Raw genomic sequence first — 72,089 nt, forward strand, 5'->3', positions numbered from 1 at the left:
CCCTCCAGTTAGAGGCGACAACTTCTCGAGAAAATGGGGGGGGGGGAATGTGATGTCCTGACATCACGTGCACAATGTTTTGAAATTTCCTGATGTTGCATGCACAACATTGCGAGGAGCCAGGGTGTGGAGCCAAATGCCCTCTGAACATTGAAGGAGCCTAGCCCTCTAAAAGAAGAAAATATTTTGGGGGGCAAGGTTGCTTTGGTCCCCAGGAGGTGGCACCTATTCCTCCAGATGTTGTTGGATTAGTTTCCATAATCCCTGCCCTAAAAGCATTACTGTACTGTCCAAACATGCACAACGTTAATCTGTTTCCCATGGTGGACCTCGCCCGTTTCCTACTACAGGTCTCCTTTCGAATTTTGCCAACACTTCTTTTAACCTTGCTGTACTATATGACAAGGGACATGGGTGGTGCTGTGGGTTAAATGACAGAGCCCAGGACTTGCTGATCAGAAGGTCGGCGGTTCGAATCCCCGTGACAGGGTGAGCTCCCGTTGCTCGGTCCCTGCTCCTGCCAACCTAACAGTTCAAAAGCATGTCAAAGTGCAAGTAGATAAATAGGTACTGCTCCGGCGGGAAGGTAAACAGCGTTTCCGTGCTCTGCTCTGGTTCGCCAGAAGCAGCTTAGTCGTGCTGGCCACATGACCCGGAAGCTGTACGCCGGCTCCCTCGGCCAATAAAGCAAAATGAGCGCCGCAACCCCAGAGTCGGTCACGACTGGACTTAATGGTCAGGGGGCCTTTACTATATGACAATGCAAAAGATGGTGTTAAGAGCAAATTAGCTGGACGCTTGGGGATGAAATCTTAAAGAGGGATAAATAGCATGTGTGTTTAGACAGCTTTATTTGTTTCTTGAAATAGTTCAACCACTAAATTTATGTCAAAATGCTTATTTGCAAGAGGTCCAGGATAAAGGGGGAGGGAGAGGAATCCATCACCACCTGAAAACGAACAATGTTTCATTCATATTCAGATATAAAAACTCTAAAGTTGCTAGGCTATCCGCTCCATTTAGACAAGCTAAGAAGGAAATAAAAGAGACCTACTTTTTATATCTTTGTTTTTTAACCTGCAGAATTAGAGGTGACTAGATGGTATTCAATATATAGAACGGCTTGTCTGGCAGCTGAATGGAGGCTCTTGTTACCTTTAATCTTGAACTTCGACTTGACCTAAGCCAGTATCAAGTGATACCAGTTTACCATCTGTCCTTGGTCAGCCCGATGGAAGACTTCAAAGGGTAGATTTAATAGCATATAGCTTGGCCTTGATGTAGAGGCTGTATCTGTTCTTACTTACCGAACAATAAAACCCTGTATTTAGTTTCCCATCAACAGATGGAAGGCCAGCCCCTCACTCCATTTCGTTGCCCCATCTGGATGCCTTAGAAGTAACAGAAAATGGAAGTCGAGGCCACCGAAACGCCCTGGTCAAATCCAGAGAGTGAGAAGGGGAACACCAAGGAGACTGAGGGCTGTGCTGGGTCATGGCAAATTAAATACATTCCAGGCAGCCCTAAGCAATTGTCAAAACTAAATCAATATTGGCTCCAGGATAATGGCAGCGAAATCAGATGATGTATTGATGAGAATGCCCTGAAAAGCATTTTGCCACAATCCAGGTGCACCACCATTTTAAATTGGTCGAAACTCTCCCATAAGGCACAATATTTATTTCTCTCAAAAGAAGGACACAACTCTCAGGAGACACAATACCTCAAGAACTGTCTCACCCTATATAAACTGACTCTGACTCTGCGTCCATCATCTGAGGCCATTCTTCATGTGCCTCCTCTATATGAGGTCCAGAAGGTGGCAACACAAGAACGGGCCTTCTCTGTAGTGGCTCTCCAATTGTGGAATGCTCTCCTTCATTATATATCTTTAGACACCAGGCAAAAATGTTTCCCTTCAACCACGCCTTGGGCTGATGAATATTCTACAGCCTTTCAATATTCTGATGAATATTCCACAGCCTTTTAAACATGTTTGTGGGAAAGAGGGTTATTGTTTCGTTGCTTCTGATTTGACTATGTATTTGTGATTTTCATCTTGTGAACTACCCTGATATCGTTTTGATGAAGTGCAGTATCTAAAACCTAATAAATATACAGTGGTACCTCAGGTTAAGAACTTAATTCGTTCTGGAGATCCATTCTTAACCTGAAACTGTTCTTAACCTGAGGTACCACTTTAGCTAATGGGGCCTCCCACTGCCACCGCCCAATTTCTGTTCTCATCCTGAAGCAAAGTTCTTAACCCGAGGTACTATTTCTGGGTTAGCGGAGTCTGTAACCTGAAGTGTATGTAACCTGAAGCGCCTGTAACCTGAGGTGCCATTGTACATATTTATAGATCAGTGTTTGGCTAAATTTTAAAATCAGCCTCTCCCCCTCTTCTGAACTTGCTGTTTTTGAGACCATTGCTGTTTTTCTAGAAAAAAAAGGTGCCGGAACTCACCATGAATGACTCCCTTGTTCTCCTATAATGGCAATGGCACCCAGTTGAGAGGTGCCAGAACTGAGTTCCAGCAAGTTCCGGCGGGGGGGGGGGGGAATCCCTGCCCACACCTATTGCATGATTAGCTGGAGGGAGTTCTCTGGCACAAGAGGTGATGATGGTGCTAAGAAAGGGCTTGAAATCTACTTGTAGTCTCAGTGGCTTTGCGGAACATTAATGGTCAGAGGCAACATGCCACTGAGTGCCATTCGCTGGGGAGAGATAGAGAGAGAGGGCTTTGGCATTCAAGCCCTCCTTGTGAGTTTATTAGAGGCATCTGATTGGCCACTAGTTTAGGATGCTAAACTACATGGATCTCAGACTGATCCAGTGGGGCTCTTCTTGCGTCCACATCCCATGCCAACCTTCTGGCTCCACCTCTCATTAGCCACAGGCAGCATGCCTAGTGGTCAGCAACCATTGTGGGAGTTGCAGTCCAACACCATCTGCAGAATGACAGGCTCCCCATCTCTGTACTAGCTGGGATGCCCTGGTTATCTCCCGCTTGGACTACTACAATGTGCTCTATGTGCTCTTTGAAGGCGACTTGGAAACTAATCTGCTGACTGGGAGCTGCTGCCGGGACCACATAACACCGGTCCTGAAAGACCTACAGTGGCTCCCAGTACGTTTCTAAGCAGAATTCAAAGTGTTGGTGCTGACCTTTAAAGCCCTGAACAGCCTCGGCCGAGAATACCTGAAGGAGCATCTCTATCCCCATCATTCAGTCCGGACACTGAAGTCCATCTCTGAGGGCCTTCTGGTGGTTCCCTCACTGCAAGAAGTGAAGCTACAGGGAACCAGGCAGAAGGCCTTCTCAGTAGTGGCGCCCACTCTGTGGAATGCTCTCCCATCCGATGTCAAAGAGATGAGTAACATCCGATGTCAAAGAGATGAAGGCAGCCCTGTATAGAGAAGCTTTTAAAAATGTTTTATTATGTTTTTCATATATGTTGGAAGCTGCCCAGAGTGGCTGGGGCAACCCGGTCTGAAACCTAATAAATTAATTATTACTACTACTACTAGCTGGAGTTCCTGCAGGCACTGAGTATGAAATAGCCACCTGGAGCCCTGTCTTTCTCGAGCCGTGTAGGCAGGGCAGTTTTGCACAACGTACAACAATGCTTTGCTTCCGCAACCAACGGAGGAATGTTTTCCATGTGAAACAATATTTAAGATTAAGAAAAAAATCACAATAATAAAACACAGGCCAATGACAACAAGGTCAACTTTATTATCCTCTGCAGCAGAAAGCAATGGAAAGGTAAAGATGGAACACTTTACCATGCATAGCAATTATTCGGCTTGATTACCTCCTGCCCACCAGCACGGAATGTACACTTCCAGAGGTTACGTTTAACGTTGATAGATCTAGAAATGCTGGATATTGCCGTTCCCTTCCCTCAAAATGCTGCTACATCTGTGGGAAGCTATTTGCCAGCAATCTAATTTCCCCCCCCCCCCGCAATTTGAAGAAATGTAGCACAATATTTATTTTTGTTTCCTCTCAAAAGAAAGGAGAGAGAGAGAAAAAGTAGAGTACAGCTATTTTATTAGCATTGAAAACAAAGCACCTTCCATTTGAAACCTAACTTAGATAAACAGCTGAAAAACGTCGTGCTTTTATATGCTATTATGCTCAATAATATTATTGGTTATGCCTTTTTTATATTTTTTTGTAATATATTGAGGAACTTGCCGATGTTTGTTCTCTCTCTTTGCCCAGACAAATGAATTCCTCGCAGCCATAATAAGGTGCCAAATGAAGAACCGGTTGGGTGTAGTGTAGTGGTTACAGACTGCTGGACTAGGCACAAGGTAAAAGGTAAAGGACCCCTGGACGGTTAAGTCCAGTCAAAGGCGACTATACAGTTGCGGTGCTCATCTAGTTTTTCAGGCCGAGGGAGCTGGCGTTTGTCCTGGTCATGTGGCCAACATGACTAAACCGCTTCTGGCACAACAGGACACTGTGACAGAAGCCAGAGAGAACAGAAACGCCGTTTACCTTCCCTCTGCAGTGGTACCTATTTATCTACTTGCATTGGTGTGCTTTCAATCTGCTCGGTTGGCAGAAGCTGGGGCAGAACAATGGTAGTTCACCCTGTCACGGAGATTTGAACCACCGACCTTCCGATTGGCAAGCCGATTGGCTCAGTGGTTTGGACCATAGCAAATCCCCAGTCACTGCCTCTCAGCCTAACCTACCTCACAAGATGGTTGCAAGGATAACACTGGGGAGTGTAAGCCACCTGGAGCTCCTCGGAGGAAAAGTAGGATATAATAACAATTTAAAAACAACAGCAAATTAAATGATTGAAGGGGAAGGAAACAACACACCTCCCTCCCTACCCAGGCTTGCTCTGCCTGACTGACATCTGATGCCCTTTTGAATGTGTTGTGGGAGGGGGGTTATTGGTTTGTTGTTCCTGACTTTATTATGTATGTTGTATTTTTTTATCTTGTGTTTTTATGTTACGAACTGCTCTAAGATCTACAGTGGTACCTCAGGTTAAATACTTAATTCGTTCCGGAGGTCTGTACTTAACCTGAAACTTTTCTTAACCTGAAGCACCACTTTAGCTAATGGGGCCTCCTACTGCTGCCGCGCCGCCAGAGCCCGATTTCTGTTCTCATCCTGAAGCAAAGTTCTTAACCTGAAGCACTATTTCTTGTGTTAGCGGAGTCTGTAGCCTGAAGCGTATGTAACCTGAGGTACCACTGTACGGATGAAGGGCGGCATACAAATTGAATAAATAATAAAGAGGAGCAGACGGTTCTTTCCAGGGCTGCCTCTACCAATATTGAATACCGATGGCTGAGGAGCAAAGAAGGAGAGTGAACCATTAAGCAGACGGAGGCAGGTGCTGGGTGTTGGACACAGCAGTGAGATGGTACAAGACAGAGCAGCGTTGGCCAAGTGGCCTCCACTGTGCTCCCCAATCTAATCTGCTGCCTTCAAGTACCACCATATTGGATGCTGGGTCCTCACTAGTGTCGAAGAAGATTCAGCTGCCAGCTTGGTTGGCTTCTCTATACAGAACAGTGGCCAATGTCTTGAGATGACCTAGATTCCTATTTCGGACATTCAACAAGGTTTCAAAAGCTCAGGAGCCCCTATCCAGGCAGCCTTGTTTACCATCAAGGTGTGAGTCACTTTGGGGGGGCGCCCAACTTCTGCAGGCTCTACGCGCATCTCATATGCAAGACCCACACCCCAGCTGACGCTTTAATTCAAATGAGAGGACCCTGGAGTCTTCAAATGCATCTATTGGCAACCCAGGGAATTTCTCTTTCTCCACCCCCCGCCCCCACTCCCTCTCTCTCAGTGCATCACACTTCAAGCCAATTGCAGAGTTTAAAGCTTGATTGCAGAGTTTAAAGCTATCTGGAACAGGCATTCCCAAGTGATTCCGGGCACTTTGCAATCGGTGACACGAGGAGTATCAAAGCAAGGCACGAGCATCAGGCCAGAAGACTGACTGCTTCAAATGACACTCCAGCCTCCCAACAGTAGCGAGTAGGCAATGCTATGGAAATGTAGCTAATTGCAGCTTTTGTCATTTGCCAGTCCCCTTTTAGCCCGCAATAGTTTCATTTCAGTAATTGACTTCCACGCGCTACTTACAAATGCTCGTTTTTGCAGGTGGAATCTCAGAGTGATAGGAGCACGTGACGCAGCCTGGTCACGCATAGGGTTAGGAAGAGATTTCCAGCATTTCAATATTCAGGCAGTATTAACCCAAAGCGATCCGTCCATGCAAGGGAAAGAGTTTGCATTCAAACTGGCCAGAATAAGATTCTAGTAGTTTCTGGCTTCTAGTAGTTTCTGGCTTCCTTTCATTGAGCAATTTGGTGAAAATGTTGCCTGTATATTTTGGGGTGTAAGGATCATGACCATAAACATATTTACTGGGGCATAAATTCTATTGATTAAGATTGCACTGATTTCCAATCCATTTCTCCCATGTCATTAGCAGTGGATGAAGCAGGGGAGAAAAGACTGTGAAGCAGGAGTGCGTGAACTGTGGCCCTCCAGATGTTGTTGGACTCCTGCTCCCATCGATCGCAGCCAGCAGGGCCAGCAGTCACACATAATGGCAGTTGCAGCACAACATCTGCAGGGCCTCAGGTTCCCCTACCCTGATGCAAAGAAACGGCCTCCAGAACAAAACCCAAATGCCCTGGTCTGCCAAAGCGGCAGCCATATGCAGAAGGGCTTCTGGGCACAGCTGAAAAAGACGCTGCATTATGATGCACATCCATGCACCGCTGAACTGGCTGGATGCACCCATTGTCTAGAGTTGCCTCAGTTGGGACAGAGGTCTTTAATTAAGGAAGCTGCATCCGCTGACTGCAAGCTGGTATAAGCTTCCTCTTTGGCTTCCTGGCAGGGTGTTTTGCAAACTAATCTCTGCAAGATTTACCGTCCCACCAGAAGGTGCTTCGGATGTTTGTGCTAACCATTTTGATCAACTAGATGAAACAGAGGAAAAACCATCATTCCTTTGATTAAAAAATAAATAATAAAATCAAAACAAGACTCCAAGAGGAGAATTAGCTAGTAGAGCCTTGACACCTCCACCTCAGCTGCTGCCCCCCTCTCTCCCTCTCCCTCCATCCCTCCCCCCATCTCTGAATATCTTTGGTTTCCAAAACTAACAGTGCAATCCTTTGCATGCTTATGGGGACACGGGTGGTGCTGTGGTCTAAACCACTAGGCCTCTTAGGCTTGCTGATCAGAAGGTCGGCTGTTCGAATCCCCGCAATGGGGTGAGCTCCCGTTGCTCTGTCCCAGCTCCTGCTAACCTAGCAGTTCGAAAGCATGCCAATGCAAGTAGATAAATAGGTACCACTGCAGCAGAAAGGTAAACGGTGTTTTTGTGCGCTCTGGCACTTGTCATGTTCCTCCATGCACCAGAAGTGGTTTAGTCATGCTGGCCACATGACCTGGAAAGCTGTCTGTGGACAAACGCCGGCTCCCTCGGCCTAAAAGCGAGATGAATCACCTTTGACTGGACTTAACCATCCAGGGGTCCTTTACCTTTACCTTTTTACCTTATATGACAAGGTTTTCTCCATTCACTTCTCCATGCAATCCTTTGCATGCTTATATTTGCAAGCAAGCTCCACTGTGTTTATTGGGACTTACTCCCAGTTACATATGCATGGGATTACAGACTAAGCTTGTGGACTCTCTGGCCACATCTGCAGCATATATTTAAAGCACTATTATACCTCTTTTGCAATCATGGCCTTCCTGCAAAGAATTCTGGGAACTGTAGTTTGTTACGGATGCAGAGAGTTGGTAGAGAACGCTATTCCCCTCACAGAGCTACAATTCCCAGGGTGGTTTAATGATCAAGCCCTCCTACCAGGGAACTGTAGCTCTGTGATCTACTAAAAACTCTCAGGACCCTCAGCCAACCATCGTTCCCAGGATTCTTTGGGGGAAACCATGACTGCTTAAAATGGTATAATAGTGCTTTAGACGCGTGGTGAGAATTTGGCCTCTATGCGTTTCCCACTCAGAGCAACGTGGAAGGCATCCCTTCCAAAATTTCTACGGAAGTCTGGCATTGCGAGAGCTGCAAACATAAGCGCTGGCTGCCATATATTGGCTTTTTGCTTTAATAGCCTTTTAACCAACTTTCTTAATGGACTGAATACAATTTAGATATGGAACTTGGCTAAAACGTAGCTTCAATTGGCTATTAAAATTTAAGAGCCAACTAAGACAGCTAATTACAAAAAAGAGAGAGAGAGAGAGAAAGAAAAAGAGCTCCGGTGATAATGCTAAGCAGAATTAGTAATAGCAAATGACAGTCTGTCTAGTCTTATTCCCAAAGGGAAGCGGAATTCTTAACTGAGAAGTCAAGCAGACAATGTGAAACCCCCTCCCCACTACCACCACCACCACCAAAAAAACCCCAACCCTTAATTATATTACTGGTGTTATGGCATCCCAACTCTGGCAGCTTTTTGGGGCAAACCATGTTAGAGTATCGGCAGGGGTGGGCTGCCAAAGCTATTCAATTCTAGGCTGTCAGATTCTTAAGAGATTATATATATACGCACTCATTTAAGAATTATTACTGGGGGAATGGGAGCAAAGAGAGAAAGAAAATGAAACCATCAAACCAGCAGAGTATTGTGTGTGTGTGTGTGTGTGTGTGTGTGTGTTTTAAGAGAGAGGGAAAGGACAGAACCCAACTCCTTATGCCTATAATTAAATCAAAGTTTCCCCTCCAGATATTTTAGATTAGAGAGGGAGGGGACCAAAGTACACAAGGATCTGCCTGCTGAATGTTTTGGCACCACGAAGTGTTGTACGATTCATTATCAATACCCTCATTACACCATCAGCTGAAGTGCATACTAGTTCTCCTGTGAAGATTTATCATGTATGGTGGCTACTTTGAAAGGGGTGGGGGAGAGAAGATGGGGGAGGGGGAAGCCCACGTAGGTAGTGGAGTCTTTAACATTCCCGACTCAAGTGTCTCCCTGCTGTGCCTGTAAATGTCAGTCCGGTTTTTTCACGGCTGTGCGCACAGATTAGAAACAGCAGGAGAGCTCGGGAGTATGACTACAATACTGGTAAGGACTCTTGTCTTCATGGCAGTGCTCAAGTGATTCTTGGAATGCAGGACCCTGCTGTTTTCTAATATTTACACACAACTGGAGTCATCAAGAGCAGTAAATGCAGTCTATAAGGAAGCTTGCTTCCTTTGTGTAAGGGACTTTACATTCAAATCAGGACGCCCCAAGTGCTGCCACCCTCCTTCTGCTCCCTCCCACCCTACAGACAACAGGATAGGGCAATACTTTTTAACCATGTCGTCATAGCAATGCGCTTCCTATCTTCTCCCTGGTTCTTTAAAACACCAGGCAGCAGTTCCTAAGGAACGCCTCTCCTTAACGCCGTGGGGTTTTCGTTGGGCGAACGAACTTCTTGCTTTCAAAAAAACCCCCAAAATTGCCTTATCTCCCTCCATCTCTCCACTCTTGGATCTGAGGACATCCATTTTTGGAAACTTCCCTTGGTCAGTTCTGCCATCCTCAAGTCACTCCAAGCCCTGCTCCCGAATGCCAGCCCTCACTTACTCTCTTGCTGCTCCTCCGGCCTGCCTGGAACTGCTTCCCAGAGACACTTTCATGCAAACAAGCTCCATTAATTCCTTTAGCTCCATTCTTGGACCTCGGCCTTTCCAGGGACGCTTAGGAAGAATGAATACCAAAATGGACCAAACTAAAGTGCCTGGGATTGAAATGACTGCATATCCTTCCTGTTCGTTCTGGCCTTGGTCTGCTCCCCACCCCACAAACTTCTTCTGTGGCTTAAACTGAAAACTCCTTCGGCACAGATTTGTCACACCTGCCGTTAGTATAGCCCCAGCCATGTAAGTATGTACATCAGGGGCAGGGAACCTTTCGGAGACTGTGCACTGCATTCCCACCTGAGTAATCTTCCAGGGGCCACATGCCAGTGATGTGCAGGGCCAGAGGCAAAAATGGCAGAAGCAAGAGCTGCAATTTTTTTCTTTGCCCAGTAGGCTAGTTTAGACACACACACAGGAAACCATGAGGCACCAACGGAGATCAAGGGCACACTCCAGCCAGGAGAAAGCACCCAATGAGAATAAAAGCTGGGGAAGGGTTAGAATCAGAGGGCCAGAATCAGAGTTCCCTTGCAAGAGGGATCGACTCCTAAACCACCTTGAGAACTGTAGCTCTGTGAGGGGAATAGGGGTCTGCTAACCACTCTCAGCCCCCATAACTGCAGCGTCTTGTAGTGGCAGACATAACCACTAAACATGGTATGATACTGCTTTAAATGTATGGTGCAGATGGGGCCTTAGTGGGACGTTGTTGTTGTTGTTGTTGTTGTTGTTGTTGTTGTTGTTGTTGTTGTTATACCACCCTTCATCAGAGGAACATGGGGCACTTTACAGTATAAAAGCACAAAACCTAACAACAAGCCAAACAATAACTCCTCCAAAAATAAATTTATCAGTTCTTCCAATTATTTTTTTTAGTTTGTTTTGGTTTTTTACCGTGCGTGGGAGGTGCTAGTTGGTGCTTCTGTTTCTTTTACGGGTTGCAGTTTTGACCTCTGTATTTTTGTTCTTGTTTTCTGTGAACAGCAGCACATAAGTTACCCTAAATAAACGCATATTGCCAGTCTTTTCTCGAGCTGGCAATTGCAATTGCACCCCAGTCGGAAGCACATTTATCTTGCATGCACAGCACCTGGATCCCAACGCAGCTCGCACCCGAACACACTTCCACTTCAACCTCAGGTTTCATTTAAACAGAGACCAGAATTGGGACTTTATTTTTATTCAATTTTGACATAAACAGTTAAATGAGCAGGTGCAAAAACAGCCATTCAAGATTTTTGAAAACTTCTGTACTAGTATTAAAACTGTACATAAAAAACTTAAAATACCCCTTTTCCAGTTTCAGCTACATAATGCAGTGCCGCATTGTGACTGCCTATAGGCTAAACACATACAGAAAAAGGGAAAAGCCCATGATTACTGGAAAAGAACAGTAACTAGTAAAAAGCAGCAAGCACTCATCATTTTGAGTTTCCTATTTCTGGGTCCTCTTCCTGGGGGTCAAGGTTTTCTTGGCTTTGGGAGCGGTCTTCAGTGCCTTGGGTTTCGTGGCTCCTGCCTCTACAGTTGTTAAAAACAAAAACAATTTAGAGGTTAGAAATAACGACTACGGTAAAGTGGTCAGGATATAATCAGAATGTTTTATATTAACAAAGGAAAATCCACGTGAATTTGCTACTGATTTAGACCAGACATAAAAAAAAGAAAGGAAAGGAAATGCAACCTGCTCACATCAGCTTTAGGACACTCTTGAACCCCACAAAATTAATTTATAGCAGTAAAAATCGTAGACGTGGTTTATAGTATTTCGAGCTATACAAACTAGCTAGTCTGAAAAGGCAGCCTATGGGCAGTACCTAGTCCTCTATGCGATTTCATCTGGCCCCTGTTAAGATTCCTGGATAGTGATCCCTGTGTGTCTACACTGCCAAAGGAGAGGACTATGTGAAGGCAGCTCTTAGGCACACAACGGGTCCTTTCCTCTATGCCTGAGTCCAGTGGTTAGCAGCGATGCTTGGGGAGCGTTCACTTCCTACAGTCCTGACACCAAGAGCATTTCCCCAAGCATCCACAGGAGCTGCCAAGGCCCGGGGATTAGGGAGGGGAAGGATAAAAAGGTGGGAAAGAAATAAATTCCAGCTTCAAGTGAGGATGGAGGTGCCTCAGGTTAGCCCCCTATCTTTGCATGAACCCCACCTCTAAAATAAATACTTTCCATGTATGCTCCTGTACTGTAATATTGGTAATAACACTGTAATTGCATGTAGAATGGTCTCACAGCAGATCCACAGCCGGGGACCTGCAGCTGTATACATAGGTGTTCACACACCGAGTTCTTTATTTGCTGTTGTTGCAGCACCCCTTCCTTCCCAGCCGCTCGTCTTATGTCTTCAGAGATCAATAAAAATACCCCACGACTGTTTAGAAATCTGAGTTGCAGGTAGGGCAGGGAGAAAAGAGGTGTTTGGCTGACGACAATGAATCCTCAATATATATTTGCAAGCATGTAAGTCCCTCTCTGTGAGAAATTGATGCTCCAGTGCGGGAAATACATTTGGGGTAAAGCAAGGGTTGTTTTGGACAGTGGTGCCTTAGCAGGTAAAGAAGGAGCATAGGTGATTCTTGCATTGGTTGTTCTCGCTGATATTTCATTCTCTAAATCACTTTGAAAACACAGAGATCTCTCACCTTGCCTGCTGTCAGATCTGATCTGTGTATTCCAAGACTTTTCAGGGCACAAATATGACTGCAAATGAGATCCATGTGCCAGTTAAGTAGAGTGCAGTCAGTTCTCCCTTCTGCTACTCCTATCATCCTCATATCCAAACTTGCTCGAAAATGAGCAAATCAGCTTCACATCCAACAGTGAAAGTTAAACAAAGGGAAATGAGTTGGGGTGATTTTATATTTCTAAGGAGGACACAGAAGGCAAGGTCCAGAAACAACTAATGTTTCTCAGTACAAAAAAAAAAAAAAGATAAAGAAGCATATAAGCACTCATGCAGGTTTAACTAGGGAGTACAGTGGTGCCTCGCAAGACGAAAAGAATCCGTTCTGTGATTCTCTTCGTCTAGCGTTTTTTTTCGTCTTGCGAAGCAAGCCCATTGAAGGATTAGCGGATTAGCGCTATTAGAGGCTTTTAGAGGCTTATCTGCTGATCGGATCAGCTGATAAGTGGCTTAGCGGCTTAGAAAAGGGGGGGAGGGGAAAAAACCAGCAGGAACTCGCAAGACATTTTCGTCTTGTGAAGCAAGCCCATAGGAGATTCGTTTTGCGAAGCACCTCCAAAACGGAAAACTCTTTCGTCTAGCGAGTTTTCCGTCTTGCGAGGCATTCGTCTTGCGGGGCACCACTGTAGTAGGCAAACATCTCTAGTATATAGTAAGAGCTGGAACGGTCTCCCTCGGAAGGTTGTGGACTCTCCTTCCTTGGAGGTTTTTAAGCAAAGGTTGGATGCCATCTGTCACGGATGCTTTAGCTGAGATTCCTGCATTGCAGGGGGTTGGGCTAAATGACCCTTGGAATCTCTTCCAACTCTACAATTCTACAATCTCAGCTATTTATTATGTTTTTATATGTGCTGTAAGCCACCCAGAGTGGCTGGGGAAACTGAGCTAGATGGGTGGGGTATAAATAATAAAACTACAGTGGTACCTCGGGTTACATACGCTTCAGGTTACACACTCTGCTAACCCAGAAATAGTGCTTCAGGATAAGAACAGAAATCGGGCTCCGGCGGTGCAACAGCAGTGGGAGGCCCCATTAGCTAAAGTGGTGCTTCAGGTTAAGAACAGTTTCAGGTTAAGAACGGACCTCCGGAACGAATTAAGTACTTAACCCGAGGCCTCTGGTTGCGAATGCTTCTGGTTGCACATGTGTCAGGTTATGAGCTCCGCTAACCTGGAAGTAGCTGCTCCTGGTTGCAACCTTTGCCCCAGGGTGCAAGTGGAAATTGTGCGCCAGAGGCGTGCATGCAATAGGATGCCCCATTGCTAAAAGCGCGCCTCAGGTTAAGAACAGTTTCTGGTTACAAACGGACATCCGGAACAGATTTAGTTCGTAACCGGAGGTACCACTGTAGTAGTATTATTATTAATTATTGACACATAAAACATGCACTATGAAAAGTCAAAATCTTGTACTTCCCACTAACAATTGCCTCCACCTCAATTGAAGGCCAAGCTCACATATATTAACAGCAAACTCCTTATCCTGACCTGATGTCGGATCCTCATGTTGCCAAAAGGACACCATCCACACAAAATTACGAGACATCGGCAGCCTTGGAGTAACTCCAAGGTGTTCAGAAGTACAAAAAATAATAATAATCTGGGAGATCTCAAATGCAGGAGCCCAGTGATGACTGACTTTGCTTGGTAGACAAGGAATGCCAATTGGCTCTTGGGAGGGAGGGAATGGAAATTGAGGGGAAAGCGAAATGGGACACAGCATCCTGGAATAAGAATGGTAGGACCTGAGAAGGAGCACCACACACTTTTATGTTGAAATTCCCAATGCAACCTCAGACATCTGAAAAGGATACATGGGAGAAATCCCAGCCATATTTCAAGAAATTTAAAACAGGAGATGAGGTACCAAGACCAATTCTCAACACCACATGATTGGTTTGTTACTGGGAACAGAAAATAAAGAAATTGCAGCTGTGCAAAGTTGTATTGCTGGAGAAACACCGTGGAAAATATACATCATATGGCTGGGAAATCCTACACTGAGAGATCAGCCAACAGCTTAAGAGGAAAAAACAGACTAGATAGTGTGTGGGGTCTCTGACTGAAGAAGGATAATAATGGATTAGAGGCCCTGGACACTGAGGGCCCAATTCAAGCTTGAAAAGTGGAATGGCGCTGAAACAATGTGCATTCAGGGGCATAAAAATGGAACACTTGCAAGTTAAGACTTCAGTGCTGGGCAAACTGGATACAAGCCACTGCATGTATGGATGAGCAGTATATGCTAACAAACAGGCTGCATCCGTTATGTAGAGAAGCAAGTTTCACAAAGTTTCAAGTGCTGTACATTGTGTGGACAAGGGTAATCTAGTGGAAGACATACTTGGAAATTCCCTCCCCATCTAAACTCTCCTCTCCCCTGCCCCATTACCACCACTCCAAAGTAGTAAAAGGAGCACGACAGTCACTTTGAGAGACATCTTTACATTTACCAGCTCAAGAGGGCCATATCACTACACTAACCATGCAAAAGCATTTTTCTTTCACAAAGGTTTTCTTTGCGTTAAACCCCTTTTCTCTGCAACCTATACCTTGTACTGTCTCTACCTTCTACACTGCTAAAGAACCTCTCTAAACCCCTCTCTCTTAATTCTCTCTCTACCCCAGAGCATACATATTCTTCTTTCTGCATGTCACCTCTCTGTTTCTCCTTTTTCCTCATTAATTCTCTTCCTTCTCGCTTACGTCTTGCAGGGTCCAGAGGCACAAGCTCATGAATCTTTAGCTCTGCTAGCAATTCACACACTTGCGGAGCTTCAAGGCCAAGACATTGTTATTAATGGATTTATTTATACACCGCTTAATTGCAAAGGTGGAAAATGCTGAAGCAACACACTCTTCACACTGATTTCCCATAAAGCAGGACAAGTGGGGTGGCTGTTTAAAGCACAGCAGGAGCAGGGTGGAGAGGAACGCCAAATCCTTCCCTCGCCTATGTTTCACACCCTAAACAACTTCACTTCACACACTTGATGGTGCCCTCCCAGCAGATGTCAAGGAAATAACTACCTGACTTTTAAAAGGCATCTGAAGGCAGCCCTGTTTAGGGAAGTTTTTAATGTCTGATGTTTCATTGTGTTTTTAATATTCTGTTGGGAGCCGCCCAGAGAGGCTGGGGAAACCCTGCCAGATGGGCAGGCTATAAATAATATGATTTATTATTATTATTATTATTATTATTATTATTATTATTATTATTCCACCAACAGGGATCCACTGCTGAAAAGGCCCGTTCTCATGTTGCCACCCTCTGGACCTCTCATGGAGGAGGCACACGAAAAAGGACCTCAGACGATCATCACAGAGTCTGGGTCAGTTTATGTGGGGATTAAGGAATTCCATTCCTCTGAAGTACCTCCGCCACCCCAAAAATAACCAAACATAAAGTTTTTGAAAGCTCTTTTTTAAAAATCCACTTCTCTGACCCCCATACCCCCCCAAATTAAGCTAAACAATCGACAACTTAATTATAAGTTTCATGTTTAACAGAATGTGACAGATTCATTTTAAAGCTGGGTTTTCCTCTTAACACGTTTCCACGTGTTAATAAAAGCTCAAAATAAAAAAATTAAAAGTTCCAAACAATTTTTTTAAAAAACCAAACACACACAAAAACCAAGTAATGGATTTCATCCGTCCCAGAGCAGGCGATACCAGGCTCGATAAGAGTAACAGACTGGGTGGAATTCGAGTCCATTGAGTTATGCATACACCATGCATCTTCACTTGGAAATAGTATCACCTGCACCGATGCCTGTCTCTTAGGGATAGGCTCAGTGGTGGAAGGTGTGTGGGCTCCAACATCTAATCTCTGGCATTTCCTGCTAAAAAGATCTTGGTTGACAGGGCTGGTAAGTCTTGCTTTCAAAAGTTCTGCTGCTGCACATAGCCTGAGTCGTAAGCTACCAATTATGCCAAAGCAGAACCAAGGTTCTTTTTCAGTCTATCTGGATAACTCCCTTTTCTTAAAGTAGCTCCACTCACTGTTGAATGCGGCGGCGGCGGCGGCTGCTCCTAGCCTCTGGCTGTAACCTGCTGTGATGAATTGGTCCTGGGGAGCGAGCACTTCCTGACAGTGAATTGGACAAGATAGGGGAGGATGAAAACGAGAACAGAGAGGAAAATAAAAGGTGGGGAAAGGGGCTGGGGACTACAACCAACCACAACCATCCGTTTTATATGTTGGGCCAAAAGCATATTTCGCGTTTGCTGCAGATAGACAACTGACAACCTTACATTCCCCAGGTTGCCCAGTATAAAAGAGTGACATTTATTGCAAACCTTAATGCTTTTTTATCTTCATCAAAATGAAAGATCTATGACAAACACCAATGGGGTACTTACTAGAGGTAGCACGTCGTCTTCTTTTGATGTTTTTCGCGTCTTCTACAGCTGTTTCGTCGTTGTCTTCATCAGTAGAGGCTGGCCCTGATGCAGCAGCTGCTTTTCTTTTCGTCTATCCCCAAACAAAACAAAAAACAAAGCCACACTTTATACAAAGCAGAAAAGTGAATGCAGACAAGTTAAATCACAAAATGATGATGCACTGTAGTAAACAGTTTGGCATGTTTCTCCATCTTTGCCCTTGTGTGAGTAACCAGATGAAAAGCCCATAAGAGGAATAGTATTTTGTCCTAATTAACACACCATGGTTTTCATTCCCTCATTTTGAAAGTTTTTGGTTTTTTTAAATGAGGTTCCTATGCAAACCCATAGACTGTTGGAGAACAAGGTTGTAGTTGCAATCATGAGGTATAATACATCAAATGCTGTATCATTAAAATGCATGTGGATTGCATTCAGAGACAAGGGTATTCCGCCAGCCACAGACTAGAAAATGAACTTTGTGGGATTCCTGAGTAACTGAGCTCAAATGTTTATTTTAAAGTTTCTTGTCTTTCAGATCACAGGGGAAAAGCGTCACAATTTTTACAATATGTGGACAGCATCAGCTAGGAATGCACAAGAACTCTGATTTTTGCAAATTGATACACAAAATGAGCAGATCTGCACCTCTCGGACCAATACAGTATGCGCATTGGAACTTTGCTATGCACCTGATTTCACATTTCTCCAAATGGCACGACACAGTTCTCAGCTAATTCAAAGTATGTGTTAAGAACACGTTTTGAGAAAAAATGCATACATTTAATATTTTTAAGGATTTCCTTTTTTTAATGCAAATTAATGCAGAACGAGAACTTAATCATGTGGGGAACATGTGCAAGCGACACGGATCAGAAAGAGACAGATTCCCTCCTTCCTCATCATGGGAACTGAGCCTGAAAAAATGTCTCTCCTTTATCTCTCCCCACCCCCTTGCCACATCACCCTATGCGAAGACCTGGTGCTCAACCAAAGATACATCAGGTTAGACATATTCTAAAAACAACAGAGCATGCAAAATACTTTAAAATAAATCGGGTGTCTCTCTTTTCCTATCACCTCCTCTCCCCCCCCTTTTTTTGGAAATGAATGTCGACAAGGCAGTACGTATTGCCAGACACACAAACACATCTTCACCCATAAGCATAAAAATAACTGCGAAAGTTCAGCCTGCTTTTGGGGGGGCAAGTTTGACAAACGTGTAGCTTTACTGAAATAGCTGCTGAAGTGGCTGCAACCTCACATAGCTGATGAGAGAAGGGGAGAGTGCATTACATCTTTCCAAAGTGTTGCTTCATGATTACCATCTAAACCCTGCTGGGCTGAACAGATTGGTTCGATAATTACATACAATAACTGCAGTGGGCAGGTAACCCTCAGCTGGCACAGGGCAGCTCCCCTGTGAGAACTTCCATATGCAAACTGCACTGATGGAGTGCATTAGGTACATCTTTCCTGCCGGTGCACAGGCCTGATTAACGCCAACCAAGACTCCAAGGTTAGCATGTCAGCAGATTTGTGATGCATTAGGCAGGAATAAACACAGACACTTTTGTTCGTTCTGACCAAAATTAAGGAGGAATATTTCACCACTGTATTGCTTTTATATTCAGGATATAAACGCATTCCTCCTGGTTGCACCGAGGAGAGATTTTTAAAGGGCTCATTGTGAAAACAGATATTCAATACTTACCAAACAAAAAGCAAAAGGACATTTATCTTGTTTCCAAGCTTATTCAATAAAAAAAGGGATTTCTTAATCTTGATGCAGGTGAGTTACATGGCAAGAGAAGTCAGGCATCATTCTCTGACAGAGGCAACACCCATGTTTGATGCAGAGTGCAAGGCAAACTATGAACCACTAATTCATATTTATTTCACTTCAAATGTTTCCTAACAGTTATCGAGTGCCATCAATGGGCCCATCACCGAGCATAAGACATGCCCCACGGCTTGAGTAGTTTACAGGAACAATAATGGATGCTTTCACTGCACCACAATGAGGATAACTTCTCTTTCAGCAGGAGCTAACGGAACCCATGCAAATATTAAAGTAACATCATCCATTACATATGAAAGTGAATTAGATTCAAGCCAAGTTGGAAACAATGGCTCATTAATAAATTGCAGAACTAGAATCATTTTAAAATTTATAGTAGAGGGGAAAATGTAGATCTCTTAGCGCGAAAGAATTTCAATTAAGGTAGGCAGCAGATGTTGCCGCTGTTTCACAATACTGGCCGTTCTGATATGTCATATATACCCTAGCACAAAGTGGATTAAAGTTCACCCAACAGTTTAACATTTGAGAAGCCTACCATGCTATATGCATACTTACTCAAGATGCATGTCCCACTGTGATCAGTGGAGCTTACTCCCTAATAAGTGTGTTTAGGATGCAAATTATGAAATAGCAGAAGAACAACTGAATTTCATTTTTAGGAAGGGAGAAAAACAGAACAACAGCTCATCATAGAGTTGTCTGAGGTCCAATTAATATGCAAGACTGTCTCATCTTCTAACCAAGGTTAGATTGAAAGTGCATATTAACTTTATTAACTTCACACACTCCTCCCTCTTCCAATCTAGCAATAGGTCCAACTTTGGGTTTGGAGGCAACTATGCTTAGCATAAAATAGTGCCATGCAAGGAAGCCCGAGGTGATACTTTTAGAAGCCACCTTGACACTCAGGACTTGCATGCAATTCGACACCATGCTGAGGAGGCAAACAAAGTACCATCTGGTCCAACTGAATTGGATCAATTTCAATTACTACAGCCCACGAATATCCTTGCAGGAGAGTCTGAGTGACCACACATGGCTCATCAGTGGGATTGATGGGACAAGAGGGATTAACATCAAGACTTTGGAAACTTAGCGTTATGCGATGTTAGCTGCTTCCAACACTTTCTCCTCTATTCCAAAAATAGTCATGCATTACCAAAGATTCCTGCATTGCAGGGGGTTGAACTAGTTGACTCTCAGGGTCCCTTCCAACTCTATAATTCTTTGATTGCTATTTTTTTTAAAGTGCTGTTAGATTTATCAATCCTTCCTTCCCCTGACGCGTATAACAGTCTGTCTCTTCTGAAAAGTAGTAATATAACAATAAGCAAAGTATATTTTTCCACCTATAAATGCTGTTTGACTTGATAATGACAAGTGTTTACTGGAAGTACTTCATAATTCAGAATACTATGATCATTTATTCAGATTAACTGAAAGTTATTTTTTACCAGTCAGAAACAGGACAAAATGCTTCTACTCTAGAATTTTTCTTCTAGGAAACTAAGCTTCTGAGAGAGAGTTTATCCACGCTTATCCTTTGCCCTGCTCTTTCCAGCCATACCTCCGCACTTTAAAGCTCCCTGTCCAAGCCCCCTTTTTCTTTGCTCTGGATCTTCCCCCATGAAAACACACTATTTAAAGCTGAATTGGAACAAACGTTAATTCGGGTTTTTGTGGGGAGGGCTCTGGAGCAAAAAAAAAAAAAAAGCGGGGATGCTCAGACATGAAGCTATAAAATGCAGACTGTGCCTGGAAAGAGCAGGGGAAAGGTGTGTGTGGATAAACCCCAGAATGGGAAGTGTAAAAATCAGTACTGAGCTAGGAACAAAATCCAGATCAAGCACTTTGAAATCCAGTCGAGACAACTGCTAAATACTGAAAGTCCCTTCATACACTGTCCTTTGCAAGGATCATGTCGATCTCACACGCCAATCAAAAGTAAAATAATGAATCAATTATGAAATGGCTAACACAGCCTGCAGGCATAATAGTGTGCTCATGTGATCAGCAGGCTCTTTTAGAATATGAGTTTTCACTCAGAAAAAGAGGTCCTAGTTCTTAGGATGGCAAGGCTGCGTGCCAAGATGTTGATCCTATAAATTCTCAAAAAGGAGAGCAAGGAAAGAAAAGGTGCAAAGCAAACTATGTTAATGACCAACTTTTTATTTATAGCTACGAGTCTTAGTTTTGTAATAAAGTTGGCAACCTGGCAAAGGGTGAATGGAAAGTATTTTTAGCCTAACTTGTTACATCCTGTTGGTTCTTGACCTCTGAAATGGCATTCTTCTGGATAAGCTATCTGAGTTTGGGACAAGTTTATGGAGATGTAAGGGACGCGGGTGGCGCTGTGGGTAAAAGCCTCAGCGCCTAGGGCTTGCCGATCGTAAGGTCGGCGGTTCGAATCCCCGTGGCGGGGTGCGCTCCCGCTGCTCGGTCCCAGCGCCTGCCAACCTAGCAGTTCGAAAGCACCTCCGGGTGCAAGTAGATAAATAGGTACCGCTTACCAGCGGGAAGGTAAACGGCGTTCCGTGTGCTGCGCTGGCTCGCCAGATGCAGCTTTGTCACGCTGGCCACGTGACCCGGAAGTGTCTCCGGACAGCGCTGGCCCCCGGCCTATAGATGTGAGATGGGCGCACAAACCCCAGAGTCTGTCAAGACTGGCCCGTTCGGGCAGGGGTACCTTTACCTTTACCTTAAGGCTAATAGTATAATGATGGCTGTGTTCTACCTTCAGCACTATTAACTGGGACTGAGAGCTGTGATCACATTACAACTGTACTTTGCCAGCTACACAGTGGTGTCTTCCTGTTTTAGTTTTAATGTCATATGACCTTTCCGTAAGCCATCTTGGGAATTTGATGATCAGCACAGTACAAATCTCTAAAAGTGAATAAATATTCATCAGCTCTTCAAGAGATTATCTCTATTTTTTAACCCAGTGCTGCTGTGAAGCATGGCACATCTATTCTAAAAAGAGTTAGGAAGAAAAAAATGTTTTGGATTTGTGTATATTTTTATTGTCATTCATTCATTCATTCATTCATTACATTTAGATCCTGCATTTTCTCTGCGAGTTTTTCCTCCTCCCCTCTTTTTCATCTTCACAACAATCTTATGAGGTGGGTTAGGCTGGAAGACAGTCACTGGCAAGTGGCGATTTGAACCCTGATCGTCAAGATCCTAGTTCAAAACTAACCATTATACTATGCACGGTCCTAGTCCAAAACTAACAGCTAGTTTTGATGATTAGGGGATGATTAGCTGCTTGTGCTTAAAATTGTGCCCCTTCAGAGTTTGTGCGGCCCCACAAACCTCTGTGTGTGACAGAGCTCCTCAGACATGTCTGCTCTAGTCACTAGTAGAGTCTGACAGTGGCTGCCTGCGGAAGCGCTTCCAGCAAAGAAGTTCCTTAACGGAAACGCGTCTCCTGGACTCACGACGTGGCAGCTTCCGGCGAAGCATGGGTCTCCCTGCAGTTGCTTCTGACACCTCCCCGCTATTTTCGCTGGATGTGTCTCTCACCCCTTTCTCTCCCCTGCTGTTTCCTGCCTGGGCTGCTGCGTCTCTCTCAGCATTACTGAGATCCTCCTCCAGAGACCCCTCGCTCCCCCTCCTTGTCCCTGCCTTGGCTGCTGACTCTCTCCCAGTCTCTGGGAGCCCTACCAACTCCCTTTCTTCTGATGTCAGTTCCCTGACATCCACCTCCCCTCCAGGGCCCCCTTCTCCCCCGCCCCTACTCTCTCCTCTGGGCGGTGAGGAGCTAAAACCCCAAAAAGAATCCTCTTCATCTTCAGACGTCTCGAACATTTCCCTCCATCGGTCTTCGTTCCGACTCGCTGAATCCTCCTCCACCTCGGAATCAGAGAACCCCTCCAACTCTTCTTCTTCGTCGGTGGTGGCGAAGTATTCCCTCCGGAACCTCGCCACTGGCTGGGGTTTACGAGGGAATCTCTGATGAAAAGTTTCAATCAAAACCTCGTCATCTACATCCTCTGCCCTGACCCAGGTGTTTTCCGACTCCGGCTCCCCTTCCCACATTACCAAATACTCTACTTGCTCTCCCTTCCACCTGGAATCGAGAATCTCCGCTACATGGTAGCTGTGTTCTTTTTCCTCCATAGCTGGTCCCCTATTGACCCTCCCCTCTCTGTCCCCTTTATACGGTGACAGCAACGACCTGTGGAACACTGGGTGCAACTTCATGTGGTTCGGTAACCGGAGTCTGAAAGCCACTGGGTTGACCTGTTGCGTGACTTCAAATGGGCCCAGCCTTTTGGGTCTTAACTTCTTACAACCTCCTTTGAATGGTAACCCTTGGGTGGACAGCCACACCTGGTCCCCCACCCTAATGCTTTCCCCTTCCCTTCTGGTTTTGTCTGCCTGCCTCTTATATTCCTCCTTCGCCCTGTTTAAATTAAGTTGGAGCTGGCGATGGATCGCTTCCATTTCTTCAACGAACTGTTCTGCGGCTGGAACACTCCAGTTCTCCCCTTCCCCCCCTGGGAAGGCTCGGGGATGACACCCGTGATTAGCCAAAAAGGGGCTCATCCCCGTGGACACGTTCTCTGCATTGTTGTAGGCAAATTCTGCCAACGCCAGCTTCTCCACCCAATCATTCTCTCTGTCATTCACATAACACCTCAAATATTGCTGGAGGACACCATTAGCTCTTTCCGCCTGCCCGTTGGTTTCTGGATGACGGGCAGTTGAGAAATTCACCTCTACATGCAATAAGCTCATGAGCTTCCTCCAGAACCTGGAAGTAAATTGTTTCCCTCGGTCAGAAACCACCCTCAAGGGGGCGCCATGCAGCCTAAACACATTTTCCACAAACAATTTAGCGGTTTCTTCCGCTGTGACCGCATGTGAGCAGGCTATAAAGTGGGCCATCTTGGTTAACAGGTCTACCAGAACCATGATGGCTGTTTTCCCTTTGGACCTGGGCAGATCAGTCATGAAATCTATTGCCACTGCCTCCCATGGCCTTTCCGGCGTGGGTAGTGGTTCTAATAAACCTGCCGGTGCCCGCCTCTCCCCCTTGGCTCGTTGGCATTGGTCACACCCTCTCACATACTCCCGCACATCTTCCCTGACCTTGGGCCACCAGAATTCCCTGGTAACCAGCCACATGGTTTTGTGTTGCCCAAAATGCCCTGCTGTGGGGCTATCGTGCAGTTGCTTGAGTACCTTTTCCCTCAATTCCCCTTCAGGTATGTATAACGCTCCCTTGTAGTACAACGCCCCGTTTCTCTCCTCAAAACCCCCGGGTTTGTCTCCCTCCCTCCTGAGACCCCTGAGTTTGTCCTGGGCGTATTCATCCTGCACCGTTCCCTCTACCAGTTCCCTTTGCCCCACCAATGCCGCCCCACACACCCAGCGGTCCTCGGGAATGACATGGGTCTCTTCGGGTGCACCCTCTCCCTCCAAATATTCAGGTTTGCGTGAGAGAGCGTCCGCCCTAACGTTCTCTGGGCCTGGTACGTAACAAATCTCAAAGTTAAATTTGGAGAACTCCTGGGCCCATCTCAACTGCCGTTGGTTGAGCACTCGCGCAGTTCTCCAATACTCTAGATTCTTATGGTCCGTGCACACTTGCACCTTCTGTTGTGCACCAATTAGCAGGTGCCTCCATCTCCGGAAGGCCTCATGAATCGCAAGAAGTTCCCGGTCGTACACCGTGTAGTTCCTCTCAGATTTGTTCAGCTTTCGCGAAAAGAAGGCACACGGTCGCCACTCTGACCCCTCCTTCCCCGGCTGCAGAAGAAGCACCGCCCCTATGGCTCTGTCAGAAGCGTCTGTTTCGACCCTCAGCTTTTTTTGTAAATCCACATGTAGAAGTTGTTCATCAGAGGCGAAGGCCCTTTTCAGTTCCTCAAACGCTCGCTCCGCCTCCCCCGTCCAAACAAACTTCTTTTTACTGCTGAGACAGTCCGTGATGGGCGCCGTCAGGTGGGCGAAGTTTCGGATGAACTTACGATAAAAGTTTCCAAACCCTAGGAACCTCTGCACATCCTTCTTGGTCTTGGGTGTTTTCCATTCCAGCACCGCTTGAACCTTGCCGGGGTCCATGGCCAACCCCTTGTCTGACAAGCGGTACCCCAGGAATTCCACCTCCTTGGTATGAAACTGACACTTCTCCAGTTTCACCCACAGCCTGTTGGCTTGCAGCCTGCTCAACACTTCTCTGACGTCTCTCACATGTTGCTCCTCATTCTCCGAATACACCAACACGTCATCTAAGAAGGCCACGCAATTCTTGTAGAGCAAAGGCCCCAGTACGTGGTTCATGAAGGCTTGAAAACACGCGGAGCCTGTTTGTAATCCAAAGGGCATAACGAGGTATTCAAATGCCCCCAAAGGGGTGAACATGGTGGTCTTCCATTCATCCCCTTTCCTTATACGTATCAGGTTGTACGCCCCCCTTAGGTCCAGCTTTGTAAAAATCTTTCCTTTCCGCACCCTGGTCAAAATATCATCAATCCTGGGCATAGGAAAAGCCGCCGGCTCTGTCACTGCATTTAACCGCCTAAAGTCACATACCAGTCTCGGCTTGTCCGTGTTTTTTTTATCCACAAAAAACACTGGGCTACCCCCCGCTGCCTTGGACTCTCTGATGAAGCCTCTCTTCAGGTTCTTGTCAATGAACGCTCGCAACTCCTGCATTTCCCTGTCTGACATGGCATACAACTTGCCTACAGGAAGCTGTGCTCCAGGGAGTAAATTGATCTGGCAATCAAAGGGCCTATGCGGGGGTAGTTGGTCAGCTTCCTTCTCGCTGAACACGTCGCTGAGATCAGCATACTGTGGTGGCACCTTCCCCTTCCCCATTACTTCAGTCCCTGCCAGGGTGGCTTGGGCCCCTGCTGACCCCTTTTCCCCCCTGCAGTGTTCTAAGCAATGTGCTGAGCCGAAGGAAACCACTCTTTGATGCCAGCCCACCAGCGGATCATGTAAGGCTAGCCAGCTCATTCCCAAAATAATGGGAGCGCCTCCCAAGGTGGCCACATTAAACGCTATCAGTTCTGTGTGCCTTGCCACCCTCATTATCATTGGGACGGTCTGCAAGCTAACTCCTCCTCCCAACAGTTCCCTGCCATCGATCGTGGTCACCTGCAGGGGGTTGCTTAAAGGGATAGTCTGTATCTGATGTTCAGCAGCAAACTCCTTGCTCATAAAATTGCAGGAGCTGCCTGAGTCCAACAGCGCCTTTATTTTTAGGGGGTGTCCATTTTGCAGCTCTAGCGACACTTCAATCACTAGAGCAGGTCGAGGAGCTTCTGGCACGGGCACTTTCACTGCTCTTTGGCCTGGCTGCAGTGCCCTGACGGTGGCAACCAGGCGTTGGCTTTTACCTGCTCCGTTTCTCCCTGCTCTCCCCCCTCAACTGCTCCCACCATCCCTTGCCATTCCTTCCTCTGGGGGCAGACTCTGGCAAAGTGGCCTGGCTGTTGACAGAGATAGCATTTCCGGGCTCCCTTTCCCTCCTTCTTCGCCCCCTCACTGGGCTTTGAAACTGCGCGCGCGCGGGCTGTTCCGATTTCCATCGGCTCTGCCGGCGGGAAAGCTGGCTCAGGAATGTCTGGAATGCGTAACTCCTTCCAACGTTCCCCTCTCCCTTCCCGCCTCTCCAAGGCTCTTGCCTCCTGGCGCGCTCCAATGGTCAGCGCAGATTTGGTCAGCTGATCCATAGACACCGCCCTGGGGCTCCTGGACAGCTCGTCTTTCACAGCCGAAGAAAGACCTTCTTCAAATAGCATCTGAATGGGTGCTGCCGATAAATCCCACCCCAATCTGTGAATCAGCATGGTAAATTCAGTCCAGTACTCACGGACAGATCTGCTTCCCTGCTTGCAAGCCATTAGCTGTCTGCGCACCACCCCTTCCTCAATATCGCTGGAAAACATGATATCCATTGCACGAAAGAATTTCATAGTGTCCTTTAGGATATCGTTGTGCGTTGCCATCAGGGGTCGAACCCAGTCCCGCGCCCCCTTCTCAAGATGCCCAATTACGAAAGCAACTCGCGATTCCTCATCAGGGAACTCATCAAACTGCACATTCAGGGCATATTGCATCTCGGTCCTAAAGGCATGGTAATCCTTGGGGTCCCCCCCAAACTTCTGCACCAATCCTGGTACCTTTCTGGGGAACTGAGTGGTTCTCCCCTTTTTGTCAGCATCCTGAGCCCTTCTCTCCTCGAGCCTCGCCGTCTGCAGCGCAAGTTGGACCTCCAGAGCTTGATACCTTTCTTCCAAGCTTGGACCAGCTCCAACCCCTGCCTCTCCGGTTCCGGCTGGGTTGCTCATGATGCTTTCTCCTGCACAGGCAGCGTACAAAGACTGTCAGACTGCTGTCAGGGGATGATTAGCTGCTTGTGCTTAAAATTGTGCCCCTTCAGAGTTTGTGCGGCCCCACAAACCTCTGTGTGTGACAGAGCTCCTCAGACATGTCTGCTCTAGTCACTAGTAGAGTCTGACAGTGGCTGCCTGCGGAAGCGCTTCCAGCAAAGAAGTTCCTTAACGGAAACGCGTCTCCTGGACTCACGACGTGGCAGCTTCCGGCGAAGCATGGGTCTCCCTGCAGTTGCTTCTGACACCTCCCCGCTATTTTCGCTGGATGTGTCTCTCACCCCTTTCTCTCCCCTGCTGTTTCCTGCCTGGGCTGCTGCGTCTCTCTCAGCATTACTGAGATCCTCCTCCAGAGACCCCTCGCTCCCCCTCCTTGTCCCTGCCTTGGCTGCTCTCTCCCAGTCTCTGGGAGCCCTACCAACTCCCTTTCCTCTGATGTCAGTTCCCTGACACTATGAATCCATTCAACTACATTATGTGCAATTCTCCCACCCACTTACGGATACGTTACCATACCAAACAAGTGAATGCTGATTGGATTCACGATTCCCACAAAGCTAAATGCCAAGATAAACCAATTGAACAATTCTAGAGAGAGTAGAGCTGAGTGCATTAATATATTAATTGGTTCAATTAACTAAAGTGTGGCTTTTTTACCTGAATTGTAAATCAGAGCACTTCCCTTTCAAAGATCCTCAGCACAGAGAACGCTTTTTAAATCTATATACAGCTCTCGATTCAGGCAAGGCATTTGAAGATTATCTTTCAGAATACAATTTCCCAGTTTGGGGAAAGGGAAAGGAAACTTACAAATACCATACAACCATCACCTGTATTTAAAGTCAACTTAAGAGGGAAAGATCAACAAAATGATCCCAAAGATATTTACTTGGAAGCAAGACCAATTATTTCAGTGCAACTTATAGCTTCAATTAACTAAACATCAATAGGCTAACAACCTGAATCATAGACAGAAATCAATTGCCAGGGTGGGGGTTGAGGGGGATGAGAAGAGAGTCACCAGCTAAGGTTAATTCTTGTTTGATTGAGGCTTTATTCCCCAACAGCCTGTTTCATTGCAAGAGCAATCACATCAATTTACACTGAAAGAGACTCAAAAAGTGATGGGTCCCAGATATTTATTTAGGTAGATTTATATCCCGCCCTTCTGTTGCAGGAAATTGGTAGTATCAGATGAAAAGGGTCTTACAGCACTGCTACGAGATGGGCTATTCACAACTGCTGCACTAGTGCAGCAAAACATCCAGTGCAGTAAGTCAGGCCCACACAATTCCAAATGCAGTATTTGCTTTCAACATTTTAATGCATTTCATGGAGATGTGCTAGTGTATAGCTTCTGCTATTGTTTGGCTCAGGCAGCAGAAGCCAATTGATTGCCTGTCCTTAGCAATATTCCCTTGAAGTCTCTGGAATAATGATTTCTTGTTCCGGAACATACGTTATGTGAACGGAATGGAAAGATAACAGCTTCTTCTCTAAACTATCCATTTTTTAGTCCACTTCAAATTTCACTCCTCTTCGTTAAAATATGGTTCGACTGAAAGATTAAGAAACTCTAGATTTTAAACATATAGGCTACACCCGTCAACATGTCAAGCATGATCTATTAATTTCAAGTATACTAATAAACATTGTAGACAGTGCTTCCTGGTGACAAGACTTCACTATACAATACCGTTAATTCCACAATTGCTGCTATGACTATTCCTATATATATTTCAGGCTGTACTAGCCGACAAATCAATATTGTTTTGCAGTAAACCCCTGGATGGTTTAGTCCAGTCAAACCTAACTATGGGGTGTGGCGCTCATCTCGCTTCTGGCTGAGGGAGCCAGCGTTTGTCCACAGACAGCTTTCCGGGTCATGTGGCCAGCATGACTAAACTGCTTCTGGCGCAATGGGACACCGTGATGGAAACCAGAGCGCACAGAAACACTATTTACCTTCCCACTGCAGCAGCACCTATTTATCTACTCGCGCTGGTATGCTTTCGAACTGCTAGGTTGGCAGAAGCTGGCAGAGTGCATGGGGTGTTAGAGGAGGAGTAGTACTTCTGGTAGCAGACACGTCATGCTCCTTCTGTTTTAGGTTGTTGACTTTTGGTCCCTACCCTGCACTCAGCTCCCACTTGTGGCTCCTAGTAGCTGTCAGCTCATGACAGCAGCCATACCCTGAGAAATGGCACACCCGAACCATCATCCTATTGGCACATCCCATTGGTTGAAGCATTCCAGCGCTCAGTCTAGTACTATCACTTCATCCTTCTCTTCAGTAGGTTGCTCTGAGCGCAGCCGTTTGGTGCCAATGCTTTCCTTCTTATCCAGCTTCCTTTTGCGGCTCTTGCTTTCTGGGTCATCAGCATTAGCTGAAAAACCTTCCTCAGTCTCAACTATCAGTACATCATCATCTTGAGCTGTGGGTGCTGATTCCTGTATATACACAGCAGCCTTCAAATAAATCTTACACTTGAATCATAAATAATGTCATTTCATGACATCTCTGTCAATACATATATTCGCTGAAGGTTTTTCCTGTTTATGAATAACAAAGCAGTCAAATATGCTTTTGCAAAGAGATGGACTCTAAAAAGGAAAAGAAGGAACTGACCTCTCTTTCTTTCTCTGCCCCCCCCCTCTCTCTCACACACACACACACACACACACTTGTAGATAAGAGTTCTGTTCAGAACTACAGGAATTAAAATCAGCATTTATACAGAGTTCAAACGAAAAATATTGAAATACACACATTTGGTGCATCAATGTTTTACCCATGGGATACAACCAAGTAAATATCCATCACAGAAATGTATCACTACGACAAACCCAAAATCCCACTTCTAATCTTTTTAATTACTGTTCATGAACAGCATTATGCTAATACTCAGTAATTATATTCTGATCAAATAGCCTGGTGTCCAATACCAAGCTTATGGATAAAATTCTGGTAAGTTAGATATTGGATATTGTATAGAAGTACAGTGGTACCTCGGGTTACATACGCTTCAGGTTACAGACTCCGCTAACCCAGAAATAGTACCTCGGGTTAATAACTTTGCTTCAGGATGAGAACAGAAATCGCGCGGCGGCAGCGGCAGCAGCAGCTGGGAGGCCCCATTAGCTAAAGTGGTGCTTCAGGTTAATAACAGTTTCTGGTTAAGAACGGACTTCCAGAACGAATTAAGTTCTTAACCCGAGGTACCACTGTAGACTGAATGCTTGGTTTACATGCCATTACAGGAATAACGCATCTGGTGGTTTATCTGTAGAACAGTCTCTCTGGCTGTTCAGCTACCATGTCAATTAAAGATTTGATAGCCTATAGCAGGGATGGGGAATTTGTAGCCCTCTGGATGTTGTTGGACTCCCCACTCTCCTCAGCCCCAAACAGTACAGTCAACATTCAGAGATGGTGAGAGCTGTAGTCAGCATTATCTGCGGGACCACAGGTTCTCCATACCTGAGCCACACAAGGACTCCCTGCGTGAAAATTGTATCTACCATGTTGAAATGCACACAAAAAAGAAAACCTTCTGGGTAGACACCAGCCAAGATCCAAAGAGCTTTTCCTAGCTTTCACATGTGTTCCAAGGAGACTTGGGTGTATGTGTGTTTTTCCACTTCAGCCCCTTACACTGTGTGAAGTGGCATTTCAACAGCGGTTTGTGATGTGGCACAGAGGTCTCCATAAAAGAGAAGGGGGGAAAACCTCCCAGTGGCGCACGTGTAAGCTCTTGGGCAAGGCTAAAGTAGCTCTTTGGACTCAGGCCAGTGACAATAAGATGGAACAAGCCTTTTGCTCATGAAATATAGTCAGGTCTCAAGTGTGCATTTGTTCCCTTTCCTCTTCCAGTCTGGATTTCACCTACGTGACACCCATTTCCAACAGCACTCACTCGCTTTCCAGCTGAAAAGAAGAGGCATTAAATACTGATCTGAATTAAAAAATAAAGACCTTAAGTGCAGGCTTTGCTGGAATGTCTCCATTCTCTGAAACATCCAAGTCCAGTATACCATCATCCTTCTGACCAATGTCCTTGAGACCCCGAAGAAGTATTTCCCGTAACTGCTCGTATGGTGGTTTCTCAGCATAAGTCAGAGACATCACCGTTTCCATGTATTTGGCTATTTCATCTGAAATAAACAATAAGTGTCTGTCTATGGAGATTGAATTATACTACAAACACATTTTAAAATGATTCACCTAGAAAATTCACACAATTCTATGCTACCGCTCAGCCATGGCTATTGTGCAGAATCTGATTTCAAGGGTTTACTCGGAGTAAGACTTACGCTGAGTATCACCCTTCGTCATGAAAAAGCCATCCTAGCATTTCAGTAAGAAAGCACTACAAACAATCCTGCAATTTTGCTTTGGAAGGAAGCATTTACAAAATACACTAGTCTTGCTCAGGAGTGTTTATTTCAATGAAAACAGACTTGAGCCCAATGACTTACACTTTATAAGTTCAATTCATTCAGGAGTTTTTAAACTTCCCGGAAATTATGTCACGTTTTCCAGTATTTTGGACATAAAGTGCTTGTTTTGTCTGCAGGCACAAATACACACATCTCTCCAGCAAGCAAAAATTGTCATGATCTGAAAGCCAGCCATGTTTCATGTGTGCTGCATGCTATGACTGAAGAATCTGGATCCTTCTGGCATCCCAAATCCCACTAGTGGTCTATGTGTGAATGCTATGAATTTTGCCCTCCTGCATAGCTGTGAATTTTGCCACCCCCACCCCCCCGCATGAAAAAGAAAAAATATTTCCTTGCAAGCCAACCCTTTCATCCTGCAATTTCATGACAACCTCAACTATATTTCCAAAATGCAATATGTACAAATATGTAGCAAGTTGTCCAAGGGTTTGTTTTAACTTCGTTTGGAAAATGAGCACCAGAAGCTCTCCAAAAACAAGCAGATCCTGGACACTTTTTGTTTCAACAAAACCCCTTTGAATTCTTTTTTATAATTCTTGTAATTTTTTTTTTTTACAAAAGTTTCATTATGGGTTAATATGAAAATTGAATCTTCTTACCTGGTTTATCTTTTTTAGAGAAACACTCACTCATCAAGTCTGCAATATTATCTGTATACCTGACGGGGGGTGGGGGGAAGCAGACAAGTTATGTTTAAGAGATCAGCAGCTAGTATTTTTTGTGAATTTTCTCCCTTAGGTAAATAAGTGTGTATCAACACAATGATGAGAGTAAAAATGGGGCAAATCTCTTAAATTTTAAAATTATACTTCAGTACTGAATAAAATATCTCATTTTCTAATATCGTACAATCTCATTTAGTAACATTTGCTCAAAATATACAGGCAATCAAAACTGTGGATGAATGAAAAGATTATTGCATTATATTTTTGATGGATGTGTTACTATATCATGAAATTCCCAGAGAATCATGCATGTATATCAAATAGGAAAGCCGGGGCCTTTAATTAGACCAACCTGTGTTGGAAAAGTAGAGAAAGTCAGAACTTTCAAGCAGAAATAATAGGCAAATTGAAATTACACTGATGTAAGAGGCTGAAAACATTTTCAGAGCTGAGGGCCACATTTCCCCAGGGGAATGCTGTGAAGAGGCCCCACACCAGCAGATCCATTTGCAGAAGAGGATGGACTTGCAATCGCACAACTTGAACAACAGCTAAGCCCCATTCCCTCCCCACAGATGGTTGAGAAAGGACCTAGAGAGCTAGATGAAATCTGGCTGTGGCCTGCAGCCAACCCACAGGTTCCCCATTCCAGCTATGCAGAGCAAGGAGGGGTGATTACCCTGTAATTCACGAAAGCTAGGGCTAAGCTGCTGCTAGCAAACGAGGAACACTGTGGTAATGATTTAGCATCTAGGTTATTTCAGGGCAGCTTGTTCAAAAACAGATCTGAGCCCAACGTTAATAAAACTATGATCATGCTAATCATGTCAGGAATCTGTTGCAAACTAAGAGGGATGTGGGATGAGTAGGTAGCATGTACTCATTGCCTAGAAATTTTCAGCAGTAACAGATTATACTACTATGCCCTTGTTTGTCGTTTCTGGCTACCAAGGCCCCATCAGACTATTGTAAAAAACAAAACAAAAAAACAGCAGTGCACAGGTGGGTGCATGTAATGAGATTCCTAAGTTTGGATGATATGTGCAATGAGAATGATGAAAAGTGGGTGGTGAGCTACTTGTTCAACAGCTAAACTTTCCATTTGCTGCATGTTCAGTATGTTCATCTATCAGGGCTGGCCCGCCCATCAGGCAGATGCCTCAGGGTGACAGGCTCCTGTGGGTAGCAGTGCCGCTGTGTGCCTGCTGCTCACTGCTGCCAGATGCTTGGCACCTCCTCCTGCTTCTTTGCCACTGCAGCCACGCACCACTGTCTTGGCCACGCCCCTGCAGCCTGCCTGCTGCTGCACCTCCTTGACCACCACCCAGGGAAGCCTCAGTGTGCTGGCAGAAGTGAGGGGCTGTGGAGGAGGAGGGGGTGGGGAGTAGACGGGGGGGTTGCCTCGAGTGGCAAAATGTCCTGGGCCAGCCCTGTCATCTTTTATGTAAAATGAGGAATACCCATAAGCAATGTGAATACCTTATCGTATTATTTAAATAAGGGCTTTTCATTCAGTTAAGTGAGTATTGGAAAATAGAGTAATCTCATTCCTTTTGGGTAGTCAAGCCCCAACTATACATCTGAGTAATATTTTGAATTTGGGGGCCTCGCTATCAGCCAAGCTGAAAGATTACTATTTTGAATAAGACAAATTTGTTTTTGAAAATTAAAAATAAGAGTTTTACCTAATTTTGGAGTCTTTGACATAATTGGGGTCTTTCAGATTGTCTTCCCAAGGGAGTTTACCACAAAGCCAACAGATCATACAATAACCCAGAATTTCCAAGTCACCACGCCTTGATGGAGCTGCAAACAAAACAGAGCATTAACTTCACAGTTGTGTCTTATAGTCAATTTAAAGATATACAGATGATTTATAGATCAAGTTTGGGAACTATAAAATATTTTCTTAAGAATCCAAAAGGAGCCATCAATGTACTGTCACAGGGTATTTCAAAACTGATGGACGGGATCTCTTTGGAATGTGTGGAACATCGGCAAAGATTTGGATGTTACTATTGGTCACAGGCCTACAGGCACTCATAGTTCAGGGTCTTCTAAGGGCGGATCATTATTCCAGTGTCATCAGTGAATAGAGAGGTGAGGTATGGAGAGTCCCCAGCTGCTGTTCTGTCTGGTTGGAGATTAAATGGTGCAGGGAGAAGAGGTGTGTAATTGATGAGGCTTCTAAGTGGTGTCAGAGATTAATATGGCTGGGATCCAAACAGCTACTTTAGTGGTACCCAAGGATTTGCACCTGTCCAGTGGGGTTTATTTTAGAACAGAAAATCCCATGCTGTCTCACAAATTGCTTTTGAGACTATCCTCAGCAGCATGACAAGAATGGGGAGCCACTCATTGCATTAGCACAAGTCCAAAACCACTTTGGGTTCAACATTTTCAAGATCCTGAACCTAGTAAACTTAGAAGACATGTACTTTGAGGCACAGTGACCCATGCCACACTTCCTGATGGGACGCTTTTTAGTTTTATTTTTTTATTTTTTATTTACCATTGGTCTCTGACTGTGGACAGCACAAGAATGACACCAACCCCTAGAGTTGTACTTTTAAAACTTCTGTCTTACGAGAAGAAATGCAACAATGTGCCATTGCTCTCACCACTGTAACATACCAATGCAACTCATAATCTGAAAATGAATCAAGATTGCTTTAAAAAGCCTGGATCCAAAGAACAGATATGCATGCATGGAATAATGGAAAGCAATGCCTCAAGGGCAGTTTTTCTCCATAGGCACCTTCCCAGACACTGAGGTCATCCTCGTGTGCCGCCTCCACGAGAAGTCAGGCATTTTCTGCAAGGGCTCCCCAGTGACGTTCGGCTGGCACCTTCCTTACACACCTTTAGGCACCAAGTGAAAACATGCCTCTTTAACCAGGCCTTTGGCTGACTGACATCCAATTCCCCCTTTAAATGTGTTGTGGAAAGGGAGGGGAATTATTAGTTTGTTTTTGTTCTTACTTTTATTAAGGATTTTGTGTTTTGTATATTGCGATTTTATGTTGTGAACTGCCTTGAGGTCTACAGGTATACGAAGGCATACAAATTGTAATAATAATAGTAAGCAAGAGCTTTGCTTTCATCCATTGTTTTCAGCAGCAGTACCCACCTGAAGCTGAAAGCTTGTGAATTGAAAAACAGCTAACCTCTTCTGTACTTAGAAATCCTGCTTAGAAAAAAAGGAGCTCTGGCTCTGGGAAAGTAGCTGGGTGTAGCTCTGTGATTCAGAATGTGCTTCGCATGCAGAAAGTCCTGGGTTCAATTCCTGCCGTTTCCAGGCAGGGTTGGAAAAAAGACTCCTGCATGAAACCCTGGGAATGCCCCGTCAGTCAGTATAGCCAACGCTAAGCTAGATGGACCAACAGTCTGAATCAGCATAAAGCTGCTTCCTCTCTCATCTTTGAATGTACATTCATCCATTCTTTACCATCTAAGATCTAAACATATTTTTTAAGAGCTAATATGTGGTTGTTTTTTTAAAAAAGTAGTCTTGTTTTATATACTTGGCAATATGATAAAATATATTAATATTTGACTGGCCAAATAAGACAATCTGTACAAAGATTTCAGCACGCAGATGTCCCATTTGCAGACAATGTTGATACAGTGGTACCTCCGGTTGTGGACAGGATCCGTTCCGGAGCTTCAGTCAAATCCCGAGGTTTCTGCAACCAGAGGGGCCGCTTCTGTGCATGCATGCGCGGCTAAACACTTCTGGGTTTGCCGCTTTCGCAACCCGAAGCTTACATTACCCGAGGGTAACGTAAGTCGAAGTGCTACTGTATTATTATTCTCCAACACTACAACAATCTGGCTTGTAACATCGTTTTAAGTTATTCTGCTAATTATTCGCAGCTTTGTTCCCACTGTGGGATTCTAAATTAATTCTTGATATGTAAGTGGGCTACTTTAGACCAGCATTTCAACATGGCCACATTTTCAAGCTCGTTACCTTGCATTCACAGCAACCACAAGAAACGTTATGCAAGAAGCAAATGAAAACTACTTACCCACCCCCTTGTGAGCATCAATACTAGTAAATTCAAGAGTTCCATCATGACACCTCTTGGGATTCTCTTTATAATCTTTGTGGTTACCTTCCGGACAGTATCGATAGGCGAGGCCATAATCCACCAAGTACACCTATTAAGATTCCAAATGCACCAAGACAAGCGTCATCCAAGAGTTTATAAGGACGCTTTTACAATACTTCCAAAAATTCTCTTATCATTCAGACTTCAAATGCTTAGGTTATATCATAGTAATTTAATATTCTTTTGGAAGCCGCCCAGAGTGGCTGGGGAAACCCAGCCAGATGGGCGGGGTATAAATAATAAATTATTATTATTATTATTATACTTGAACAAACATTTACAAACTATTCATTTTTACTTATTGCTTTGTTAAAGTCATTTATATATTTATATACTGTCATTTATATATTTCTAAGCAATGCACATAAACATAAACCATGCAGAATATAAAATAATAAAAAGGAATCATAAAACGGAACACTAGCTTCTACTGCCATGCATGTAAAGTTCAGCAAGGAGGTGCCTGTCTAATCTCAGTTGGGAGGAGAGCTCCATAGGTTTGGGCCCACAGCTCTGAACACATGGCTTCTAGCAGTTATGAGCCATGCCACCTGAGCCACAGGGGATCGCCAACAGAGATGTCACAAAAGATCTCAGTGATCAAGCTGGGATATAAGTGATCAAGTGGTCCTTTGGATACTCTGAACCCATGTTGTTAAAGGCCTTGTAAATTAATACAAGAACCTTGAACTTGGCTGGGTAACATATGGGCAGCCGGTGCAAGTTTTTAAGCACCAGGGTTATGTGCAGGTTGCAGTGGAACCACTGTAAATCAGTGCCCCCAATACCTACCCCAGAAAGCCACCCTTGTCAATTGTATCAAAAGTTGCAGGTGGTTTGAGAAGCAGGAGCAAAAGATGCATCCTGCCGTCCCTCTATCAATCCAGGTCATCTATCAGGGTGACCAAGGTTGGTTCAGTCAAAAATCCAAACCTGAACCCAGAATGAAATTGATCTAGCTAGTCCACATCTTCCAGGAATTTCTCCAACTGCTCTCTCCACTACCTTGCCTACGGAAGGGACATTCATGGCTGGGTGTGACTAATCATTGATTCCATGTACTCCAATATAAGACAATTCCATTGTGAGATACTTGCTTTTTGTTGCTGTTTAAATAAAGGAAGAAACCAAGTTAAAGCAAGTCTACCTGCATGCTGTGTTTCTATCTAGAGCAGGGATGGGAAGACCAGTGGATTAAAACAACCTTGTAAATAAACCCACAAAAGTTACTAGCCTGTAACAATTTTTTGCTATCCTGCGGGGGACTGGCACAGGAAACTCTGTCTCTGCTGCAGCAGCCCGCTGTATTTCTATGATGGGCATGGAGGAGGGGTTTTTTGTCTTCTGGCAGCCTGCTTGGTATCTATGGACACAAGGCAGGGAAGGAGCACTCCATCTCTCCTCCAACAGCCTGTTTGCTCACCTGTATGCAATTCTTTGTCACTTATGGCTACCAGGCTAGTGCTTAAATGCAAGGCTGAGATTCAACTCCCATCATCTCTGGCCGTGCTGGCTGGGACTGATAGGAGTTAAAGTCCAACAACAACGGGAAGGCCACAGATTCCTGGTCTCTGATCTAGAGCAATCCAATACAATCTTTAAAATAACAGTGGGGGGGTATTTTAAACTATATAGGTAAATACTATATTGTCTCATAATCCTTGAAAAAGAAACATTTGGTTGGCTGCATGAATCTGACAAAATTGCCCCAGGTGAGCTGGTGGAGACCCGAAGGCTCCGATTTGCGTCAAGTCACCAAGATAAGTTTGATCTATAATTTCTTTTTAAAACCTATCACGAATGCTCAGTAAGATGGTAAATGCTTTCACTCAGTTACAGAAGACTCCTGCTCATTTTTTAACAAACAGACACTACCCACTCAGATGGCAGAGGATGGTTTGCATCTGTTTGAGACTCACTAATTGGCACAGTGACTCCAGTCAGTATCAGCGCCATCTTCTTCCCTATACCTTAAATGGAGAAATTCTGTTCTCCCTTCCTCCAATAGGACCAAGAGTTTTCTACCCTCTGGTTGAATACTTAATTTGATATTAAAGGATTTAACAAATTGTTCAACCGTTTTTAATAATTATATTTTCATCCTACCTTTCGGACAAAAATATTGTCTCCCAAAGCAGCTCACATCAATGAAAAATTCAATACAGTCCTGGTGGGAGGCACTGTACATAAATTAAAATGAGACACAGGCCTTCACCTCAGGCTGGCGACTAAAAAACACAAGACATCCAAGGGAAGGGAAGGGAGGGAATAGGTAGAGGATGGAGATCAGTTCAGCAGTGCCAGAACAGCAGTGAACTTTAAATGGGCATCTTTATTAGATGAGGGCAGGAGCTGATCTTTCCTTGCTGGTACTCTTGCTTGGGTATATAAAAAAAAATGCAATTGCCCAGTGACATTTAGACCGCTGGCCAGTTTAGTCCATATACATGTGGGTAGCAGACTAGTAAAGCTTTTATTTTTTTATTTTTTTGTAGACTAGTAAGTGTCACAAATTCATTTGCAAGGCTAGTTGGGCCACTTTAAAAAAAGTATAACATTCGCTTATTCACTCCAAGATAAGCACTCAAACAAGGGGAAATTATGGACTTTGTATGTGCATTTGCCAAACACTAAAGATGTAAAATAATAATAATAATAAAATTAGACAGCTACAGATATTTCTGTAAACCAATTGATTTGAACAATCAACATGTTAAAAATCAGGTTTTCCAAGTAACAGAACACTTATGCTTGATGGATTCTTCAAACAAAGGAAATAAAAAATTGACAAAGCAGACAGGCAAATGTAATTCACCGGTGTACTATATAATTTTAAACTTCCACCCCCAAATAGCTATTTGAAATTCATTTTGTATCGCAAGCATTCTCCTGAATATTATTCAGGGCAGAATAGCCAATTTGATCAACTGCCAGCAAAGTGAATAAAAAATGTACAACATTAACTAGATATAAATGTCAAGCAGAAATATTAATGCTGTACACATTCATAAAGGCAAGATTTCTGCTGAGGTTCACAGCAGCTCCATTAAAAAAAAAACAATAGGTTAAACAATGAAGAAAGAAAAAACCTGGAAGTTACCTGATGTGGAGCCTTGTAGCCCAGGAGAAGATTTGAGGCCTTGATGTCTCCATGCACATATTCATGTTCATGAATGTATTCTAAAACATCAAGCTAATAAAGACATAACAGAACAATTTCAGCATATATAAACCACACACAGCAGAGGGCAACTACTCTTTACAGGTTAACTTTAAAGCAAAGAAACTACATTAGATAGCACTAATGATACTTAATTTTTAACTTACTATTCTCAAGCCCAACAGTAGTACTGTTTTGCGGGTAAAGTGCTTTCCTCTCTCTTCAAAAATCTTCTGGAGATCTTTCCCAAATCTGTCCATTACCATAAATCTGTAGCTGGTTTCAGAAAAAGAAAACATAGCCTTTAAGAAAATCCATACGAGATACCTTTATATATATATATATATATATATATATATATATATATATATATATATATTTGCTTTCGTAGATTTTCACGGGTACAGGAATGCAGGTTTTGGTGTCTTCGGGTGTCTTCCCGTGTAAGAGTCGGGGTGTCTGGGCGACGTTTCGACGAGGTCTCACTCGTCATCTTCAGGCTGGTGCTTTCGGCTTCTTGTTACTGGAACAGAGCTCTGTTCCAGTAACAAGAAGCCGAAAGCACCAGCCTGAAGATGACGAGTGAGACCTCGTCGAAACGTCGCCCAGACACCCCGACTCTTACACGGGAAGACACCCGAAGACACCAAAACCTGCATATATATATATATATATATATATATATATATATATATATCTTTTTAGTGTAAGTATTTTAATTTTTAGGTTGCTTTCCAGCAAAGAAAAAAAAAAGCCCCAAAGCAAAGTACAAAATGAATAAACATGCACATTTAATAACAGAAATTTAATATCTACTGTAGATACATTAAATGTATTTATTTAAATTATGTAGCAACAAAAGATACACACAATAAGCCACTGAGAAGTCTAAACAGGAGAACAAATGAACAGTGAAGGACTGTCAGAATAAGAAGAGCTAAGCGAGTTTCCTAAGGATGAACAGGGAAAAGACTAGGTTCCTGAGGGAGAGTGTTCCAGGGTCAGGTCTCCTGTCCCATGACAGCGGGTGGAAGTGGGGCAGAGGTCTGGGCCTCACCAAAATATCTTAGGAGGCAGGAATGATTGTGTGGAAGCAGAACGTCCATAAATACTATGATCTCAAACTGAAAATGTAATTCTTTCAAGCAGTGGAGGTTAATCCATTACAGCCAGTGGGGCACTGCCCCACCAACCTCAATAAGATTCAACTGCAGAAACAGGAAGCCGTTGACTAAATGGAAAGGATCCTGCTCTGCGTCAAATGACAAGACTGGGTCAGGCTGCTTCTCTCTCCTCTTCTACTTTTTTATTTAATATTTTGATGAATGGTTATTTCATAATCTCCATTTCTACGCACCATTCCTTCTATATTTTCAAATGGCTCATTTAAAAAACCAAAAACCGAAGGAGTTGAAAAAAGCAAATCATGGTGGTGTTGAGCTGCTTTTCCAAAAAATGCCCCCCTCCAAAGGCCCTATAATGCTTGTGAATATTCCACGCTCTGAGAAAAAGCTGGCTGTACAGGAAGCAATACATAACTGACTCATTTTTATTTTGCTTTGGGTCTGGCTGGTGCTAATGCCCTGCAATGAGGTCAGAATGCCCTGATCCCACCGAGGACTCTTATCTGGTTCACAGCCATCGAAAATGCACTTTTAACAGATTGCTTTAGTTCTCATTGCTTTTGAGCAGCAGGATACGGCATTTCAACATTTTATTAAAAATGAAAACACCACTACGGAACCCACAGCACCCACCCACCCTTTCAGGGTGGTACTCATAACAACTTGCTGCTGAAAGCTGCAGAACATTCAAGCAACTATTCCAAGGAAAAGAGTTCTGGTCAGAAACCAGAAAGCAAAATTACGGAAAGCGTGGAGTGCACATGGGAGGGCTTCTGTGACTCACACAGAAATAGAAGCTGCATTAGTTGACTGTGAAAAGTTGCTCCTAGAATCACAGATTCGGAAGGAACCACGAGGGTAATCTAGTCCAACCCCCTGCAATGCGGGAATCTCACCCAATGTGGGCCTCAAACAACATGACCCTGAGATTAAGAGTATCATGCTCTAACGACTGAGCTATATGTAAGGGTGTATCTTCAGAAGCCCTTGGGTTTTTTTGTTTTTTTAAAGCCACAAAAGATAGAGGGTTATAGACAAATTCAGTCCCTCCCCAAACAGAAGGGCTCTTTGATCATGTAGAATATTCTGTGAGTTGTCTGGGTGGGTGGGTTTTTGTTTTTTTAAAAAAATGCCCCCTTTCTCCTGCAGCCTCTTATGCTACTTCCCCAACCCTCTGGAGAAGACTTTGCGAGGTGCAGGAGGTTCTAGAAGGGAAGGGAGAATCAGATAAAATTGTATTTCCAGTAGTGACATAAGCTTCTACTCAGCGCCTTTTTTCTAAAAAAAATATCTTTAGGGGTACTCTCATTTTCCTACTCATATTGGCCTCAATGAGGCCAAACTTAGATTCACAAAAGGTTTAGGGGTATGCATACCCCTGCACCCCCCCCAGCAAAAAAACACTACTGCTACTACATTCAAGAGTTTCCCATCAAGTAGAGGGACACAACCGGATACAATTCAGGGGAAAAGTTCTAAAATTCATCTAACAATGCCTTTTGCATGCATCTGTCCGTACATATTTCCAGTAACATTGATCTGTTCATCAGTAACATTAATTTAACTGTTAGTACAGGTTTAATTCTCTATATAGAATTTTTTCTCACATGGCAATTCCTCTGATATTTTCACATTGATCAACTTTTAAGTCTGAATGCTGACACAACATCAAAGGCCATCAGTTACTGAGATGTGCTAAGCATGTGAGAAACTCACACAGGGGGAGTAGTGGCTATGAAAAATCTTATAAACTCAAAAATAAGAAATGGTTTGTACCTTTTGCCATTCTTTTGATGCAAGCCAGAACCCCAGTACTTGGGTACACCTAAGTATTTCAGCTTGTGAGAAGAAATCCATTTCTTAACTGAAACAAGAAAAAAGTTTCCAAATATGCCTTGTTACAGCTTTCTGCAAAGCAATTATTGCCATATTTGTGTAAGGATGTGATTAGTTAAATCAGACAGAAGGCAAAATGATGAACGCCTATGGATAAGTACTAAACATTTACTACTAACTCACTGAGGGGGCAATCTTATGGCAAGATCTGCCAGGTTGAAAAGATTAGGACGCAGAGGATCTCTGGCTGAACCAGTGCTAAGTCCCCAATCATATAACTTGCTCATCCCAACTCGGCTGGCAGAGCCATGGTCAGTGTACACAAAAAAGTGGCATTCTGGGGGCTGTACCAGAATGGGGGATGAGGGACTTAAGAGGGCTCCTAAGCCCAATCAGTTTGGTCATGTGACCTGGAGACCCAGAACAGAACACCTTTTTTGAGGCCTGTTTTCCATCTGCCAGGCTTAGGCGAACCAGCAGCCCTGCTACTAAATGGAGTTTGGATCTCGTATAACTTTAACTTGCACCAGCTTGCATTATGCCAACCTTTTTGTGCATAGGACTGCTCCCTTAGTTACTAAGCATGTGATCTAATCAACACTAAGCATTTTAAGGCTCAACAGAATCATAGAGCTGGAAGGGTGACTGGGAGCGGCTGCTGAGACCACATAACACCAGTCTTGAAAGACCTACACTGGCTCCCAGTATGTTTCCGAGCACAATTCAAAGTGTTGGTGCTGACCTTTAAAGCCCTAAACGGCCTCGGCCCAGTATACCTGAAGGAGCGTCTCCACCCCCATCGTTCTGCCCGGACGCTGAGGTCCAGTGCCGAGGGCCTTCTGGCGGTTCCCTCGCTGCAAGAAGCCAAGTTACAGGGAACGAGGCAGAGGGCCTTCTCAGTAGTGGCGCCTGCCCTGTGAAATGCCCTCCCATCAGATGTCAAAGCGATAAACAACTACCTGACATTCAGAAGACATCTTAAGGCAGCCCTTTTCAATGATATTTTTTAATGTGTGATATTTTAGTGTATTTTTGGTTTCTATGGAAGCTGCCCAGAGTGGCTGGGGAAACCCAGCCAGATGGGCGGGGTACAAATAATAAATTATTATTATTATTATTATTATTATTATTATTATTATTATTAGAGACCACAAGGGTCATCTAGTTCAACCCGCTGCAATGCAGAAGTCTTTTACGCAATGTGGGCCTCATTCCCATGACCCTGAGATTAAGAGTCTCATGCTCTAACAGAGTTAAGCATGTGCTTAGGTCTCTCTCACTGAAATTAGTGAGATTTAAAAGGGCTCCACTTAGGAACTGCATTGTGCCCTTTCCATCATTTATGCGTTCCACGAGTTTCTTTCTGCCTTCTTGGCAATTTTAATATAGCAAACATCTCGTCTCCTAGCAAATCCAAGCATATTATTTAATTAAAATTGCTTATGCTTTCTCCCCCCTTTGAACAGCCACCTTGCGCTACGAAAATTCCACTTTCCCCTTGGAAATTAGTGGCTGCAGCCTCAATGGGCTGTGACCTTCGAGCATAAAAAAGGACAAGAGAAAGTGTTCCAGTTCAGTAGGCCCTGTTTATAAACAATTACCTTCAATAACTACCCAACACTGCACCATTATGAAGAAACATCCAGTTGTAATTAGGTATGCCCTTAAAGTTACCATTCAGAGTCCGCCGAGAACTATGGTTTTCGTTGCCCATGAATCATTAAATATATTATTACACCTCTCCCAACGTCTCACATTAGGAAATTCAAAAAGGTTTAAAGAAATTGTTTTGTTGATTCAAACACCAGTAGATTACTTACTTAGGTCAGGTTTAGCTGTCCGTGTGTAGAAACTCAGTTCTGTAAAGAGTGGTCCATTGTCACTGGGTTCCTTTAAAAAACACATTTTTTTTAATTAAAAAAAAGTGAAAGCTTTCAAATCTGTTGGGTACTCGCCTCTCTCCAGTAAATACTTTTTAACAGATAAAGCTTTCTTCCCCTGTCCTATGCAGAATTCTAACAACCTAACCACTGTAAATTCTCTTCCTCTTTCTTTATCTTCTTAATGACTGTTACATAATGCAAAAAAGCATTCAATTAAAAAAGGAACATTTTTGTAGATTTCAATGCTGGGAGCAGGGATTAACTTAATATGGTGACTGAAAACTTAAGTGATATTCTGCATTTCAGTAATATTGTGGTATGCAGAAACAGCAAATTACTAATATATACATTTTTGCTTGACCCCCTCTTAGAGCAAATACATGTTTGTAACAATGGAATATACCCTCTAACAGGTCAGATCACTAGTCCATCTAGCCCCAAACTGTCTGTTCTAACAGTCCACAGCTCCCAAAGATCTCAAGCAGAGATCTTACCCATCACCTGTTCCCTGATATCTTTGGTTGAGGACACCAGGAATAGAACCTGGGACTATATGCATGCAAAGCATGGGCTCTGTTACTGAGCTATGGTCCCTCCAATATGTACAAGAGATACTTTTTTATAATAGAATCATACAGTTGGAAGGGACCCCAAGGATCATCTAGTTCAACCCCCTGAAATGCAGGAATATGCAACTGTCCCATAGGGGGATCAAACCTGCAACCTTGGCGTCATCAGCACCATATTGGCACCAACTGAGCTATATTGAATCAGTTCCTATGACAACAAAGGCTCAGATACTAAAGAGCACAGATCATTTACCACTAATGGCAGTGAAGGAGCTTACACACACCAAAGCCTAGTAGGCATGGGTGATTAATGTTGGTCAGAAATGTTCATGTTAGTTCAGCCACGTCCTGCTGAGATCTGAAGCAAGTTGAATGTTATGGTAGGCTTTCCCTTGCCAAGAAACCTGTCTCAACCTTGTTTTCTTCTCTCCAAAGTACAAACTTTGCCCATGTCATATACCACATTATTTTGTCCACATGAAGTTGACTTAAGCAACTCAATCTTGATCCAGGGTAAACTCAAATGTACACAAGTACTTCACAAATCTACATCTGGGGTCATACGTCCCCATCTCTAAAAGACATTTATGTTTTCAAGCTGTCTATTCTACGTAGTCAGAGGCATTCATTTATTAACACAATTTGTCTCCATTATGGTTACACACTAAAGCAAGCTACAAAGTACTGATATTCTGTATAAATAAAATGTTTATATCAGCATCCTCTTAAAACCACACATACATCACCGGCATGAACTACGCATTAATGCTTTTCAATACATTTAGTAGTCAGGAGCATGATGTATAGACTATTTTTACAAACATAAACTTAATCGATTCATAGTGTCTATAACTCTATAAATAACAGGCAGCCCGATACAGGCAAATTCACGGCACTAGGTTACTGCTACCAGGCAATAATACTTGCAACTATGCTAAATGGAAACTTAACAATTTGGCATAAATAAATAAATAAATAAATAAAATAAAATAAACAGGCTTCCCTCTTCCTGTCAAAATAGGCAATAGTCTCAAGATAGGTAAATAGCAAGCAGGGTTTAAGCAAAGAAGGCCAAATCCTATTTGCTTCAAGGGGTGCCATCTCCCCCGCCCTCCAACTTTCCAGGCCTGCGACATCCACTCCTTCTCAAGGGGTGGAGAGACTGTGGAAGAGGGAACTGAGAGGCAGCAGAAAGGAAGTGGCTGCACAAAGCTTGTACTCTGTCCCAGTGGCGTAGCGTGGCTTGTCAGCACCCGGGGCAAGGCAAGTAATTTGCGCCCCCTAACCCGTGGATTTGCGCCCCCTAACCCTAACCCCCAGATGTTGCGCCCGGTGCGGCCGGCCCCCCTGCACCCCCCCACGCTACACCACTGCTTCCTGGCAGTTTTATTCTCTTGGCAAACCGCTTTTGTAGCTGTCAAGCGGTTTATAAATGTTAGGATTTTTTTTTTAAAGGGCATTTTCAGAAAAAGCTGCTGGTGGCTCTCAGCTGTTCCCTCTCAGCTGCTCGCTCCTAGTTTGTGGGAGGGTGGATTTAAGGCGTGACGCGGGGGGGGGGGTTGCGTGCGAAGAAGGGCAACCTCTCCCCACTCCGCCGCTTTGCTCCACCCTGGCAGGCAGGCTGGCAGGCTGGCTACACGCGACGCGCTCGGCGAGGGCCTCCGGATCGTCCCCCGGGCTGGGCAAGGGCTCGTTCTCACGCAGCGGCTGTTGCGCAGCCTCGCCGCCGCCGCCCTTGCTCCTTCGCGTGCGGGGAAAGGCCGCCGGCAGCCCTGGGAGCGCCTCCCTCCGCGCCTTCACACGCAGCTGTGCCAGCCCAGCAGGCGGCTCCCATCCTCCCCGAGCCCCGGCCGGGCTAGCGGGGGTTGTGAGCCACCTGCAGGGAGCCGGGGGTCCTAGCAGGCTCCCTCGGAAGGTGGAGCGGAGCCCTCCTTCGCTGGAGGTTGGATGGCCAGCTGCGAGGAATTCTTAGCAGGCTCGCTCCACCTCCTCCTCCTCCCGACTTTGCTGCTGCTGCTGCTCGGCTTTTTTCCTCTACCAACGGCGCGCTGTGCCTTGGAGAGGTTCCCGCTTCCTTGAGGGGGGCCGGCCAAACGCGCCCCCCAAAATGTTGCGCCCGGTGCGGCTGGCACCCCTGGCACCCCCCACGCTACGCCACTGCTCTGTCCTCTGTGACACGTTCATTTTTTATGGGGAAACGGGCTGTATCAGAAACAATGCATGACTCTCTTTCCTACCATTGCTGGTCTGGCTGGTGTATGGAGTCAGAATGCCCCAATATAGCAGGGGGCTCTGAAACAAGTGCCAACTTCAAGTGCCCAGTCATCTCCCAGCCACCTCTATATCGACAGCCTTGTTTTGTGAACCACCCTGAGACCTCCAAGTATAGGGCAGTATATAAATTCAATTAATAACAATAACCATGTCAGGCAATAAGATGATGAGTGGTACAGTTGGACAGCAGCCGGGGACCGGACAGGGGAAAAAATGATCTGGCCCTCCACTGTGTAAAATGGCTTGTAGCCAGAATGCATTGCCAAATAAGGAATTATAGCTAAGCACCTCTAATACCATAAGGACATATACCAAAAGTTATAAGCCTGTACTCCAGCTCCAATCTGTCACAGCATTAGTAACTGTCCATTTCTTATGCGATTGATAAATATTTCAGGGAATCTTAAAGCAGAAAAACAATCCCAGCAGATGAATGCAGTAGTGTAATTTGAGACTATAACCGTGCAGTTATAGGAATGTAGGTCAGTATGTGTTCAGTTATTTCAGCAACAGGACAATGTTTGCATTTTTTAAATGTATTATGTATTTATTTATTTCCATTTATGAATGTTCATATGAAGTGGTTTAGCAATGCATAAGGAATGCTAATGGCAGAACAGAATAAAAAGATTTTAAAGTAAGGCTTCAACTTATCTAAACTTATTTCAAAGTACTTGTAATTCATGGGACATTGGGTGCCTAAGGATTTTCTCTCCACAAAATTCCACCTACCTACTGAAAGATTCTTTCTAGTTTTCCTAGGATGTTCTGTGCATGCATCTGAAAATGGACTACTTCAAATATATACTTACCACTTTTATAACATAGGGTGCATCACTGGTGACTGATTTTGAAGAATTAACATCAGCTGTTAAAATATGAAGAGTTTCTTATCAACATGGTGAAAGAACCATTTGCTTAATATACAGTTAGTAGTAACAAATAAGTATGTTTAACACTTAAAGTTAAGTGTTCAACTTGTTTCATAACCAGTGGTTTGACGCTGGCTTGTTTTGTAACTGACCAGATTTTGTGACAAATCACAGTTCCTGGTTTTCACACAATGACAAGGCAGGATTAGAGGAAACTGAAAATAAATGCTGATGAAGTTCTCCTCCTGGCAGAAGGAGATGGCAGCACACAAGACTGATGTTTTGTTCAGGCTCATTGCAGCTCCTGGACACAGCACCAAACCATGGTTTAGTGTGGCATGCGGACACGGCCTGAGTGCATTATATACTAATACTGGTGAAATCCTTCTCCCATTAACACTGAAGGAGGAAAGAATAGGCGACTTCGATTAGACTCATTCCAGTTCATACACATTGTGCTAAACCATAGTGATAAACATGTGCTTGTTACACTTAACATTTTAATTTTCCGTGCACATGTTAAATTGTACCATGAAGTGCCTCTCCGGGAATTGCTTGTCACTTCCAGCAGGCACTTAGCTTCTGCAAGTGACGAAGATAGTGACATTAGCCTGTCTAACTCTTGCAAGCCCGAAAGGGACCATGCCCTCTGCATTCCAATTATTGCTAGTCCAAACAGAGCAAGATCAGTACAGACAGCACAGTAACAGTACCACTGAAGAGCCACAATTGCATCAATTGCTTAAACTAGAAACTACACTGTCTTTGAGGTACTTCTTGTTGCAGGTCTTGTCTCAATACTCTGATCACCGTAGAAGCGAGTTACCATCAAATGTGCTCTTATTACACAGAAAGGCTACTTTTTATATTAAGACTCTGCTCATTTATATTTCAGCTCATAAAGGAATCCTGCAGCTGAGATACTTAGCAGAAGTTTAGAAAAAGCAAAATATACAGTGGTACCTCGGGTTACAGACGCTTCAGGTTACAGACACTTCGGGTTACAGACTCCGCTAACCCAGAAATAGTACCTCGGGTTAGAACTTTGCTTCAGGATGAGAACAGAAATTGTGCGGCAGCGGCGGTAGCAGCTGGAGGCCCCAGTAGCTAAAGTGGTGCTTCAGGTTAATAACAGTTTCAGGTTAAGAATGGACCTCCAGAACGAATTAAGTTCTTAACCCGAGGTACCACTGTATATGCAGGGATTAGAAAGTAAGAGCCTCTGGCTTCAACCTGGCAGGAAACAAGTCTTGAGACAGAAACCCCTCCCTCTTCTTTACACTATGGCCATCCATTTCTGTTCCCAAGCCATATTACATATTTATACACACACACACACACAAAGAAGAAAACTCATTAGGCAGTGATGGGTAGGTTTTACATCATAAGAAATCTGAGACACAAACTCCAGGTATTACTCTGGAAATCTCTAGCTGAAATGCATTATTCATTTTTACAAGCCATGCCCAGCCAACAGCCAACTGTGTCCAAACTTCCACATAACAAAGGACATAAGAACTGCCTAGCTTAATCAGACTAGGGTCTGTCAAGTCCAGCATCCTCTTTCCAAACAGCAGCCAGCCAGGTGTGTCTGGGAAGCTTCCAAGCAGGGCATGGAAGGTGATGAATAAAATCCGGATCAGCAGCAGAAACTTAGTAAGCTAAGCAAATGAATAATCTAAACAATGCAGAATGTTAAGTGTGTCTTTGGGCTCATCAGGTGATTATTTTGAAGGAAAGGAGGGAAATCAAGCTGCCATTCTCTAGCCAAATTGTGCCCATGATAAATTGATTTCACTGTTCCCATATTTTTGGATTATATATTCCCCACACCACCACCCCTGGCCTAAAGAAAGGAATGCAGTGCTCCAACTTTAACAGGCTTCTTTCTCAGTCTTACCAAGATAGAGGCAGCCAAAACCACCTTTGCCTATAACCGGACCAAGCTTCCAATCTTTCTTTGTTAGGTCAGTAAAAACTTCTCCTGGAGGAAATTCTTCTGCAAGTTTCCGTTTTGCAGGGCCTCTTTTCCCAGCTGCTTTCTTAGGCATATTCTAAACTAAAACAAACAAAAGACAAAAATCAACACACCTGTTAAGAGGTAGGTTATTCCACACTGTCGCTTGCTTTTAGTTATTTAATATACCAGTTCTCTTTCTTCGACATATGCTGCCTCCAACAAAACCCAAGTACTAAAATAAGAATCAAACAAATTCTCACTCCAGAATGAAGATACTTGAAGTGCTGTTTTCTCCCCCTTTTGGGACAAAATTGCCTTCTCCTAATTGAATCTTAAAACCATATTTCCACATGAACAACAATAAGAATTCTTTAGTTTGTAAATGGTATATGTATCAGCGACCAAGCTCTCAAACACTCATTATGACCATACAGGTTATTTTAAAACACTTTTACCCTGCTCTTGAGCTGAAAAGACTTCCAGATCCATTTAAAAAAGCACACACACACACACACACACACACACGACAATCCCTGCCCCCAGGCTTACAACATAAAAGCCTCAATACGAAAGGAAAAGGGGACGAGAAAGTGGAAAAAAGCAAACTCAGGTATTGTTATCATTTTAAATTACAGTTCTTATAATGAAGAGCTGGGATGGAAATTGCTCAGGTACCCTGATGGAATGGGAGATAAAGGAGAGCCAAAGGCAGCTGATCTCTCAGTACAGCCAGTTGAAGATCCATACTTCCTTTCTTCTTCTCTGCTTCAACTTGATGGCTACTGCTAGGTGACAGCTGAGAGATAGCCAAAGGCAGCTGGTCTTAAAAAGGGGTTTGGAGAAATTAATGGAAAATAAGGCTATCAATGGCTACTAGTCATGCTGGCTATGTTCTGTGTCTACTGCTAGAGGCAGTATGCCTCTAAATGCCAGTTTCTGGGAATGGCAAATGGGGAGAGGGTTGTTGCACTCAAATCCAGTTTGCAGGTTTCCTGGAGGCATCTATCTCTTGCGCTGCTGTGAGAACAGGATGCTGGACTAGATGGGCTTTTGGCCTGAATTTAATCAGCAGTTCTCAATCCTTCATAAAGACTGAGTACATCTGAACAACCAGTTTCCACACTTCTATGTGAGCAAAGCTCTTTATGCTTCCCTGTTATAGACATTAATTGTCTTGTGCTCTAAAATGTGTCTTAATTATCTATCCTAACCATAACTATGACCTCACTATCCAGTACTATAGATGGAAATGGCAACAGAGCAATGGGAGATGTTGATCCAGGGGGGAGGAGAGGGCTGTGTGGATGGCCAAACAACAGTTAAAATTTTATCCAGAGTTTCTGCACCTCATCCTCATGAGTGCAGGGAGAAATAACCTGCAAGTCACAGCGGCAGCCAGGCAAGCCTTGATGGGAAGCATACTTTACATGTGGCAACATATTATATTACCTTGCTTCACAAACATGGGCAGAGGGAGCAAGGTAACCTGGCTGGAAGGGTGGTATACAGTGTGGTGTAGTGGTTAAGAGCAGTAGTCTCGTAATCTGGGGAACCGGGTTCCCCACTCACCTCACAGAGTGTTTGTTGTGGGGGAGGAAGGGAAAGGAGAATGTTAGCCGCTTTGAGACTCCTTAAAGGGAGTGAAAGGCGGGATATCAAATCCAAACTCTTCTCTTCTCTACTTGTAATAAATAAATGTTCTTGTGCAACTTATTCTCAATTGGAAGGGAAGCGCTACACAGTTATAAATGCTTACTTGCAATGCACATGAAGGGAGACTCAACTATGAAAACTAAAAGCAAGACTCTTTCTAGGAATCCTACTGTTATGCTAACTGCACAGGCGCCATTTCCTGGCCGAGAATGCCCACATCCATCTGCTTATGATGGCACTGTGCCTATTTGCAAGGTGGCCAAACTATTACTAGGCCATTGATGCCAAGCAATGAGTCTGAATGGGCAGAACACAAATTTCACAGTATTCATTCACTTTCTGCTCTTTGTGGAGATATCAAATCTTGCACAACCCTACTTAGGACCACCCCTACAGCTGAAATTTAACTCACTGCAAACATCCTTTAACCTGCCCCCAGACTCGGGAAAAGGTACTTCTGTCCATTGGGATTTAAGATACAACAGAGGCAATTTTGTGCAGGCATCCATGCACATGTTTCCATCCAATTTTGCTACTGAAAAGTCAGGTTAGATATCTAAATAAATATGTATATGCATGAATGACTTGGGGATGTTAGTATGTGCAGTTTCACGGATGGCATACTGACAACAGTGAGCAGCAGACTGTCAGATAACACAAACAGCAGCAACTAGTTTTGTTTTTCAAATGGCTTAACTACCATGTGAATTAGAAATACAGGAAGCAGCCTTAAGTTGCGTCAGACTATTTGTCCATCACGCCGAGCAAAGACTATTCCCATTGGAAGCAGCTCTCCAGGGCCTCAGGTCTTTACCATCAGCTGCTTTCTAAGTAAAAACGCCCAGGGATTGAACCGGGCACCTTCTGCATGCAATGGATGTGCTTTGCCACTGAACTACAACACCTCAGAAATGCGCTGGATGAAAAGTATCGCTGATACAATCAGCTATTGGCTGTTATATTTGACAAGACTTCACAAACAGGGTTCTCCTCTTTTTGCCCCTTGAAAATAAACTGTTCTGTTCATTAACAAACTATCACCCCTTGCTTTTAGAAATGTGCAAATATATATATATATATATATATATATGCTTTCGTAGATTTTCACGGGTACAGGAATGCAGGTTTTGGTGTCTTCGGGTGTCTTCCACACCCCTCAACCACACCCCTCAACAGTATTTATAGGAACTCAAACACCAGACTCTGCTCTGTTCCAGTAACAAGAAGCCGAAAGCACCAGCCTGAAGATGACGAGTGAGACCTCGTCGAAACGTCGCACAGACACCCCGACTCTTACACGGGAAGACACCCGAAGACACCAAAACCTGCATATATATCTTGAGTGGTATCTTGAGTGATTTCATGAGTGATATTCTGAATACCACTGGGTGGGTCATTAAGTGTATATATATATATATATATATATATATATATATATATATATATTTGCTTTCGTAGATTTTCACGGGTACAGGAATGCAGGTTTTGGTGTCTTCGGGTGTCTTCCCGTGTAAGAGTCGGGGTGTCTGTGCGACGTTTCGACGAGGTCTCACTCGTCATCTTCAGGCTGGTGCTTTCGGCTTCTTGTTACTGGAACAGAGCAGAATCTGGTGTTTGAGTTCCTATAAATACTGTTGAGGGGTGTGGTGTATAGCCTCCAACGTTCTGGGCAGAGAGGAAGTTCCTAGATTAGTGTGCCTCTTCTTCTTTTGTTCCTTAATTACTTGAGGGATATCTTGAGTGATTTCATGAGTGATATTCTGAATACCACTGGGTGGGTCATTAAGTGTAGATTAGTTGCTAAAGCTTTTGTGTCTTGACCTCTTGAGCTTGTGAAGAGTTTTTCTGAGAAGATGGCTGTGCTGCATTTAGTTGTGCTCTGGCTTGGTTTCGTGTATAGGGGCGAGCTGTGGTTTTGTGCCTTGTGCCAGCCAGATCTGTGTAGGGATTGCAGGGGGGTGCAGCATCCGGAGGTGCCACTATAGTTTGGCTACTGGATGGAGTCTGTAATATGTCTGTGGAGAGGGTCTGGGTTTGGGTCTGGTGTGGTTGATTGGTGACGGCGTTCTGTGTGCCTCTGGTTCTGGTGTCGGTTTTTGTGGGGAGGGCTAATTTCCAGATGTCTGGCAGGCGGGACATATACACACACACACACAGTGGCGTAGCGTGGGTTGTCAGCACCCGGGGCAAGGCAAGTAATTTGCGCCCCCTAACACGTGGATTTTAGTAGGGGCAGAGAGCTGCGAGTATGAGCGCGCCTCCCCCCCCCCGATGTTGCGCCGATGTTGTGCGGCTGGCCCCCCCTGCACCCCCCACGCTACGCCACTGTGTGTGTGTGTGTGTGTGTGTGTGTGTGTACACACACACACACACACACACACACACAGTGGTACCTCGGGTTACATACGCTTCAGGTTACAGACTCCGCTAACCCAAAAATAGTACCTCGGGTTAAGAACTTTGCTTTAGGATGAGACCAGAAATCATGCTCTGGCAGCAGGAAGCCCCGTTAGCTAAAGTGGTACCTCAGGTTAAGAACAGTTTCAGGTTAAGAACGGACCTCCGGAACGAATTAAGTTCTTAACCCAAGGTACCACTGTGTATGTATGTGTGTGTGTGTGTGTGTGTGCGTGTGTGTGTGTGTAGTGGTCTGCAAGGTGCAAAAGTTTAGGAAAATGAGCTACAGCAGTTCTCTTTGTGCATTCTAGCATACCTAGTTTTTATTCCCACTTTTGTACACTGCCCAGGCATCTTCTGATGAAAGGTGATTAACAAATGAATTAACATGGAGAAGGGAGGCAGTGGAACTGTGCTGGTGGTCCTGACAACCTACAATACCAACACTAGAATAGGCTCATTATGAAAGCATAAGAACTGCAACTCTAATTATTTTATTTGTTTATAAAAATATCCTTGTCTTTCCATAAAATGCTCCCGGCAGTTTACAATGACAAAATCAAAACAAAGCTAATGTTAAATAGAAACATAAAAAAGCAGTAACCGCAGTCATAAATAAATTAAATAGGCCACTTTAAATCATTACAGTTTCTTCTGAGAAACTACATTTTGGCCACAGAACAAAAGTTCAGCATTATGAAAAGGGCCCATCATTTGTTCCCAACCACCATACTCCATATGGTGAAAGAAAGATCGCTAGGAGAGCCTCAGTTATCAAAGTTCAAGGACACTTGGGGTAAGATCTCATAGTGAGAAAAAATAAAAGAGAAGGGAGCCCAGATGGATGGGAGTTTCTTAAAGCACCCCCTTGGTAGGTGTAGGTCACAAGGCTTCTGACTTGCTTTCCAGCCGACCTGACACTTGCATGGAGTTTGTATTCTGAAAGCAGCCTTGCTTCTTAATCTTGTTTAAGTGAAGGGGTCAGGGAAAAGAGGCAAGTTAAGTAGTCCTCGTGATTTTGTGAGAAGAGTCTGAAGATGCGTGAGCTACAGAGGAACTAGGTCTGTAACTTTGTGAACTAAAATAGATTCTCCTCTAGTGAAAAAACAAATTCTGAACACACAGAAAAAGTATGCAAACTAATTCATGATATATTCTACCCTGAAAGTGGAGGGAAGGAATGGCATAGAAACTGGACTTTAAGAAGGCTGATTTCAAAAAGCTTAGGAAACTACTGGGTGAAATCCCATGGTCAGAAATACTCAAAGAGAAAGGAGTCCAAGATGGATGGGAGTTTCTTAAAGGTGAAATACTAAGGTAGACAATTCCAACAAAAAAGAAAAGTGGGAGGCACCTAAATAAACCAGTGTGACTGCATAAGGAGCTTACAGATGAACTGAGATGTAAGGCGGGAAGGTATAAGAAATAGAAAGGAGAAATCACAAAGTAAAAGTATATACGAGTAGCCAAGAGTTGCAAGGAGAAGGTCAGGTGGGCCAAAGCTCAGAATGAACTCAGGCTTGCAATAGAGGTTTAAAATAATAATAAATCTTTCTTTGGCTAGGTTTGAAGCAAGAAGAACAAGCAAATAGTATGGGCAAGTACAGTGGTACCTCGCAAGACGAAATTAATCCGTTCCGCGAGTCTCTTCGTCTTGCGGTTTTTTCGTCTTGCGAAGCACGGCTATTAGCGGCTTAGCGGCTATTAGCGGCTTAGCGGCTATTAACGGCTTAGTGGCTATTAACGGCTTAGCGGCTTTAAGAAAAAGGAAACAAACTTGCAAGAACTCGCAAGACGTTTCGTCTTGCGAAGCAAGCCCATAGGGAAATTCGTCTTGCGGAACGACTCAAAAAACGGAAAACTCTTTCGTCTTGCGCATTTTTCATCTTGCGAGGCATTCGTCTTGCGAGGTACCACTGTATTATAGTTGAAATAATGTTCAGGTGGCGCACTTGGAACACCTCTCACTAGGCAACAGTCATTTTTGCTCCATTATATTCCTCAACAGTGTGTTGCAATGATCTAGCTTAGACATAACTAAGGCATGAATGACTGTTCAGTGTCACTGCGTCTGCCATTAATTTTTCTCCCCCCTCCCTCCCAGCACACTTCGTTTCTTTGCAGCCATTTCCTATTATATGTTTCCATCCCTGCTGAACAGAACTAAAATGAACATGCCTCTAATTTATTTTGAACACAAAGTTTCTGCTGTGTGGAACACAGAATGATTCAACAGCTGATGTCCTTCCTCATTTGGTAGTGCTCTAATCCACCACAAACTGCTGTTTATTTCAGCAAGGTTGCTTCCTTTTAGTGATCAGGCAGTACCACAAAGTTTGTAAGTACTGCATAGATGAAATTTTCTAAGAAAACCCAAGGAACAGGGGACATACCACACCCACGTCCAACCTCAAAAATAAAGAAATTAGATTCTCCTCTTATTTAAATGAGGGGGCACTGTTTATCAAATAGGAGAATGGGGAAAAAATGAGTATAGATACTTTAGTAATTTACAAATGGCTGGAACCAAAAAAGTATGAGTACTTTGCCCAGGCAGCAAGGCTTCCTGCCTCTTTCCTGCTTAAGACATGTGTACCCAGAAGCCAAAGTGCCAAAGACATACAGGCAATGGATGTGACATGAAGGCTGGGAACATCAACCCTGCTGTGTTGCAATCTCTTGCATACTACCACAGAGCCTGGAGACAGGCAGGCAGGTCGTGCATCCAGCAGTGACCAGAGGAGGAATGACCACTGGAAGGAGCACAGAGAAAAAACGCCATAGCACATCTGCAGCAGCACAATCGGATGCCTTCATCTGCCCTAGCTGCAACAAAACATGTCTCTCCCGCATCAATCTCTACAGCCATAGCCAGCGCTGCAACCTTCCAACCGTTTGACTTCACCCCCAATGGAGCACTCCTCCAATGACAGATGAATGCCAACCAGAGTTGAAACTGATAATTTCCAAAGCAATTAACCTCTCATTATTTATTAAAATTATATACCGCCCTTCATCATAAAATCTCAGGGTGGTACACAGAATAAAATTCTTCTCAGGCCTTTAGTACACCTTTTTTGTGAGTTACCAGAAGATGACATGTAATGTCAGGTTCTGTGGGTTTATATGCCATAAACCCCATAATAATATATGAGAAATCCTTATTTAGAACTCATTAACAAAACTCCCATTAAGCTATTTCACCTCCTCTTTGTTAAAAACAGGTAAATGGAAGTACAAAACAAAGTCCACACACATTTTTACATGGGACAAATTGCTTTTGAGATTCTCTTAGGCATTTTATCTGAATGTGCAAAAGCAAAATAATAATAACGCAGAAATACAAAAGAAATGCATGCAGAAGGTCCTAGGTTCAAGTCCTGACATTTCCAGTTTCAAAGAATATCATGCAGCAGAAAAAGAGCCCTGCCAGTCAGAGTAGACAGTCCTCTGGGCTAGAGATGAATCAGTGGTGTGACAGAACTAATCATTCAGAGCACTAGAACTACCAAGTGAAACCTATGCAGGATATTGACTTCTAAAAATATCTTCCACCTGGTTATAGTAAGACACTTTATTATATGAATGCATATAAATAATACATAATTTAATTCCACTTTTCCACAGCTATGGCATACTGGGTTGACCTTTTCACATTCAAGTATCTACAACTCCTAAAATCTCCTTCCTTGTCAGTCACTCATCAGTGCAGATCCCGTAAGCATATATTCTCAAATTGTTTATATTTAACTTAATTTATTCAGTTACATGACTACGTTGTTGCTATTCTAGCCTCACAGCAAGTCTGCAAGATAGGTTAGCAGGAAGACAGCAATTTATTAGAAGAGCCCTCTGTACTTCATGGATAGAAATGTGAACCTGGATTTCCAAGACCCAAGAATATAGGATAGTTTACAATTTTTTAAAATGGCTTGCAAGATAAGAGGCACAATATAAATCAATTATGGCATAATAAGCTGTTGTGGACTACAGTTAGCTTCATCAGATCAACACTAGCCCACAAAATACTGCCCTGTAATAAACATGAACCTTTAAGATGACAAACATTGCTTGTGTGGCAAAAGCCGAACATAGATCCCACTCTGGAATAGATTAAGCTACAATCCTAAACAGTCTTACTAGAGAGTAAGACCTTTCGAACACTACAGAATGTCCCTGTGAGAGCATTGTACTGTCCATCATGATGGCTAAATGGAACATCGAAGTTCAGGGGCAGTGTACCTTCCAAATAGCTGATACCAAGGTTAAACAATGGGACAAATTACAAGATGACATCTCACTGCCCACTGTGAAAAGCAGAGTGCCAAAGTGTGTGCATCTTTTTGGACAGATTCAGCATGGCTCTCTTGCAGTTCTGTTGATACATGACAGCTCTAAAAACTCTGCCACTACAATGCCTTTACTTTGCATTAAAACTTGTTGACCTGGAGTATCCTGAGCTGTGTGTGTGTGAAAATAAACCAGGAATACAACCCGCCACATTTACACTAAAGTGAATTCCCTTTGGAATGGGCTTCAATACAAAGCGAGATAATGAAAAAGCCTCCAGCAGGCGAAGGTTGTGTGTGAGATAAAGTGTGCAAGAGCACACAACCCCTTTCCCCCATCTCCAAAGCCAGCACGGTGCAGTTTTGGCTGATTGTCACCTGCAGCCTTCAAGATGTCGGATTGCCACTCCCATCAGCTCAATGCCATGGTCAGCGGTGATGGGAACTGTAGTCCATAAACATCTGGAAGGCCAGAGGCTCCCCAACCCCTGGTGAACATCCCCATTTGCGATGCAGCCCTAACCACGTCTATTTAATTGCAAAGTTGCTTTGGGTTTCCCTGGGCAAGACAAAATGACAAGAAATGTAATAGATAATAAGAAATCTTACTGAATTCCACGGGGCTTATACCCAGGCCAAGTGGGGTTAGGGTTGCACCCAGCCACACACTGAGCGGCCTTGAGCCCTGTTTTTAATGTTTGATGTTTTATTGTATTTTTATTATTTTGCTGGAAGCCGCCCTAGAGTGGCTGGGGAAACCCAGCCAGATGGGCAGGGTATGAATAATAAATTATTATTATTATTATTATTATTATTATTACTCCCTGCCTCTCTCCTGAACATGCCTCCCTCCCAATGGTTTGCGTGAGAACAAAATGGGCGGCAGAGAGACACAGTCACCTAAGCTGCCTCCAGCACCTCCAAGGATAATGAGCGCAGCTATAATGATTTTAAGGAATCTCAATAATGGGGAGGAGGGCAAGGAGCGGAATGAGATGCAGACGCCCTTTCTTCTCCCCGTTTGTATCTGATAAAAGTGACTCTAGCCCACTCTCTATTAATAATAATTAGTAATAATAACGTGCCACAAAACTCCCTACTTCCTTCTGCAAACACCCCTCGGGAAATCCTCACAGAAAAGTCCCCTCCCGAGTGGCTCCGCCTACCCCGCAACCTGCCAGCCCACGTGTAGAACCGGGCACCCCAAGGGTCATCTAGTCGAACCCCGCCTCACATCGCCTCAGCAGCGTTGCCCTCCGAACCCTGCCCTGGAGGCTGCTCTTATTATTATTATTATCGTCATCGTTATTTACACTGTGCAGCTGGGAATGCTGAGGGGGGGGGCGAAGAGAGGAGCGAGCAGCCTGGGCCCGCGGCGGCCTAAGCTCGCCTCGCCCCCCTCACAGGCGCCTGCCTCCCCTCAGGCTGCAGCCACGGCCTTTCCTTACTTTTGATTTTACTTCTGTAATATACCTCCCTGCTTCCCTCCTCTGCTCGCTCGCTTCCTTCCGCCCGCTCTGAAATTCCCGCCGCGAGTCTCTCGCTCTCTCCGCTTCCCTGTCAAAGTCCAGCGCTCGGCTTCCTCTCTTTCCCGCCCCCGCGGGACGCGGCACCTCATTGGTTAATTAATCCACGCGCCCTCCCGTCCGAAAGTGACGAGACTTCTTTTTTTGTAACGTTTGCCCCACCTCGGCCGCCGTCGCAAGGCAAACGGCCTCCTTTCCCTCTCCCCCTCCCAACGCCACCCGCGTGCTGCGATGCATTCTGGGAAGTGTAGTTTTATTTCCCGCGTAGGAACGGCCGTTTCTCGCTTCTTCCCACCCCGCCCACTCCTCCTCTCGCGCATGCGCGTTTGAAGAGGGGAGCCGGTGCTAAGTTTGAATGTACAGTACTGTACATGCACTGGTAGATGTCATGTACAGTATGTTGAATTGTGGTTGTTGTTTTAATGATTCCCCCTGCGCCTCGTTTATGTCATAGTGGGTCTTTCCCCCCCCTGTAAGCTGCCTTGAGTCCCCTCAGAAGAAAAGGTGGGGTATTATTATTATTATTATTAATACTTAATAGGCCAGTACCCCAGTTCTGGGTGACCTATTATGCAAATCATGGGATGGGTTGGGAAAGGGCTAGTTTAGGATTAGCTGCCGTTTGCATTTTTTCAAAATAAAAAAAAATTGCAATAGTAGGTTGATGAGAGCTTCATGCAAAATAAGTAGAATGCATATTCATGGATGAGCTTGTTCATATTTTCTAGGTAGGCAGAATTGCACGCAAACTCATTTCGGTCAGTGCAAAATGGGAGAAAGTGCATCAGTGGTCAGCGAACATCTGTTAGAAAAGCGAATCTGTTAGAAAAGAACAAAAACTTATAGTGCAACCATAAGGAAAATACTACTGCAGCATTTGATGGGATGCGGGTGGCGCTGTGGGTAAAAGCCTCAGCGCCTAGGGCTTGCCGATCGAAAGGTCGGCGGTTCGAATCCCCGCGGCGGGGTGCGCTCCCGCTGCTCGGTCCCAGCGCCTGCCAACCTAGCAGTTCGAAAGCACCCCCGGGTGCAAGTAGATAAATAGGTACCGCTTACCAGCGGGAAGGTAAACGGCGTTTCCATGTGCTGCGCTAGCTCGCCAGATGCAGCTTTGTCACGCTGGCCACGTGACCCGGAAGTGTCTCCGGACAGCGCTGGCCCCTATAGATGTGAGATGGGTGCACAAACCCCAGAGTCTGTCAAGACTGGCCCGCTCGGGCAGGGGTACCTTTACCTTTACCTTACTGCAGCATTTGGGACTTTGGTTTAGAGAAAAGGTGAGTAACATGGTAGAAGTTTTTTAAAATTATCCAGACATGGAGAAAGCGGATAGAGGAGAAATGTTGTCCCTCTCTCTTTCAATATTTTAATGTTGCATTTTAATTTTGTTTTTAAGTTGTATTCATTCAACTTATTTTTATTATTGCTTGTTAGCCGCCCTGAGCCCGGCCTTGGCTGGGGAGGGCAGGGTATAAATAAAAATTATTATTATTATTATTATTACACTTGAACTCGTGGATATCCTATGAAGCTGAACTTTGAAGATTCAGGATGGAAAAAAGAAAAGACTGCTTCACACAGCACACAGTTAAACTATGAATCTCACTCCCCCACTTAGATGGCTTTAAAAGAGGATTTGGTACAAATTCATAGAGGAGAGGGTGGTCAAGGTCTACTAGCCATGATGGCTATGCTCAATGCTTCTGAATACTAGTTGCTGGAACCACAGAGTGCTTTTATGCTTAGGTTCTGCTTGCTAGTTTCTCTCATGCATCTGGTTGGCCACTGTGAGAAGAGGATGCTGGACTAAATGGGCCACTGGCCTGATCCAGCAAACTCTCCTTCCATTCTTAAGTTCAATGTTAAGCGTATATAACAAAATAGTATTGCGGCACTTTAAAGTCTATCAAATTTATTCTGGTATAACTTTTCCAGAGGTCAAGCTCACTTTGTCAGATGCATGAAGTGTTGGTGCTGACCTTTAAAACCCTAAAGGGCCTTGGTCCAGTAATCCGAAGAAGCATCTCCACCCCTGTCGTTCTGCCTGGACACTGAGATCCAACGCCAAGGGCCTTCTGGCGATTCCCTCGCTGCGAGAAGCCAAGTTACAGGGAACCAGGCAGAGGGCCTTCTCGGTAGTGGCACCCGCCCTGTGGAACGCCCTCCGATCAGATGTCAAAGAGAACAACTACCAGACTTTTAGAAGACATCTGAAGGCAGCCCTGTTTAGGGAAGATTTTAATATCTAAGGACTATTGTATTTTAATATTTTGTTGGAAGCCGCCCAGAGTGGCTGGGGAAGCCCAGCCAGATGGGTGGGGTATAAATAATAAATTATTATTATATTATTATATGAAATGAAATATTAGTTGGCAGGTATATGAAGCAGAAAATTATGAGATGCAAAAATTACAGCCAGTGATCACTGGGGCTTATATATAAGAGGCACACCTTAACCTTTTACAGTAGCAGACTGCTGATCATTTACTGATCATTGCGGACACCATTGTATAATTAACAGCTTATATTTTGGGAATGATTCCTGTTCTTATGTAGCTGTGTTGTTTCATACTTTCTTGATGTCCCATGATCATAGTATAAAGTAGTTGTGTTCTATGTTGCAGTTCAAGGACTGCTAGGAGTTGCTTCTTTTTGTTTTCCAATGTATTTCTTATCGATAAAAAAAATCAGTGTGGCGCGAGAAAATTTTTATTCTGAAAGTGCATATCCTCTGCCGTTTCTCTGATGAAGATAGGGACGTCCTACCATACGCTCCAACATTTCTCCATTGAAAATGGGGACATCCTAGGGAAAAGTGGGACATTTGGGGATCAAATCAGAAACCGGGACGGCTTCTGTAAATCCAGGACTGTCCTTGGAAAATAGGAACACTTGGAGGGTCTGAAAGTTTGGCCCAGGGAAAAGAGTTTGAGAGCCACTGTGTCTCCTACGTCAGTGGACAACCTTTCTATTTATCTCTGCAGACTGTTGGTAAGGTGCTCTGGGGTTAATGTGAGCAGTTAGAGTGGCGACTGCCTGGCAATCACTGGAGGAGTTCCAGGAAATAAGACCCCATGCATCAGAAGCAGAGGGCCTTCAGCAGCTGCCCAAAGGTGCCAGCTGCTGATGTGATCCCTCTCCAAGAGGGCTTCATATATATTCCCACTTTCTGGTTTCAATACAGTCATACCTCGGGTTACAGATGCTTCAGTTTGCGCATTTTGGGGATACGGACACGCCAAAACCTGGAAGTACCGGAACAGGTTACTTCCGGGTTTCGGCGCTTGCGCATGCGCAGAACCACTAAATCCCGCTATGCGCAGAAGCGCCGAATCGCAACCCGCGCGTGCGCAGACACGGCACTGCTGGTTGCGAACGTGCCTCCCGCACGGATCACGTTTGGAACCCGAGCGTCCACTTTATAACCTTTTCACACATCTGTATCCCTGGAAGTGCGGAATCGTTTGTGGGAGAGAGGGTTGAAAATATTCATTGTGGTTGCAAAAAGTTACACGGGAAGCAGGCCAACAATATTTTTCCCGGTGATATCAGGAGGCGGATGAATGATTCACTTCAGTAAGTTCAACTTGGGAGTCTCTTAAAGAGTGCCAAGCCTGGGAAATTATTTTGTTGTTGTTGAATGACATCAATCCAAATTAAAGGATTCTTGCGACTTTCAAAGTGGTTATGCTTATTTATTTTATCGCCCCAATTTTTTTGTTGATGAGAGTGCTTTTTACCATCTTACCTGGCCCATCATTAGGCCTTCCTTCTAATCACCACCTGGAATATAGCATACGATGCCACCCATCATATACCTAATAGAGGCCCCCACAAACCGTACAGTCTTGCTATGGCTGTACAAAGGACTTCTGTTTATCATCAAACATTTCATGAATCCCATTACGTGTGAAAGAATTATTATCTATCCCGCTGCAGCAAAAACACTTTTCCCTATAATGGAATTTTTACTCTGGAAATTTATTTTAGTATTAAAAGGTTCCACTTTATACTGTCTACAGTTCAATCAGTGATCTAAAAGGCACTTACATGCTTTGAACGAGATACATAAAAAGCTTTTATTGCAAAAGCTTTGCAGTATCTACCAATTTTGCCATTGATCTGTTTCCATGTAAGGCAATCCTGGAAGGTGCCCAGGCTGTATAAAACCACATGGTGGGTTTTGATCTCCAGCCGGTGATTAAAGCACATTATGGAGGTTTGAAAATTTTCTTGTGGCTATTAGCATACCTCGAAACATCACTGTATTAAATGCTAGCGGTGTTCTTAATACATGCTATTTAAAAACAAGAACCCCAGAATCTATAAACTCCTTATTTATTACTCTGTTGCCGGGAGGACGTAAAGCTCTTGAATGAAGTGAGTTTGGCCTTTAGTGATAGAAGCTTTGCTGATCAAAGAGTGATTTCCTGAGGTAATTAGGAACAGGCACAATGCAGTGAGGTGGAAGGTATATGTATTTTTAAATCCTCATTTGATACTAATACTACTAATAGGCACAACCTCAGCCACTGCGGGGCTGAAAGGCTATTAGGGATGAGGAAGAAACTTGATAACGTCTACACTTAAAGGTTGAGCGTACCTAATTTGCAATTTCCAAAAATAGGCAAACCCAACGACAGCTGTCCTTCAAAATATGAAATGCTCCTAATTTTGCCACTCAGTTCTCCAGCCAGATTTGAATATATTGGGTTAAAGTGTGCATAAGAATGTATATGTTACTGAAAATAACACACACACACAAATGCATTATATTGTGGGATTGCTTTGTTAAATGTGTGCATTAGGCAAATTTGCATTAAAAATGTGTATATTGGTGAGTTTTCATGAGGGGACACACACAAACACACACACACACACAGTGGTACCTCTGGTTAAGAACTTAATTCATTCTGGAGGTCTGTTCTTAACCTGAAACTGTTCTTAACCTGAGGTACCACTTTAGCTAATGGGGCCTCCTCTGCCGCCGCACAATTTCTGTTCTTATCCTGAAGCAAAGTTCTTAACCCGAGGTAATATTTCTGGGTTAGCGGAGTCTGTAACCTGAAGCGTCTGTAACCCGAGGTACCACTGTATATGCTTAAGTGATGTGGAAAAGTGGGTGATCAAGTTGAAGACTGAAAAAATAAGAAACAGAGAAAGCGAAACTGGCAGATTTGCCCATCCTTAGTTCCTACCAGCAAGTTGGCTTAGGTCTGCTGAGTTTATGACCCACCAGCCATGTAAGGTGCTGCGTCTGGGGCTTGCCCCATATCCTAATTTTGTTGCATCTGGAACTTTAGAAACGGGAGAGGAACACTGAGCAGTCTGTCAGGGCTGGAAGATAGGAAGCAACATTGTACCGGGTCAGTTCAATGATAAAGAAACTCCAAAGGGGGGAGCAGTTGGCATTTAAATTGCCCAGCAACGGCTGCCACACAGGCCAGTATTTCTATTTAAATTAGAGTGATTATTTCTAAATTTGCACCTGTTCATCATATGCCAGTTTTAACCCAATCTGTATCTTCTTTTGCTTTCTTCTTTGGTGATATATAAGTGGCCACCCCATGCCACCAGAACATGCTGGTGGAAGGATGCAACCCTGGGCAGTGTGTATGGAGGCCCTGGGCTGTCCAGACAACAAGACCCCTCTCTCAGCCTCGCTGATGTGGTCCAAAAGAAAGGAAAGCAATACATTTGGCAGCAATTTGGCTGCCGGAGTTGCTGGAAGGAGGAGTACAAGTCGCCACCCAACCGTCTTAGAGACACCACTCTGGATTTATGTAGGGTTACTTCTTAGCGTTTTCTTTTCCTGAAGGCAGCGGAGGTTTAGGATAAGAGTTTTCCTTCTCCTAGATGGGCTATCTCCCCAAGTTTTTATATATATGCAAACATTTTAAAACAAACAAACAGACAGTAATCAACCCCAGTGCTTTTTTTTCTGGGTACGCAGTACTGGCACCTCTTTCTTCCTTGTTGAAAAGTGTGGCACTTACTTACACACATTTTTCTAGAAAAAAAGCACTGAGCAACTCTGTTAAAAACAGCACTGAAAACACAAAGCCATTTAAAAGTACATACGTACAACATCCACCCTTAGAAGACCCTGTCAGAACAAAATACTCTGCCTATCAGAAAAAGGAAAGCAGAGAGGGGTTTAGCCTAACTTCTGGTGGGAGGGAGTTCCATAGTCTGGGAGCAGACACCAAGAAGGCCCATGATATCCTGAAAAGTACACTGTGTCAGGAGCAATAGCAACAAGAGGAGGATGCAAGGAACTTCGTAGTAGTAAATTTGCATGGTAGTTTACATGGCCTATAAAGAAGGAATTTAGATTATTTATTTATTCATTGATTCCCTGATTACCAATCTCCTTTCCTGGCTGCTTCTTTTTTATATTAAAAGAAAAAGGTAAACAAAAGACACCCAACCTCCGAAAAACTCATCATCAGATGTCCCGTTGGTTCTCCTGCACAGGCAACGCAAGCTCAAAAAGTTAACGCACTGAGAGTTAACAAAAATACTGTTAATCACCACTGACATTCTCTCATTCTTTAGACAGGCATGCTAAGAGTTTAATCACATGCATTATTGTAATCAACCTGCCAATCACGTATTGAAGTGTTTCATTTTTTTTGACAGAATTATAATACTATTTCCCGCTCCCCATCCTACTCCCACCCTAAACCTAAAGCATGGAGATGGCAAGATTGATACTGTACCACAAAAATAAAGGGAGGGGGGGAATGGATGCTTCTCTGTAGAAAAAGACCGAGAACTGCTAATTCTTTTGTCCCACAAATCGGTTGCCCTGCAGAGACTGTCAAGAACTTGGTTTATTACAGTAGGAAGGTGTCTTATACGCAATCAGACCATTGGTCTGTCTAGTCTACAATGAGCAGACTGGCATTGACTCTCCAGGGTTTCAGACAGGGGCTCTTTCTCCAAGCCCTACCCTGAGATGCTGGAAATTGAAGTTCTGCATGCAAAACAGCTGCTCTGCCATTGAGCTACAGCCCTGTCCAAACCCAAAGTGGCTTATATATTAGGCACCTAAATGTTTTAAACATTTTGAATAATAATTATTGCATTGCTCGAACCCTGATATATTTGCTGCCCTAGGCTCCTTTGAGAGAAAGGGTGTGATACAAACGTATCCAAGCAATAAATCTTGGATTCAAATGCAGCTTCCCATCCAAGCAGGCTGAGGTCCACTTAGCTTCAGCAATGTGCTGACCTTTATGCCCTAAACAGCCTCAGCCCTGTATACTTGAAGAAGTGTCTCCAACCCCAGCGTTCAGCCTCAGATTCTGAGGTTCAGCTCTGAAGGCCTTCTGGCGGCCCCCTCGCTGCGAGAAGTGAAGTTACAGGGAACCAGGCAGAGGGCCTTCTCGGAAGTGGCGCCCGCCCTGTGGAACGCCCTTCCATCAGATGTCAAGGAAATAAACAACTATCTGACTTTTAGAAGACATCTGAAGGCAGCCCTGTATCAGGAAGCTTTTAATATTTGATGTTCTACTTGTTGAGATACTGCCAGGGAGACAAAGTCCATCATGGCCCTAAGCCGTCTGCCGGACGATCCATCGATCTCCCGTAGGCACGCAGTATCAGCAATTAGCGACATGAGTTTCTAGAAAATGTCTTGCCACATTCCAGAGCTCATGCACACTCTATCAGCAGATAATGCACAGCAAAAGTCGCACTCAGGAGAGCATTATTTACAAGTTTTATTCAACGTTGATCAGAACAAAGAAATACATGACTGCCTGCGTCAGTGTCTCCATACACAGAGAGAAAACGAAAGCAATAGGAAACATAAACATCCTGTGAACAGGAAATACGCAGACTCTGACTCTCAAAGCCTGCTCCCTTTTAAGGTGGAACGGAAATATCCTAACACTACTGTGGTTTTATAATAGTTGGAAGCTATCAAGAGTGCCTGGGGCAACTCAGTCAGAGGGGTGGCATATACAGGTAAATTATTATTATTATTATTATTATTATTATTATTATTATTATTATTACCCCACCCATCTGGCTGGGCTTCCCCAGCCACTCTGGGCGGCTTCCAACAAAATATTAAAATACAGTAATGCATCAAGCATTAAAAGCTTCCCTAAACAGGGCTGCCTTCAGATGTCTTCTAAAAGTCTGGTAGTTGTTGTTCTCTTTGACATCTGGTGGGAGGGCGTTCCACAGGGTGGGTGTCACTACCGCGAACGCCCTCTGCCTGGTTCCCTTTAACTTGGTTTCTCACAGTGAGGGAACCACCAGAAGGCCCTCGGCGCTGGACCTCAGTGTCCGGGTAGAACGATGGGGGTGGAGATGCTCCTTCAGATATACTAGGCCGAGGCCTAGGGCTTTAAAGGTCAGCACCAACACTTTATTATTATTAGTGTCCGTGTCCAAAGGACACTGTCATCTTTCTCCTCTCTGAAGAGGACAAAATGGTACATGCATATGATGCAGACAGCATGCTCACATAGTAGGGTAACACTACCTCTCCTTGACTGCTTAGCCATTGTTGGTGTCAACACCTCTGTGGCTAGACTTGATTATATCTGCCTACGCATGCATGTTGGTTTGATCTCAGCAGAGCTCTTTTGCTTTAAACATAACTGCAGAAGCATGGACAAAGGCCGCTCGCATAGTAAGAATTGTAGCCAAGATATCAAACACAGCTTTCTTCAAAGGGGTTTAATTTCTAAGGATGTTCTGTAGTAACCAAGAAGTCATGGGATGTGTATACTCAGGTTGTTGGGGTGGGGTGGAGGAGCAGCCTCCCTGGGTTTCCGACTACATCTAATTATTTCTTGGGAATGTCTTCGTCTTTGGCTATTACAAGGCATGAAAGGTATCAAACAATGGCTCCTCAAATACAGTGAGGTGGTTTTTGTTTCAGTGTTTCTTTTTAGCATGGTGTAGGACAACCTAGACAGCATCTTAAAAAGCAGAGACATCACCTTGCCAACAAAGGTCCGTATAGTTAAAGCTATGGTTTTCCCAGTATGGAAGTGAGAGCTGGACCATAAAGAAGGCTGATCGCCGAAGAATTGATGCTTTTGAATTATGGTGCTGGAGGAGACTCTTGAGAGTCCCATGGACTGCAAGAAGATAAAACCTAGCCATTCTGAAGGAAATCAGCCCTGAGTGCTCACTGGAAGGACAGATCGTGAAGCTGAGGCTCTAATACTTTGGCCACCTCATGAGAAGAGAAGACTCCCTGGAAAAGACCCTGATGTTGAGGGCACGAGGAGAAGGGGACGACAGAGGACGAGATGGTTGGATAGTGTTCTCGAAGCTACCAGCATGAGTTTGACTAAACTGCGGGAGGCAGTGGAAGACAGGAGTGCCTGGCATGCTCTGGTCCATGGGGTCACAAAGAGTCGGACACGACTAAATGACTAAACAACAACAACAACAACAACAGGACAACCTTGTTTTCATGATACCTCAGGAGGAAGTCCTTCTGTGTTCCAAGGGCCTTAGAATTGAAAGGGACCCGGAGGATTATCTAGTCCAATCCTATGCAGTGCAGGAATGTGCAGCTGCCCCATACGGGGATCGAACCTGCAACCTTGGCACGATCAGCAGCACACTCTAACCAACTGAGCCATCCAATAGTCCATGGCAAGTGTGCACAGGATCTTGCAAAGGCCTTGGCTGTGCTTCTTGCTCCTACCAAGGTTATTTGAAATCCTTTTAAAAACTAATATTAATTGCAAAATTGCAAATACATCTATAGTACTATTTGTATTTGTTTGTTGTATTTAACAAGGTTTATATACTGCTTAATGATAATAAAAAACCCTGAGCAGTTTACATAAACTAATATAAAATATTCATTTAAAGGTATGGATAAAATCAAACTTTATTTTTTAAAAGTAGCCATAATACGAACAATCAAGTTATGGATGAAACCAACAGTTTTAAAAGCGAATATAAGTAAGATTACATGTCTGGAGAGGTTTGCCCAAACAAAGAAGTTTTTAGCAGGTGTGGAAAGAGGACAGTAATGTCACCTGCCTGCTATTTATATGTAGTTCCAAGGAATAGGCGCTGCCACCACACTAAAGGATCGATTTCTTGCAAGAGCAGAACAAACATGCTTTGGCATTTGCAAAAGTGGCAGTTCCGCAAATTGAAGCGGTCAAATGGGCACATATGCGATAAGGCGATCCGTCAAGCAAACTGGTCCCGAGCTGTGGAGGGCTTTATATGCTAGTAGCAACACCATGAAATTGGTCTGGTAACAAAGCAGCCTCAAGCAGAGGTCTTCGAACAGGGGTGTAATATGCTGACAGGGTCTCACTCCTGTCAGCAATTGTGCCACAGCATTCTGTAATAACTACAGCTTCCAGATTAAGTGCAAAAGATGTCCTGCATATACACACATCTCTCTATCTACAGTGGTACCTCAGGTTACAGACGCTTCAGGTTACAAACTCCACTAACCCAGAAATAGTACCTCGGGTTAAGAACTTTGCTTCAGGATGAGAACAGAAATCGTGCTCCGGCAGCGCGGCGGCAGAGGGAGGCCCCATTAGCTAAAGTGGTACCTCAGGTTAAGAACAGTTTCAGGTTAAGAACAGACCTCCAGAACAAATTAAGTTCTTAACTTGAGGTACCACTCTATCTATCTATCATCTATCTTTATCTATCATCTATCTATATCTATCATCTATCTAAATACTGATAAAACCTTGTGTCTGTTAATGCTCAGATATATAATTCATGTGCACAAGTGCACGATCATTTCACTGTTTTCAATGTTTGTTGGGGGGCAGTTAATGTGGTTGAGAACTTTTAACTAAGAGGTGGGGGGGGTCAAACTATTTTAACAAATAAATATGCCCTTCCCTATCAAACCTGAAGTGCCCTCTGGAATAAGAATTTATTGGTTCAGGGTGGCAACTGTTAATAGCTTCTGAAAGGACTTTCAGAATCCACGATCATGAAAGCAAATCTGTACCACAGAATTCACATCCAGAACACGAACAAATGCAGAGGGAAGTTTGGGTGTGTGTATATGTGTGCGTTAATGGTGGAATTTATGGTATAGCATATTTTTATGCATTTGCTCATGGCTGTACTTCATAATAGATGAAAAACATAGAGAAGCAAGATACTGTTGACAGCTATCCATCTGTCAGTGAAGAGAAAGCTTTTCCTGTTCGTGAAAAATAACTTTGCTATGACAACTTTATAGAGGACAGAACTTTATCCTCGCTGTAACAGGGCAATGGGTCGCATCAGAACTAAGCCAATAATAGGAAGGACTTATTATATTGCTATCGGATGACCACCTCCGTGGCCTGCAGGATATAATTTCGTCATCCCACTCCAGATTTCTCTGTAGACAGATGTCCCCTCTCACATAAACAACTGTCACAATTGGCATCAGTGTGCTTGTTGGCAGCCCCAACACCAGTCCCCACAAAGCAGCCCCGGTACTGAACGGATTGGAGAAGATCAAATGAAATCCCACGCCTCTTATTCACGAGGGTTGGCATTTGCTGTGCCAATAGCTGGGGCAAAACCTACAGAGTGTCTGCGGAGTCATAGAACCTTCCGAGACTGTCACAATTTTCCCCCACTTTCATTTCTGTGTTTTAATGATCTTATAGGGTTGAAAAGGCAATTAATAAATCCAAGACAAAGATGATATTTGATTGTTGGAAAACATTTCCAGATGTTTTAAATGGCTTTTCTTCTTCTTCTTGCTATCATTTTGTTGTCTGCTGCCCTGGGCTTGCTTTGGGAAGAAGGACAACATAAAAAATTAATATTTAAAATAAATGTCCACAGGTTTGCAGTTAAATCTTGGGGTGGCCAGCAGTCCTACACATCGCAGAGAGGCAACCAGAGTTTGGCATCGGCTACACTCAACTGGAGGGCATCTGCCCGTCATCAGAGTGACCCTCATGGTATGTAGGTTGGTCACATTCAAACTTTGCATGCTCAGATGTGAGGATTTCTTAGATATGCACCAAATCGTCTTCATCCCAGAGGCTCATAATGCTTTCTTCAGATATGAGGCAAGCACAGTGGCCCGATCATCAGCCCAATACATTTTGCCGCTTATGGAGGTCCAACATTTCCCACCTGGCGGCAACTCCTGCTGCCTCTGCATCTTCTACTCACACCCACCGCCTGTGGACTTACAGTCCCTGATGCTCACTGTTCCACCTCCCCTTATTCTTCCCAGCCTGGATGGTGCAGCCACCTCATATGCAAATGAGATTGCCTCAAAGAACCCCTTGCACCCCCAATTTCTCTCTTGGATTGGGGCTATGCAGGCGGTCTACAGCAATGGAGCTTGCAAGGAGCCGTCAGCAGCAGGGGCAGGAGGAGATAAGCTGCTGTGGGCAGCCAACGGAAGCAGCACTGGAGTGGATGCGATTT

At 44.1% G+C, this 72,089-nt stretch overlaps 1 protein-coding gene across 5 annotated transcripts; it reads right to left on the bottom strand.

Moving 5' to 3' along the window:
- Positions 1-10,827: 10,827 nt before the first annotated feature.
- Positions 10,828-59,809, bottom strand: VRK1 (VRK serine/threonine kinase 1). 5 transcript variants are annotated; one of them, XM_082218796.1, is made up of 14 exons: positions 59,607-59,809; positions 49,760-49,918; positions 47,800-47,855; positions 44,082-44,151; positions 42,202-42,289; positions 39,469-39,577; positions 39,242-39,334; positions 36,058-36,190; positions 33,712-33,832; positions 31,961-32,019; positions 30,874-31,052; positions 16,719-16,830; positions 16,359-16,443; positions 10,828-11,184 (listed from the first exon to the last, which is right to left on the bottom strand). In XM_082218796.1, exons 2-14 carry the CDS (start codon positions 49,908-49,910, stop codon positions 11,085-11,087), a joined length of 1,356 nt encoding a protein of 451 aa, XP_082074922.1. In that variant the 5' UTR covers positions 49,911-49,918; positions 59,607-59,809; the 3' UTR covers positions 10,828-11,084. The 5 variants fall into 5 exon arrangements, with proteins under 5 accessions (XP_082074922.1, XP_082074921.1, XP_082074920.1 ...); XM_082218795.1 differs by lacking the exon at positions 16,359-16,443 and having other exon boundaries at positions 59,607-59,792; XM_082218794.1 differs by lacking the exon at positions 10,828-11,184 and having other exon boundaries at positions 15,874-16,443; positions 49,760-49,913; positions 59,632-59,806.
- Positions 59,810-72,089: the final 12,280 nt, after the last annotated feature.

This window comes from Podarcis vaucheri (assembly GCF_965113315.1).
Source record: "Podarcis vaucheri genome assembly, chromosome: 1".
Taxonomy (NCBI): Eukaryota; Metazoa; Chordata; class Lepidosauria; order Squamata; family Lacertidae; genus Podarcis; species Podarcis vaucheri.

Coding starts and splice junctions, on each gene's coding strand:
- VRK1 (XM_082218796.1), bottom strand. CDS start 49,910: ATGCCTAAGAAAGCAGCTGGGAAAAGAGGCCCTGCAAAACGGAAACTT. Junction 33,833..36,057: donor TGATGCTCACAAGGGGGTGG/GTAAGTAGTTTT, acceptor TTTTGTTTGCAG/CTCCATCAAGGCGTGGTGAC. Junction 32,020..33,711: donor GTCAAAGACTCCAAAATTAG/GTAAAACTCTTA, acceptor ACCCCCCGTCAG/GTATACAGATAATATTGCAG.